Source organism: Salvia hispanica, chromosome 4 (assembly GCF_023119035.1).
Source record: "Salvia hispanica cultivar TCC Black 2014 chromosome 4, UniMelb_Shisp_WGS_1.0, whole genome shotgun sequence".
NCBI classification, from domain to species: domain Eukaryota; kingdom Viridiplantae; phylum Streptophyta; class Magnoliopsida; order Lamiales; family Lamiaceae; genus Salvia; species Salvia hispanica.
The window spans coordinates 25,128,194-25,191,549 of NC_062968.1; the positions used below are offsets into that span (position 1 = coordinate 25,128,194).

Here is a 63,356-nt window from a genome sequence, read left to right on the forward strand (position 1 = left end):
AAGTGACATGAACACTGAGAAAGGATGATGTGTACCTTAATTATATCAATAGCCTTCTGAGCCGAAGTTGGATTCAAAGCCTGTCCTTTCTGCTTTTGTGCATTCACCTTCAATTGAAACAATATTTTATGTTATCTTGAAAGGTAAGGATATCTATTCAACTAATAGAAACAAATAAAAGTAAATGACTTCTTGAATAAATAGATTAGAGTATTACTTGCAGTTCACGCATCTTGAAAGTTTTCATCCAGTTCTGAGAATCCTTCGTACGAGAATCGTCCTCACCAAGTTGTTTGAGAAGAATATCATATGTTTTCTTTTCGTGCTGCATATCAAAGATCAAGAATATTAAGGGTTGTTCCATACATCATAAGTTCCTACAGATATAAATCTCTGGCAGTTGGCGTTTACCTGGTGAGAAAGCTTAAAGGCTCCCATACAGTTGAATGCAATTGCCAAAGCGTGATAACACACTGCAGTTTGAATATGTTCCTCTCCTAGCAGTCTTTCATTCTTTTTCAGTGCCTCTTGCAAGTACCTAAGGGCCGTATCCATCTTCCCGATATCTTGGTACATCATGGCGACATTTATGAAAGTAGCAGCAACATCAGGGTGATCTGGGCCAGAAGATAAACCTAAAAGAAGTAATGCCCGTGACATATGACGCAATGCAAGTTCTGTCTGGTTAAGACCATGGTAGAAGAGAGCCATGTTCCCATAACTGCAGAAAACACAATGCTTTAGCATACATAAGATCAAACTAATACTAGAGAGACTTTCAAAGATGCCATTGCAGAAAAATAGTCAATAGACCCACATGAAAAAAACAGCCCCCAATGTGGAACTTTTTTTTTGTCACTCGTCAGTGTAAATCAATATATGACATTACTATGAATGAAATCAAGCCAAGATATTAGGCACCGACAATAAAACTAGAGCACAAAAAAATATGAAAGGAACAGGGAGAATGATTTGTGCCTGTGAGCAGTATCAGGGTGGTCCAATCCGAGGCAGCGTTCATTTATTATAAGTTCCTTGTGCTGTTGCATTATCGCTCCAGCCATGTCTCCAGCGTGATACAAGACCATAGCCAAGTACCTGAAGACAGAGGTGTGCAGTAGATTAATAAACTTATAAGCCTTGAAGTCAGCTATTATAAACCCTTCCAGTACCATGCAGAATACTCGTGACAGGTACAACATTAATCATGAAATCAAGAAATAAGTTTTAAGTTAACTACCTGCAACAGTTTGCAACCTCTCGATGCATTGGACCAGTAACCTGCAATTTGTTTGTCATTTTAAATTGTTCATACATTCTAAGAAAGAACATGGAAAGAATAATATAGAATATATCACACCTGCTGAAGAATTGTGAAAGCTTCTGAAAATAGAACATATGCCTCACTAAGCATTCCCTGAGAAAGCAATGAAGCATCATTATATTATTTTATCAAAATATAATGAACAAAAGTTCTTAATCAAAAATAAACATCCATAATAGCATTTCAATCAGATAAAAAAGGAGAAACATTGTACTAGCATACTTCACAATCCATAAAAGATAAGCCCATAAATATGAATTATAGATTATTCTGAGTAACCACATTTCATAGGGACCTCAACAGCAAAGATGAATGCATCTTATAAGCACATCCATATGAATTTGAGATAATTGCATTGAGCATAAAATTCAGTTGTCCAAATAAGAAAGCTTAGTAGAAATGTAGCATACCTCTGCTAGTTGAACTTTGCCAGTTTCAACGAGATCTTTAGCTTCTGAACAGATTGGAATAGAATGTTTTACCACTGGTTGCACATTCAGTATATCTGAAACTTGGAAAGGTGTGGCAGCACTAAAATCATACTTGCGAGCAGCAATGGTCATTCCAACCTGATCACAGAGGTAAAATATGTATCGATGCAAACACCAAAACACATAAGGAAGCCAGCAACAGTTCTTTTGTCAATTGAATGCCAAATTCTGGCATTAAGAGATGACATAGAAATAGCAACTCAACAGAGAGGTATACAATATGAAAATAAAATTCCTCCCACTACATAGAATAGCCTGTTAATCCTGGTTGTTTCCTTATCTTAGACAGGCTAACAAGGAAAAAACCACCCAAATACTCAGCCATCTATATGCCCACAATAACAATAGCAATTTTTGAAACCAATAAACCAGAGTGCTTGATCATTTTTTCAACCACATATTACAATAGTAAGCTAAAATTACATCTAAGGATACTAATTTAAATTTTACAATGGATGTCCAAGATAGTAGTAATAGATTTCAGAGTTTATTCAACAAAAGATTACCTTTTGGCAAAGATTTCGTATTACTGAAATTTTCTTCACCTGGTTCCTTGCATCCTCCGGCAACTCAAACTGCAGAAGATATAGTACAATAAAATACACACATATACATAGGGGTGCAATGTTAATACGAAATTGTGTTGACATTGTCTTGTCATGTCTTCGTGTTGATATATTTAATACACTATGTTGACATTGAGTTCCAAAGTCCTAAATTTGATCATTGTTATTATCGTTTTAATATTAAAAAATGAAAAACGAAATTATACATGACAATTTATAGACCATTAGATCTCTAGAATCCTATGGTCTTAAATTAGTTGTAATTAGCAATTGATCACACCTCTATAAATATTTACCAATATAGAAAATAAGTGGAGTCAAATTAAATAACAAGAAACCTGGTATTTGAGTTTTGCAAATTCCTGAATATCAGCCCACAAACTTTCTGTGGTAAAGCTCAAATACAAGGACTGCTTCTTTTTCACATAGCTTCCACTTTTTGACTTAGCTTGTGCTTTTGAAGATTTTCCTGAAGCATGATGGCCTGATTGACCCTGTAAAATATATAGTACAGATGTTGGAAACTAAAAGCAACCTGGCACCAAATTTAATAAGTATAGTAAAGATTCATTTTGTTCAACATCAGAATGAAACTTCGGTATGATGAGAAAGGCCTTCTCCTGCCTCAGTTCATCTTGTTTACAAAATCTCAATCCGATGCAACATCATTTTTTGCGTTTGCAATTCAATTGAAACTAACATGAAACTGTAAAATAAAGCAAAAGGCCAAAGAAGAAGAAAGATTGTAATCTTCAGCAAGATATACAATATGAATCAATAAACCACATTCATACCTTTTTGTGGCTTTTAGTGTGCACACTGTTTGCAACACCTTTGGCAGAAACAACCTGAACCATTCCAGCAAAACAGTTGAGAAAATGTGAGATTGCATGCGCAATATCGTGATCTTCTGTGTCTCTTAAGGCATCCTGAATACAAAAGTGGAAAGCAACTTAGTTTAATACTTAAAAAATTGTAAATAATATGGAAGATAGTTTTATCTGACAATCATATAAGTTATAACTTGAAACACACAAAAAAGAGTGGCACACTGCAATGTATTCAAGTAGAAAGACCAAGAACTAGCAAAACTAACTGGGAGTAGCATCTTCAACTAGAAAAAAGAATCGCATACTACCATGTATGCATGTTATCGGCACAGCATGCAGGATCTCCACAAAACACCAGAAGTATTAGTCTAGCAAGTTCCGTTGCATTTATATTTCATTAATAACTCATATGATCATCTCTCTCAAGAATATCAATATTACAGCATCAGAAGATATAAAGGCACAAATCAACCAATGTATGTGTCATTTTCATAGTTGAGCCAACAATTCTACGGACCAACATCTAGCATTCAAATATTTTTTAGTATTTATCCAAAACTGATTTTCGTATTATCAATAACAGTTCCTCACAAAAAGCTAGTGTTCAAACATTTTAAAGTTTACTTTCAGCAATTGGATAATCGACAAGTAACAGCCAAATTATATGCCATCTAAAAAACATGAATTATCTCACAAATTGTTAGTCACCTTGATAACATGCTTAGCAGATCTGATGACAATCTCATTGGAACAAAGATCCCACAAATGAGGCATGTGTCTAGTCCCTTCAGCTACCTGTAAATTAAAGCATAGGCTCGTTACAAGTTTGATTATAAAAGCCTATTAAGTTTGGTAAACGCATGAGGTCCAGTTTCAGCTACAGACATTAAGGATACATGTGGATTACAAATAATTACAAGTTTGGCCATACCTTTCCGATATACCGAACATTAATGCCATGTGCATGAAGTGCTTCAGTCAAAGTTTGTCCATCCATAGGTGAAACTTCAAGGGTGCAAAGATCATGTATGAATTTAGGCAAGGCAACCTCTTTAAGATATAAACTTGCTTTCCGCACATTTTCCTCATCTGCAGCTATCTCCTGGAATGGTACACATATTAACAAAGTTGAAAATGTGCAGAGTGGAAGGTTTAAAGGATCAATAAGTTACCTCAGGATTCCCAGCTAGCTTAAATTCAGTAAAGACATTAGGGTTGAACAGTATGTCCTTGGTTGCATCTTTTTTATTGGAGTGGCAACCACAATCTTGAATATTATGCTTTACACCATCTTCGGTATCCTGTGAAAAAATGATCATAAGTTTTAAGGTTTAGACACAAATAAGTATGCAAACCAGGAAGATTGTTAAGCTCGAAGTAACTCATTAAGCAGACATGTGAAAGCAACAAGTGGTAGTATGATCCACTAGTTCATGAAGAAAAGATTATCCCAATCATTGTTGTGGTGGATAATATCAGGACCATCTTAGTCAACATAATCTAAAGGAAAAAGAAATACTTTAAGAAAAGCTAAATTAGTGGAGTAACAACACAACCAAAATACAGGCTGCTTATCTGTGGTATAGATGCTAATCTATACACATCCAAAATAGAGGCAAGCAATGCCAATTTAGTGATGATTAACATATCCTCAACAACGAATACTGGTGGTGTAATAGCATGTAAAATGCTTGAGTTCATAAGGAATTATTGTATGAAGAGCCAAGAGGGTACAAGTCCCATTTGTAAAAGCTATATTTCAGTCAAAGCATCTAGAAGATAATTTTTCACAGTGATCACCTGTAACTGTACATCACTTGGCACTGATAATGCATTTTCCTCAGATTTCAAAGAGTCTTCTTCATTGTTGGCACCCAAAGAATCTGAAGTGACAGTATTCTCTTCATGTGATTCACATCCAGAGCTTAATTTATCACCTGCCTCAGCCTTTTCATGCAAAAAGGAACAAGAAATACTATGAGAATGCAAAATATTCAAAACAATTTTGACACTGATACTAGAGTGGAAATACAAGTCTTACATGGCAAAAGGCAGTTATAAGTTCTTGCCTCAAAATACAAAATCTGGAATCAGGGCTGCTGTAGTTTGCATCACGAGGAGTGACCCTCATCAAATCTAGAAGATAGTGCCTGCCATAGTACGGCGTAACAGCATGAAAATACAAACAGCTCAAAACAAAGAATTAAAATGCAAATAAAATTTGTTTCACAAATTCTACAGACACGTGATACTTAATGAGGGCCAGAAACTGAGGGCTGATGGAACACTTTTTGCCTCTAACCAACATATCTACTAATTCAAACACGAAAGCAGGATGGAGTATTTAAAGACTGTCTGCTTGAGGAAACTTTCATTACTAGTGAGGGCTGATAACAGAATTCACTAACCAATTTGAATTTAGTGTTACCTGTCATCGCTGCCAACAATGCCCTTACACTCAACCGGAGCAGCTAGCTTGACAGCATTACCAGATCCGTCAAGCACAGTGTGCTCCTTTAGATGAAGGCGTTTAGAAGCTTCCAGTACCTGAAAGACAATTTCAAATAAAGTACTACCCCAGGACCTTGTGAATTTTCCCAACATCTGTTGGTAGTATTAGGAATTTGAGACCCTTAACAGTGAAAAGGCCCCTTGATAACAAGGTAGAGACATCAAACTATCAACTAGAAATATGCCATAAGTAAAAGCCATTTGAAATTCATTGGCTACTGATACGGAACTTATCAAGTCCCTGAATAAGGGGAAAACAGTGAAGTTAGACCACCTCACATTAGAAAGAAGGTAAAACAGATAAAGCACACATGTGTAACCCTGAGAAGTTTCAAATATGGATAATAATAATAATAATAATAATAATTATTATTATTATTATTATTATTATCCTGTAAATAATTAACAAAGCTGAGAAAGCTACACATGCATTTAATAACATCTATGGAATATATATAAATATTCACAGGGTTGAGTGCTTTTTGGAGTGTTCGAAAGTCATATTTTCTAATGATTTCTTTTGCAGGGGTATTTTTGGAGAAGGATATGATATTAACTTATAGGTTTAGCACATTCAGATTAATAAACCAATCTCAATAGACAAAGTAAAAGTGCAGCTCATGTCTACCTTGGTATGAAAATCTTCGCTCCAGCAAATTTTCTTGCCATTGTCAACAGAACCATATAGAAGGGAGTCTGATTTATCACCTTGGAGGATTCCAGGCAACACACTCTGGCAAGGTGAGTGAAATCATAAGCAAAAAGTAAAATCACAGTTCACGGACAATACTGACACAGAAGTATGAAGCGGCTGATTCCTCATAAGGTTCAACTGGTGTGTTTAACAAATAGCACATAAGATGAAGAAACATGAACGTCTTAGCACCGCACCTGAGCTACCACCCTGTGACCTCTGTAATCAATTATGGCCATAGCAAGATTGTATAATCCAGAAACATCAGCTTCCTGGAAGGCCTTTGTGCCTTTTAAATCATTATTAGCACTTGCATATGTGGCTTGCTCACTTTCAGGCAACTGTGCCTCTGCAGGCACATCGGGGGATGTCTGAGTGCCATTTACAGTTCCTGCAAGTGGAACAGAAGATCCACTCAAGCCTGCCTGTGACAAAATTTCCTCATTTTGATCAGAAGAGTTCTGCGAGGGGGATGTGCTTTCAACTTTAGGGAGCTCTTCTGATGCCCGCCTTTGGGCCAACTGCTCAAGATCCGCATCAACAGCAAAACTGAAGAATATGTTGTTATGGACATACCTGAAAACAAATAACAAACAAACATTAGATTAGCACACCATACGCTAAGTTATTACAAACATGTAGGTAGCTGAGAGGGCAGAAAAAATGAAATGTGGAAAGGTGAAAGTTACAAAAGATAATTTCAAAAACATGTTCTGAAGAAGGCAAACATAAAGGGGATCCACCAAGTATAGGTAAAGGAAACAAAACAGCATGCAAACATAAAGGTCAGCTGAGCCATAACAAAAGATCCCTGTTGATACTCAAACTTTTGATTCATTTGGTTACACTATCAATCAAAATTTCAAAATAGTAGCAAATGTCAATGATTAGCCACAAAGCCTAGAGAACTAGAATCATGTATCAAAAGGTAAAGCGGGAAGAACAGGCTGCATGACTTCATAATAGCGAATAAATTGGAAGTACACTCAAATTATAAAATTGAAAATTGTACTCCATATATTGGCTAACTGACATGTGAAAGCATTCTGGATCTGTTGGATTAATGGGTGGGATGCATCTGCTAATCACTCCAATAGCACCGCTAGTTGCAGCATCGACAAAATCAGTAGTAACTTTGTAAAGAGCTCTATCTCTTAGTATCCTGCAATATAAGGATAACAAGTAAGATGATACTTTATGATGGGTTAGTAGGTTTACACAGACTGACAGACGACACTCATGACTGGCAAATGATGTATAACGATATAAAAAGGTAGACCTTTCCTGATGGGTAGCATGTGGGAATTCCCGGCAAGCCTGTAACTCTTCATTCCAATCTCTTTGCATGCCAATCAATTCACTTCCAAAAGAAAGCGTCAGAGAGTTTTCCGCTCTAGCTGCATCACGTTTGTGTTCTGAAATTAAAAGCATCCATGACACAGTTATCAATACAAGATAAATAAGGATGCAAGGAAATAAGGAGAAGAATGATCATTTGCAGAAAATGCAGCACCTCACAAACTCAAGCATATGACGGCATCTAATCTGCTACTCATGAGCCATAACTTTCATAGATTGTGGTAAGGTATCATTTGTACTAACCTGGGAGAGGATACAGACCAAGCCACGTATTTGGTGGCAACAGAGATTGAACATTTTCAAAGGGATGTGCTGAGGCCTTTCTCTCCAAAATTTCCCGGAAAGCTTCGTAACAAACAGCAGCATGAGTGATTTATAATAACCAAGAAAATTATGACATTTGCAAGCAAATATAATAATCTAGTTAGATACCATATAATCTTTTTACCTTTTTTGAACTTAGGACTAATCTTTTGCAGAAGACCAACAAGCGTTGTTGCTTCTGTTGCAGCTTTGTTTGGCCTTGGGTCGAGAATATTCCCAGCGCTGGAGTTAACATAGAAAGTTTTTGTTGTTCCTGTGACGCAATATTTATTTCCTTCCAGTGTTGCCACATCCAAATAAATCAAGTCGCCTGAAAGCCTGGCATAATCAGTGTAGAAAGTTAGAAGTAATCAACCAACATATAAAGCAATATAATCAAGGTACAGAACGTGAAGGTTAGGCTATGTAATACAGAAAATTGAGTCATAAATATATGAAAATTATTTGGAGTGAGTACAACCTTCTGTAGCTTGGAGGTGGATTAAACGAAGAGAATACAATGCTTTCAACACATTTGATCTCCTTGGAAGGAGATGACAGCAAACTATTGAGTGAACTGGTAACGTTCTCCATAAAACCCAAGTTATCAAGTTCTGGCACTTCAGCTTTCACAGCATCTATATGTAAAAATAGGTGAAACAAGTTACATACCTGCTCCAAAGCAGAATTCGCATTTACATATCATATACTTTAGATACTTTGAAATATTAAGCATATGAAAGAAAAAAGGTACTGCAAGAGCAGATATCTTGAAACAAATAACAAACCTGCTTTATTATTAGCTGCATTTTGACCAGTTTCGTGTTGTAATGCAAGTGATGTCGATAATGAAGAATGCAAGGTCAAAAGAGAAAGTAGCTCCCTTGTTCGATGAACATGAGCTCTGATGGATCGATCATCATATAATGCTACAAAGGGAAAGGCACAAAAACACATGTATTTCAAGAGTTAGTCCCTCTTAATAACATTTTCATGACATGACTTCATAATGCAGTACCAAGCAAGAAACTCTATAATCATGACATGTTTCCAAAACAAATCACTATTTGAGTATTTACTCGCAACAGCTGACTAAAGTGTGTTAAACATACCAGCAACCATTTCCAAGAAGCAGCTCCCAGAAGTAATGTCTGCAACCTCAGAGATCTCATTGTAATCTTCAAGATGGTGAGCGGAACCTTCTTTTGTGTGCAGTAACAAGTCATAGCAAGTCATAAAACATGTCTCTGGGGCATCAAGAAGAAACTGCCTAACATCCATTACAGAATCTCCTGGACTTAACTATAAAAGCCAAATGATTGAATCAATGAAACACAGAAACAGGAATTCAAATAAAGAACAAAGTAGTAAAAGATTTCCATATCATATGATTGATGAGTAGTAATATTCCAGTGGTGCAGTATAGAAGGAAAATCATTTGGACTTAGTACAACCTTTTGAATCAGCTATGAATTCAACTTACTTGCAACTCGAGCTTCTCTCCTCCTTGTGTTCTCACAGGAACAGGATATAAATGAACCTCAGCTGCCATGGATGGATAAATAGTCATTTAGTATAAGCTGACATGTAGTAGATGCATAAAATGTTAATCTATGTATATTCTTTATGTGTGTACTTGTAAATTTGCATAATCAAAATTAACTGCAAGGAGCATTCTCATCTAGACAAGAAAACGAAAAGGAAACAACAAATATCAAACAGACCATTCTACCAAAGCCAACTAGAGGTATAAGTATTATGTCCAACAGTTGGCAGAAAATACATTAAAAAATGCAACGAACACGAATAAAGAAAGGTCAGATAGTACAAGATAAGACCTCAGAATCTCAAATAACAGCCGATTATATACCACAAGAAAACAGACAAAGGAAAAAGAAGCTTCTTGAAGATGTTATGTTCATCATGACAAAAACTGAAAGTCTTTCCTCAGCAATGTTTATTTTTTGAGTTAGGCAGAAGAACTTGCACCTTTTAAACATGGTGCTACTTTTCAGAATACTATGTTTATCTCCTAATCAAAATGAGACTTCCAAGCTTTACAAAACTCACTAACAGTCCACCAAGAAATAATCTAGTATGAGATTATTGTTGAAAGGAATAAATGAAACAACAGTCTGCAACTGCTGATTTAAAAACCAGAATAAAGGTCCTACCCTGCTTCCCTTGAGGCTGCTCTGATGCACCATCTACTTCCTTCACCTCCGGATTTGCTTCAATTGTTTCACTCAAGCTTTTACCTCCATTAGCCTCTAAAGCAGTGGAGCTATTATCTAAGGGAGCATCAGAAGAGACAGGCAGTTCTGTTGGATTCACAGCACTTTGCTGCGACCCTTTACGGTTCTTTCCCTTATTCGACTTTCCCGCCATCTTTGACCCTTACAAAAGGAAATAAACACTAGTAATTAGTAAAGGAAAACCGACAACGATTTATCATATTCCCAAAACACAGAAACATGTAGCAAGCTCATAGAAGACAAAAAAAATGGGGTATTTCTTCTACAGCAGGGTATAATTATACATGGCCATTCTCGTAGGGTTTTCTCATCCATGCATACAACAGTAACCAAACCTTGAAACATTCTCACTTTGCATAGGGGTCGCAGTCAAAGCACAAAGAAAATGATTTAAGTTCTCAATGGTGGTCATGGGCAACGGCACCATTTTGAGATGAGTACTGAGTCAAATAGACGAAATCAAGATAATAACACTGACAAAAAAAAAAGCAAAAAGGCTGTGTAAAAGCTAGCAAAACACGGAGCACAGACTTCAGTCTAAACCCAAACACCCAAAATGTAACGCATTAATAATTGTATATGCATAAAAGGGGAATCGGAGAAATCTGAAAATTACCGAACGGAGGCGAGAATCGAATTGGCTGAGATTGCAAAGTAGTGAAGTGGGGTTTTGGTTGGTGGCTGAGGTTTTGTAAAATTAGGGGAGAGTGAGGTAGCTGGAGTTTGTGAGAGATACTAGGACGGCGGATTGTTAATTTCTTCAGACAAATTTATACTACTGTATTTTTTTATTTTCTGTTTATTAATTAATACTCCTACTTCCAGAGCTTTTTCCTCTATGCATACTTTAATACTACCTGTATCTGTACGTAGCAAGTGATGCTGCTATAAATATAATAATACTCCTTGTATTCTTTGAAGGACTGAGAAAAAATACCGAAATATCGAAATATCGGCCTTATCGTATCGAAAAAATATCGAAAATATCGAATTTTCGGTATACCGTGACTTTCGGTACGGTATGATATCTTATCGAAAGATTCCGGTAAGGTAACGGTATGAATTTTCAAATACCGCGGTATACCGCTACATACCGAAATTCGGTATATACCATAAATTAAGGTATATACCGTAAACTAAGGTATATACCACAAAAATATAAACACAATTATATATAAAAAAATATTTTTTATATATTTTTAAATTATAAAATCTATTGTGAAATATAAATATAATTATGAATAAATTAAATTTAATTTATTTTTAAAATTATAAAATATAAATAATATTTTGAATATTCTAATTTTCTATTTTAATTGATGTTGAAAGTCAGGTATACCGCAAAAGTAAGGTATACCGAAAATGAGGTACGGTATTGGTATGGAAAATCGTCATACCGAAAATAAGGTATATCGAAGTTCGGTATACCGAAAACTTTGGTAAGGTAAAAGTATGACTTTTTGGCATACCGTATTTACGGTAAGGTATACGGTATAGTGATTTCGGTAAGGTATACCGTACCTACCCACCCCTAAATTTGATTAACCGGGCTCTTTGGCCCATCCCTTTAAATTGTTTTTTCTTTTACATATAATAAGATAATTGTTGGTCATTCGTTAATTAATTTTCATTATTCGTATTAATGTTTAATTTTGAGCATACTATAATGAATACAATAATTTGTGTTTTATACTAATATTATAATATACTACATAGTTATTAGATATAAAGCCTCGTTTAATTGTACTGCCGGGATACGCTAGATAAATAAGTTAAAGATAGTATTTTCGGGCCGAAAGTAAGATAATAAAGAGAGAATAGAGAACAAAATAGATCTTTGGCACATTAGTCTTTGTGTATCTGATGATTAAAAATAAAGTAAAATAGCAAAGAGAGAATAGAGAACAAAAGAAAAGTGTTGTTTTTGGCACATGATTTATTATATTCATTTTGGCACATGATTTATATTTATTAAATTTAAGAAAAAAAATGTTCAAAAGCTTAAAAGAACCAAACTTCAATGTAGTTTTGGCTATTCCGTACATTGCTATATGTTAATAAATGTAGTCGTTTTTATAACTTAGAATTTTAAATATTATTTAATAATAAAATAATTGAATATGAATTACTATGACTATTGTGTTAATGATAACACTAAGAAAATAAGTACATACGTTTGTATAACTTAGAATTTTAATATTACTTAATATTAAATAATTAGATGTGAATGACTATGATTATTTCGTTGGATGATAACACTAAGTATATATACATGTAGGCGTTTTTATAACATAGAATTTTAAAGATTATTTAATAAAAATAATTGAATTAGAATGACTATGATTATTTCATTTGCTAATAACAATAAGAAATTAAGTATATAGACATGTCATTTTTATAACTTGGGATTTTAAAGATTATTTAATAATAAAATAATTGGATGTGAATGACTATTATTATTTTGTCTTTATAATTTTATAATTTTAAGAATTATTTACAATAAATAATTAAATGGCCATGATTAAAAATATTTCGTCTTTATTTTTAATCATCCTAGATTAGGGCGAAGTAGATCTGTGCGGCGTCGAGGCGGTCGGCAGTGAAGAGCGGCGGGATGAGGTCGTCGAAGTAGAGGCCGTCGGAGCTGCAGAGGAAGAAGAATTTTTTTTTTTGGGGGGGGGGGGGGGGGTTTAGGGGATTGGAGCACTTCGGAAGCGGTTGCGGGGAGGGGAGGCGGATGAGCTCTCCGGTGGCGGCGATTACGATTGCGGGGGGGTAGGCCAAGATGGAATCGGAGGAGATGCAGATGCCCATGAATTGATTGATTTTGAATTTCTCATTTTTTTCTTTTAATATTATTTGTTATGTATTTTAAATGATAACTATTAAAATAATTAAGGATATAATTAGATAGTTAGTAATCATATTTAACTGCTTAATTTAGTCAAAATTGAGATTAAAAACGTTAACCGTTAAAATTTGACGGAAAAGTTAACTTTAGACTTTAGACCAATTGTGATCCGAGTTGAAATGTTTGGAATCTAAAAATTCAAAAGATGACGTCTAAGACCAAAATCGTAAAATGGGCATATGTTCATGACCAGTTTTGACTTTACTCTAATATTAATATATGCGATCTTCTAAGTGAACTTAGCTACAAACACGCTTTTAATAGTCTAATTTTATTGTATATGGATGGTTAATGTAAAGATAATTACCATAAAATAAATATACACATATACTCATTAAATTGAGAGATTCGAAAAAAGGGGTTCATTTCGCTGACCTTTCGAAATTTAGAATTCAATTCGCTGGCCTTCCGGAATATGGCATCGAGGCATGCAAATTTTTCAGAATAAGGGATTTTCTCTATTTTCTCTTTTTATCCTATTATTTTTCTCATAATATTATAATTTGACTAAAACAACTTCGTCGCCCACCATCGTCACCTGAAATTAAGCTATTTCCCCCCAATCCCCAAATATTGTAACTCAGTATTAATATTCTCTCCATAGCTAAGCATTAGAACACAATAACATAATATAAACAAACAAAAACTTTAATTTTGCTGATTAACATCAGAAAATTGAAAAAGAGCAAAAAATCAAAACTAAAATCAACGAGGAGCACTTGTCATCATCAAACAGTACATAAGCCCGACCTAATCCAGTGCCAAATATAGCTACATCAAAATCATAATCAAACTTTATTTATGACTCAACTTTATTTTACCCAAATAATGCCTGTAAGTGTGGTTATTGTAGCAAATAGCAATCAATAGTATATCGTATCCCACAGAGACAATTAGGTGTAAACCTCTAAGTACCACGAACCAATTTCGACTACTATCTAGACGATCAATTTTGGTTTTGAAACTAACAGCTACTGAAAGCATATAAATTCAGATATTAAAAGAAAACACTTAAACAAGAGAACAAAGAAGCAAGTTGCAGACAGAGATGAAGAAATATGCAGAATTCAAGGATCCGATGCACAACTCATAGCCTAACCCAATTGAAATTAAATTACTATTTAAAGTCTCTAAAATTGTTGAATAAATCACAGATATGAATTTAACCCTTTCCGAAGGTGAGAAATCCGCAGATTAAGTGTAACAATTAAAGTCCCCTTCTAATTATTAGACTTAACTCCCAAAAGATAGATTAGATTAAAGATCCCACTCAAAATCTCAACTCTTCTGAGTTTTATTGAATAAAGGTGTGAATCATTCCTATTTCAAGATTAATTATTTCACCTCCTGATTACTCTAAGAAACCCTAACACTACCAATTGGTGATCAAGCAATTGACCGGAAAAAGCACAGGAATAAACCAAACAATTACAAGAGCTAGATAAAAACGAAGTCAATTGGTTTAAAACTATGAATCAATGCATCTTCACCAAGAATTCTACATAAAAGAAGTTTAGCTACTCATATTCATGGAAGAAAACAAGTCTAAATTAAGGAAAACAATGGAAAACATGATACGGAGTACAATTGGCGTTGGAATTGAAGCTTGAATCTTCAATCTTCTTCCCAGAGTGCTTAAGAAAGAGAGAATGTGTGTTTTACGACACTGGAGAATGAGTAGAGTTGCCCTAGATCTTCTTTCTTATTCTTCTCCTCTAAAAATCGCGCTTTTGAAAAGGAAAAATCGCCAGCAACGTCGTACCCGGCCGGGTGCAATTATTGCACAGGAAAATCACCCCGCCGGGTCTTCACTTTCCACAACTCCCTGGACTCTCGCAGGTATAAATTCACCACCCGGCCGGGTGGGACTTCTCTCAAACTCTCTGGTCTCTCCACGGCTTCTAAATGCCACCCGGTCGGGTGACATTTTTGCACAATAACTCACCCGGTCAGGTGGTGGCCTTTTTCGCCTAATTTAGCCTAAAACACTCAACAAACACGTGAACTCCAAAACATATAGTAATTGACTGGAAATAACCATTTTGAGCACAAAAACTCAACAATTAAGCCTATCAACATACCAATCACGACACTAAAATACGAGTTTGTCAATTTACAGTACCAATCGGTCTTCTTCTTCACCCAATCATCGAGGGCTTTCTCAACAGATTTTGTCTTGGCCTTGGCGGCATCGTACCCGAATTTCTTCGTCTCGACAGGAAACAGTTTGTCTTAGTTCATCTTCTTCATCGGGTCAATCGTGCCCAGATCCACGACATTTATGCTTGGGTCCTCGGACGGAGCGGCGTCGTCTTGGAGCTTGCTGCCCTTGAATGCCAGCCTTCCGCCCCACCGGCTCACCGTCTGCAGAATTGGGTTCAAATTTTACATGGTACTTTTGTCAATTCAAAAATATTATAAGGAAATAATAAGGAAAAAAAGAGAAAAATGAGAAAATCCCTTATTCTGGAAAATTCGCATGCCTCGATGCCATAATCCGAAAGGTTAGCAAATTGAATCCTTAATTTCGAAAGTTCAGCGGAATTAACCCCTTTTTTCGAAATCTCTCCATTAAATATAAGAGCCCAATAACAAGTAGATAATTTTCCATACATAAATACCTATCAAGCAATTTCCATAAATAGTAAGTAGTGGTCTAATTGAATGTGAAATTTTCCATATGTTAAAGAATTATTAGTTGGACACACTAAATCATAGTGTCATTTTGATATGTTAGAACTAGAAAGAGCTTTACCAAGCAAAACAAGAGAGTTTGTTCTTTCTATGATGGAAATATAAGTGTTATTGTTGACTTGAGACAGCCTTTTGATGACATAAAAGCTATCATTCAATAATGTGTTGGATCACATTTCAGTGATTCCAAAGAACATGGAGATAGAGTTGCATCGGTTGTTTATGTCACATGCATTTTCTCTCTTCCAAATGAATCTAATTTGGTACAATTTGGTTGTCTTGTATCCGTGGAAACAAGGTTTCTCTCATGGTGGTTTGATAACTCACATAGAGTGTTTGGTATAGGCTTATTTTGCACAATTACAAAGGGCCTTTTAAGCCTTTTGCATTCACAAGTACACTTGACAAAGAAATCAATATTTTTTTGGATAGAAAAAAGAATATTGATACATGTTTGGTGAATATGATCATAAGATTAAAGCTACGATTACATTATCAATCTTGTTTCAAATAGTTGTGCAGTATGTTTTGGGCAACAACGTGAAAAGGGGCAGTGGACAATGAGCAAAGACGATTAAAGTAGCCAAATAGAAGGGGGTGGTGTCGGGGGTGGTGTCGTGGTGGGCACAATAGTTAAATGAGTTTGAATAATTTTTACTCATTAAGTTTTCTATATTAAGTTTTTTTTTTCTTTTGGGACTCCTTAATTTTTTTGAGAACTCGCTATTTTTTTTTCTATATTAAGTTAAGTGTCTATTTTTGTCATTTTTGTCCGTCCTTTATCAAGAGTCCACTTTTATTTTTTTACCACAAATGTTAAGTAGAAACTATATATTCACAATTTATTATAAAAGTATAATATATATAAAAGTGAAATGCATATCTTATAACTTTATCAATTTATCAATTTTTTATTAGGACAAAAATAATTTTACAATTTAATTTAGTACAGTATAATCTTAATTTTTATCTCACGCAAAACAATAATAATATAAAATAATTGTCTTCAATTTTATATTTACAATTTAATTAAATTTATTTTGGCAACACTACAAAAACAAACCCAAAAAGATTTTTCTATAGCCAAACAAACCAGTATAGCGGAAGGAAATCAAAAGGCGAGAAAGACGCAATACAGCGAAATTAGGGGATGGTTCTTCGTTTCCCCCGATCGAACTCCCACTTAAAATCGTAAGCTCTCATTTATCTGTCCTCACTTTATCAGGCCAAGCAATATGTTACATTTTATGTTTTTATTCCGATAATTTGACGTCAATTTATTTGCAGAACCGAACCGCAACTCGCTCAGTTACTTCTGCAGTCGATTGAAGCTCAAAATGGTATGTGTTATGCATTTTTTGTACGTAAGCTCAACTAAATCCCTGCCAATCGGCTGCAACAAGTTTGATCGGTGTGGGACTCCGAAAATATGTTTTGCATTATTCAAAGTATGGCAGAAAGGAAACCGTTCTGGACCTAGCTAAGTTTGTCAACAAGGGTGTCCAAGTAAAGCTAACTGGTGGGAGACTAGGTATGTGGTTCCTGATTTCTGGATTAGAATTTTGTAATCACATTTTGTGTGTATCTCGAGAATCGCAGGACCATGGGAAACAATGAGGGGATAAATGTTGGCTTACTCTGTTCAAATTCGTTATTGGTTTGACTAATTGGTTGTGATTTTTTATAATGTTTGCTCTGATTTAGGTGCTTGATAAATATTTGAGAGTATAAAATCTATATAGGTGTGCTGGTTATTGAGTTTTTAATACTTTTGCATCCTATGATTTTCACTGACAGTTCGGTGTCTTTTCTCTTACTCTCTCTCATTATACCCATAACTGTCATTGGTTTGGGATTTCAGAGGCTTATAACCATCATTCTCCACCTATGGTTATGACTTTATTACTTACAATTAGTTAAACTTACAATGTTTTATGGACTTGATATGTGGGGTCCTGATTTTCTGCTTCACATATTATGAATCGGAAACTTTCCCTTGATTCCTCGTCAGGATTAAATATATCCTGAAGTTTCCTGGTCTAAATGGATGTATATCTCTATGCATTTTCATTCCTTCATTGTTTTATTTTTCTTTTATTATCTTTGGCAACTGTTTCTGCTATTTTACCGATCTTGAAATAAAGCTAAAATTCTCAAGTCCTTGGGAAAAACCTTACATGAAACTTACATTTTAATTTCGTTATACTTTGTCTCAGTGGAATATATGTCAGTGAATCATAAGCATAAGCTTGTGCAGCCTTTGTTTCAGAGTTATGCTCAATAGTGGAATTATAATGTTTTTCTCATTTTCAGTGGTTTATTTTGGCTAAACTCAATGCTAAAATCCGTATAAGCTCAACTCCAGTTTTTCCTTTCAGTGACCGGAACTCTTAAAGGCTATGACCAATAGCTCAATCTTATTTTGGATGAAGCAGTAGAATTTATTAGGGGTAAGTCTTCAATAGTGGTTGTTTCTTCAGACATACATGCTATACTTATGCAAATATAACTTGTGTGTATCAATGATGTTACCAATTTGATAACATAAGACGAGGCCAAAGGTCATCAAGACCTCAATGCATTTGACCTGTGAGATTTATATCAATTGCTCGTTTGGATTAGCATCCAATTCTTCACGGATATAAACTTAGCTTGATGCTAGTGTAATTAACTCCACAACCATGGTATTTTATAGTACCACTTTTTTACATCCCTAGTCCCTACATATATTCCGGCACTTGGTACCAATGCCTGATGATTTCAAGTATTACTTAATTATGAGCTTATAATTTGATGATATGCGAGGACTGAAAGCGGATTGAGGTCTTGTATTAGTCTAACTCCCATTCCTTCAACATGACTCTCAAACGGCTTGACCGCTAATGCCTTCGTGAAAGGATCTGATAGGTTGTTTTTTGACTCAATCTTGACCACTTGTACGTCCCCTCTTTGCACTATATCTCGAATGATATGATACTTCCTCTCTATGTGCTTGCTCGCTTTATGAGCCCGTGGTTCCCTTGAATTTGCCACAGCACCAGAATTGTCACAATAAATGGTGATGCTCTTGGGTATATTCGTAACCACACCTAAGTCCGAAGGAAGTTCTTAAGCCATACAACCTCTTTTGCAGCCTCCGAAGTGGCCACATATTCGGCTTCCATGGTAGAGTCTGCAATGCATTTCTGCTTTACACTCTTCCAAATTACGGCTCCACCTCCTAAGGTAAACACATATCCGGAAGTTGATTTTCTTGAATCTACATCAGCTTGAAAATTTGAATCTGTATATCCTAAAGGACAGAGCTCGGCTGCATTGTAAACTAGAACATAGTCCTTAGTCCGATTAAGGTACTTGAGTATGTTCTTTACGGCAGTCCAATGTCCTTGGCCGGGATTTGATTGATATCTTGCTACCATGCCAACAGCAAAGCAGATATCGGGTCTAGTACAAAGCATAGCATACATGAGACTACCAACTGCCGAGGCATATGGTATCCTTCTCATCTCTACTATCTCAGATGTTGTCTTTGGACACATCTCTTGAGATAAATGGATGCCATGTCTAAAAGGTAAGAAACCCTTCTTGGCATCTTGCATGCTAAAGCGTCTAAGTACCGTATCGATGTAAGATTCTTGGGATAAGCACAACGTTCTCTTTGCACGGTTCCGAAGAACCTTGATACCGAGAATGTGTCCCGCATCACCCATATCTTTCATCTCGAACTGGCTGGACAACCAAGTTCGTACTGATGACAACATCTTTTTATTGTTTCCAATTAGAAGAATGTCATCTACATATAAAACTAAGAACACAACATTTCCCTTCTCAGCCTTCTTATACACGCAGCTTTCATTGGGGCACTTTTCAAATCCAAACTTTTGAACAATTTGATCGAAACACTGGTTCCATAATCTAGATGCTTGCTTGAGGCCATAAATGGCCTTCTTAAGCTTCCAAACCATGTGTTCCTTGCCCTTTACCACATAGCCTTCGGGTTGTTCCATGCAGATGGTCTCCTCAAGACTCCCGTTGATGCACTTTTTATTAGCACTAAATAAACCTGCAAGTATATAGAGTATATATAGTATAGCTAAAGGTTAGTACCGGATATCGAACACGGGGAAGGCAAACACAAAGTGTCTATCCTTTACTAAGACTCAATTACTATGTGGAAAAGCAAGTAGGTTTTGAAAAACTTTTGAAAACTAGAAACAATAAAAAGCATATAACAACTAGAAGCAAATAAAACACGGAGATAAGCGATAGAGATAAGGGAATCTCAGGGATGTGCGTTCACAGTTATGTTGGGCATGATAACGACGTTGTTTCTATCCAAACGTGGCATTAGTTGATTAGAGATTAGTTCCCCATTCTACTTTTCATTTTTTTTATAACACTTAAATATCGCATCGCTCTCCTATTTGACATGTTACGTATTTTGCCTTTTATATTCCTGTACCATACTGTTTTCAATTATATATCTCCTATTGACTTTTCAAGAATCACAAGGTCCATTTTTATGTACTATACCATTTTCTTTTTTCCTCGTAGCTGTCTTGCCACTTCTTGGTGAATTTTTCTGGTCACTCAATGTCACTACCCTATTAGCTTATTTACAAAATTTTCTAAATCAGCACACATAAGTTGATAAGCATATACTCATTAAATATCATAAACAGTTTCATATTCATATGCATATGTCTTTCTATTCAATTTATTTTTCTGTGACAAATTAAGCCTGGTATTTGCCCGGGATTCCATTGTGTATGACCTGAAGGTCCCATTGCCTTTGTACATATATATATGACCCGAAGGTCCATTGTCATTGTATATGATCTGTAGGTCAATTGTCATTGTATATGACCCGTAGGTCCATTGTGATTGATATCAGACCCAAGACTGTCATAAATCCTCTTTAATCCAATGATTCAAATGCATGTGTAACCATATCAATTGCATCACTTACATATTTCCATCACATTTCGCCAAATACTTCATTTATTACATATATTCATTGCACCATCATATATTAACTGCACCAATCACATATCTATAACATATAATTGTATCAGATGCATATCATATAATCCAAATATTCACTCCTAATCAACATATAACAATTAATCTTATAACACATTGTAAAATACGATTTATACACACCTGATTGGTGCAGTTATTTAAATCCCTGATTTCCAATTGTTTTCCCTCCTTCCCTTTTACTAATTTTCTTTCCTTAGTTTCCTATGTCTCTAGTTTCCTATGTCTCAAGCTCTCTATCCAAGGAAGTTTGATAATTAGCCACACATATTACATAATCTTTCCTTTCTTTCCAAAATAGGAGTAATACATATGGCACTCATATACGTATATCTTTGTGCATGTAAACCTAAAAATTGGCCACGTATACGCATGATCTTTTAACTTATAACTATATCATATTCTTTATTCTATTATTAAAATAAATCACACCCTTGTTACTAATATAGGGATGCCATATATACTTTGCTATTTCATTTAGGATACACACATATATACTAGTCCCGTACACACACACTTCTCAAATTACTACTATACATTTTCATTTAATTATAAAATCTAATGGTGTAAATGCCTATATTTATGTACTCAACTATATAAGAAGATCACTCATAATTTATTAAATAATTCTTCTATAATTCTCACTTGCTATAATTAAATAAAAATAATAATATCTAATAACAATAAAAATTATATAACTATACAAATTGACGTATGATTTGGGTTAGGGATGTTACACTCAATGCATACACGTAAGTTACAATTATATTCCAACATTTGTTACACTTGGGTTCAAACGATCTACTACTTTATACAATCATTCGAATTTTTTATATTCCTTTTTATTTCTAATAAAATGAATGACATATTCTTTTGAAAAACCTAGCTATTCTTAGCATGATAGTTAGATAATATCATTGTTATTACCTAAACAAGCATGAAATGTATGCTTACATATTGGTCATAGGTCAAATTGAATAAGTAATTATTGGAGACTCATGATAACTTATAGGAGTATAATGTTCTATAGCTCCATGAATCTAGAAGCTTTTGAGATTATTTGGTCTACTTACCAAAGTACTAAGTAACTAGTAACATTCGAGATTATGTATGTAAGATTACACACGAAAGATTCTTTTTCGGATCTCTTTGGCCTTATATCTCTTATCCTTAGGAGGTGTTCCTCCACTAGCAGTTTTTTATGAAAATACTGTATGTCTATATTAATAATAGTATAATCCTCGATAGCAATTATACTTCGCCCTTCTTTAGAGCATCCACAATGGCGGCGAGCGGGCCGGCTAGCCGATTCCCGGCGCTGGCCGGTCCGCTTACTTGTGGCCGGCTAGCGCCAATTCAGCGAGAAAATAGGCGAGCGCTGGCCGATGATAGGTCGATGCGCTTGCCGATTGGCTCGCCGCCATTGTAGGCTGGCGATCGGCGAGCGATCAGCCATCTACGTTTTTTTTTTTAATTTTCGAAACACTATATATACGCGATTCGAACATCATTTTCATTTGCACCGCTTGTTTTAACGAGTTTTCTCTCTCTCTGAATTTCTGTACAAGAGCAGTAACGCGAAATGAGTAACGCGGGTGGTAGTGGTGAGGATGCTGAGGAGGAGTTCGAATGGCAAGTGTTGGAAGAGTTAGAGGCCTATACGACCCGCGAGGCAGAGCGGCTGTTAGAAAGGGCCTTGCAGCCGCGGGTACCTCGACCTCGACCCGTTGTCCACCGCCGAGCAGTGACTGATCGGGATCATGTAGCTGCACATCAACGTCTATATGACGACTATTTCGCAGAGCAGCCGCGGTTTGGGGACAACCTGTTCAGGCGGCGTTTTAGGATGAGCAGGGAGTTGTTTATGCGTATCGTTGACGCGTTGGAGCGTTGATATCTGTGTTTCCGCTTCAGGCACGATGTGGCTGGCAGACCCGACCACTCAGCTATTCAAAAGTGCACTGCTGCAATCAGACAGTTGGCCTACGGAGGCGCGGCAGACATGTGGAAAGATTACATCCACATCGGTGAGACGACTGCCCTGCAGTGTATGAAGTTTTTCTGTCATGGCGTCATTAAAATATTCCGTGATCGGTATCTTCGAAGCCTTACCCCCGAAGACTGTCAGGATCTGATGAGATGCACGGGGAGAAGCATGGGTTCCCGCGGATGTTAGACAACATAGATTGTATGCATTGGGAGTGGAAGAAGCTGTCCCGCTGCCTGGAAGGGGTTCTACACCACCGGCTACAAGGGAAAGAATCCCACGATGATCCTCGAGGTCGTGGCTGATTACCGGCTGTGGATTTGGCATGCGTATTTTGGAGTAGCCGGGTCGAACAACGACTTCAACGTCCTCAACTCGTCGCCCCTTTTCAACGAGCAGTGCCACGGCGTCGGTCCGGCCATCGGTTTTGTCGCCAACGACAACCGGCATGGTATGGGCTACTACTTAGCGGATGAGATATACCCCTAGGTGGCCCGTCTTTGTGAAGACGATCAGATGCGCAAATGAGGACAGGAAGGCCTGCTTTGCGGAACGGCAGGAGTCGGCGCGCAAGGACGTGGAGCGCGCATTTGGTGTACTCCAGGCTCGATGGGTGGCAATTAAGGGTCCAACGCGTTTGTGGCATGTCGACTGCATTGCTAATATAATGTACGCCTGTATTATCCTGCACAACATGATTGTCGAAGATGAAGGTGTACAAATGACTAGTTGGGCCAACGACGATAATGAAGCTGGTCCAAGCCACGGCGTGGCCACTGCCAACGTACGACGGGGGTACCTCACGATGAAACCGTCCGCCTCCAGGCACATGCCGACATGCGCCAAGTGGGTGCTCATATTCAACTCCAAAAGGATTTAATTGAAGAGTTGTGGGCGCGGAGGACTGCACGGCGATAGTTTTTTTTTTGTTTTTTGTACTTTTTTTAATAATCTAATTTTTTTTAGGACGCACTTTTTTTAATTTAAATGAAATTATTGCATTTTCCCGTATATGTGTCGTAAATTTAATTTCTGTATTTTGTGTTTAATTCCGTAAATGCAATTTTATCTGTTAAAACTCCGGCACACAACTCCCCGACACATCACCAATCGCGAGGCAGTTTTTCTAGTTCAATTCCTTTTTTCAGAAACATTAGAAATTTTGTTTGCCCACTCCATTTCTCTTAATTTCTCTTATTCATTCTGGCTAAAACCCGGACTTGCATTTTACAAAAAAAAATCGGTTATGCTAAACTCTCATTGTAATCATAAATCTTTAGACTAACTAAATAAAATAAATCGTGGTCTCAGCGAGAAGTGAAATGCAGAAATAACACAGTATTTCCACACTCGATTTCTTCATTGCGATTCCATGCTTTTCAGCTTCAAATTTTGACTATCTTGGCGGCTCTGACCAACGGATTCTCCCTCGCGATCGCCTCACGTCCGGCGGTTTTGTAGTCGTAGCTGCAGTCGTAGCGATGATCGGCGCAGAAAAGGTCGCCGCACCGGCACCTGAACCTGGTCAAACCGACTCTCCGGCTGCACCGGTTCACTTCTCTCTTCGTCTTCAGTATCCTATGCGGAGATGACCTCGCGGTCGTGGTCGAGCTGGATCTCTCTCCGAAAACACAGATTTTCGGCGCAGGGACCGCGGCTGCAGGCGTGCTGAAGCATTTCTGGCATAAATTATTCCCCGCCACGACCTTGAACTCCGTCTCCTCCTGCCCTGTCTTCTGCGCCATTGACGTCAAATTTTTCGTAATTCCGTCCTTTTTTTTGGAGAGGGAGAGGGTAAGGGTATATTTGGATTTTTAGAGAGAGAGAGAGATCGATGTTAGAATAACTAGTATTAACCCCCGTGCTATGCACGGGACATAAGAATTTCAAATAATAATTATAAAATATAATGAATATATAAAAACAAAAATTCATCTCAACTTGGACATTTAAAAAAACAGAAATATACCTATCTTTCTCATTCTAAAGGAAGATTTTACTATTCTCTAATGAATAAAATATTTCAAATTCGGCAAATGATTTTATACAATTTTAATTTATGATATAAGTGGAGTAAAAATAATAAAATTAGTGACAAAGAGAAGATGTGTCACAAATGATCAAAAAGTATATCTTAAGTAGAATAAGATATACAAATAAAGAAAATATGTGTGAGTAAAAATCAGATAATTGGAATAAACAAAGAGCTCAACAAAGCATAAATATTCATACATAGGAACCAAAACTTATAAAAAAAAAATCATTAGTTCATAAGATTTTAAAAACTTCTTTCTAAAGTTTAAAAATAAGAAATGTACAATAACATTTTATTAGATAAATAAAAAAATTCAATTGATTAAATGTAAATTTTTAAATAAAATGTTGATTGAAATACTTTAAAATATCTAATACATACAGAACAATTATACTTCAAAACACAATTAGTATAAATTTATTAGTACACAACTTATAATAATTCTTACACAGCTACATCGTATGTTTTACTATAAAAATTATAACCCTCTATGCATAGCACGGGCATAATATGCGTAGCCTTTTTATTATACAGTACCAAGTAATAACACAACTCTTGAAACCGTACCACAAAACCTTAAGCAAATCAGCCACATCCTTCTCACACTTGAAGGGCTGCCAGAAGGGTTTGATCTTAAAGACACATCCCTATAAAATTCATGTCTAATATGCTAACCCAACTTATACCTACATCAGAAGCATCATGAAAGTATTCATTAAGTATGCTGAAAAAGTGGCTCATCAACTTGCTCGCCCTCATCAAAATAGCTCCTACACATCAAAATAGCTCCTTTATAAACATATGTCAAGATAACACGAAAAAAAATCTTAGTGCCAATAACTAAAAGTAAAACAATAAATAAGTTTTACTATGTAATCGGGAAATCCAAAACTTGCACAAAAGTCGTATGAGCTTGTTATCTGCTTGAGCAATGAGATACACCACTTAAGGTGTTCAAAGTTCAAACTGCAAGATATGCAGTCAATCCATTTATCAAGTTGACATATTTCTACTTTTACTTTATCAACTCTATTTTCCTGTCAAAACTCTTCAAATGGCATTTCTACTAAAATCTCCAAAAGTTTATTCTTATATTAGTATAGAAGTATTAAACAAAACATGTTCAAAGAACTTCAGGAGGAGATGGTATATTAGGAATTTAAATATTCTCGTTTATTTATACAATAAAGTGACTATTTGAGATTTGTGGCTTTACATGAATTCCCAAGTATTCCGCAAATAAAAAAAAGAATAAACCACAATTTGAATACGTAAACGAAACATCACCAATATGCCAAAATTCTGTAAATAAAATAAAATAAACATATTGATAAATAAACACTACTTTAGTATAAAAATTTAATCAATAGTTATATTAATCAAGAAAACATTAAAACAATAAAAAAAAACATAAATTAAATAATGCTTCCAAAATTCTGCCAAACTTAACGTCATCCTTTCTCTTCCATTTTAGCTCCAACACACTAATTGGACTCCCCCTCCCCAACCCCTAAATTCCGATTAAATTAAACAATGCTTCCAAAATTCTGCCAAAACCAAAACCAAAACCCAAAATGTCTACACAATTCTCACAAATTTCAATTATAATCTACACGATCTGCTTCATAACCACAGAGCCGCCAACGATATTGGTCAAAACCCTACCATAACTTAGTCGAAATTCTCTCCCTCGCCACATTTTTAAATAAATACCGCCTCAAAATTTCGACAATAGTGGAGAAAGATAACAGATTTATGCAGTTAAAGAGAAAGCTACATGAAAAAGGTTACAATTTCTTCACCATAGAACTGTATTCAGTTGTTTTTTCTTTGCATGTTTAAATATTGAACTTAATCGCTTCAAAAATTGGACAAAACGGAATCTTTGACTATCTATAGAATTTCAACAATATTTGTTTGGTATTGAATAGATCTACAAAAATATAAAGTTAGTCATATGATATAGCATAATAATCTATTTCATGCTTGTTCTCAGCAGGAACAAACGATAAACAGTAAAAAAACAAAGTACGTTACTAATGCTGGAGAGAAAGAACTTCAAGAGATAATTAAATATGTAAAATGGTGTTGAATTTTGATTTTATGTCTTTGTGATGTCAGTGAGATTGATGGGTTATTGTTGGATTACTCTAGGCAATGTGCCACTGTTGACACGTTCAGTAAGCTCAACAAATTAGCTGAGGTTCATGAGTCATAAACAACTTAGTTATTATCGAAGGGAAGACTCATACCATGTTTCTTTGTTCATACATGCATTTTGAACTCTGATTAGGGTAGCATGTCTTGTGTTACAAGCAGCTCATCTGAAAGAAAAAATTAACCGAATGTTCAGTGGAGAGCTTGCTAACTTATTAACATATAGTCTTAGTCAAATGGTCTCTGCAAAACTTCCTTAGGTAACTTGCACTTGCATATTTGCCATAGATATGTTTCAAAAGTTATGTATCTGTCAAAATTTTCATATAGATACAAAGAATACAACTTGACATTCCTATACTCTGCTGAGCTTGCATCAACTTATTAGATCTGCATTTTGGTTTTATTTAATTTCTATCTTTTACTAATTTGTTATGCCAGAGAAGATCATAATGGTATCAAGGTTATAAAAAGACTTTGATGACAGAGTTTGTTATTCACGGATAAGATTATCTATCAAGGTAACGAAAGAGTCATACTTCAGTCGCTGTTTTCTGTGATAAGAACCAAATATTGCAAGATTAGACATTTATTTAAAGGAAAGAATGTATTCAATCAACATATATAAGGAAATAATCTCATTTTTTTTTCAGGGACTGATCTCTAAAATAAGAAATAGGTGGCAGAAAAGGAATAAAGACGGGATACAAATATTCATGAGGTAATCTCTTTAAAATGAACTGAATATTGCAAAGGAATGATATCAACTTGAATTATTGCTTTCTATTGTAAGGAAGCAATATTCCAAAATCAGAACCATCTTGAAAGATGAGAGCAGCTTGTGATTTTATCTTTTTCTGCAGTCATAATCTTTCAAAACAGGAAGAAAGATGGGAGCAAAGGACTTTGAGACTGTTCTTCATAAACATGATAGAAAGATTGCAGTAATGACATTAAGAAGGTTAGAATTTGTATGCATCATTAAAAGAGTATTTACAGGAAAAGTGGTAATTTAACTTAAGAACTTTACGTCATTGCTTTTTGCAGGAACTGGGATCAAAAAATAAGAAATATAGGAGGCAGAAAAGGATCAGAGATTGCATAAAAATATTCATTGGGTAAAAACTATTTTCATGAATCTGACTTTATAATTGCAAAAAAAAAATTGTAACCAAACAGCCTAAAACCAATGATTTTATACCTTTTTGCAGAGAGAAACTTTCCAGATAGGAAGAAAGATAAGAGCAACGGAAGAGGAGGCTGATCTTAATATACATAACACCATGGTTGCAGTATTGACATAAAGAAGGTTAGAAACCTGCATGTATTCATGAGAATAGTACTTACAGAAGATAAAATGGTAGTTTAACTTTGATAAAAAAAAATATGCATATTTAATATGGTAATGAACAATAATAAAAAAGAATGGAGAGGATAGAGTTGAACATAAAAGAACAAATGATACAGAAAAACTCTTTGCAGGGTGAATGGAGGGAAGAAATTTAGGAAGAATAGAACTGCCTAAAATTTCAATTGCTAATTCTTGTTGAGTGATTTTGGAAGAGTATCAAGGTGGTGTATTTATAGAAGAAAGAATGGTGAGTCTGCAACTAACAAAAACAATGCATGTTCCCAAAAAATACACTATAATAAAAAAAGACCTTTCATATAAAAAATAAAACAATGGAAAATAAATAATACTACAACCGGCCCACTTGATTTCTTAACTTAATAACTTTAAATTATTTAAAATAGTAAAAAATTATCAAATATAAATCTAAATAAAAAATCTATCTAATTTATATATCATATTAAATTATTATTTACAAAGTTAGGAAAGTAAATTATTGTAAACCTAACATTAAGAACATACTTCGGCCCAGTTGATTTATTCCATTAATAACTTATTATTACTACTATATAAAGAAGCCTCTACTTTACCCAAATAAAACATATTTATAAACCCTAGAAGAAGAGAGTAGCCGCCTAGCTCGGTAAAACAAAAAGGAGAGAGAACCAAATATGGAAAATAAAGAGCCCTAAATCAAAGGCCAACATCTTTATAATGATTAGAAAGGGAGCAATAGGATAGCGCAGACGTGGGAGACTCTGTAACTCTCAAATGTTAAAGTATGGAGTAGGAAGAAAGAAGAAGAAGATACAAAAGGTATGAAATGTGACTATGACCTACATAAATATTTAGATCTTCAATCTGACTCTATTGACACATTTAAATTACAGTTTCTAATCTTTTACATATCAGATTTCATTACTCTTCATAATACTCTTCATAATACTAATTCCATAATACTTCACCGAGAATCAAGTTTAAAGTTAGAAACCCATTATTTTAATTAGTTATACTTTACTGAGATTTATGTACATTGGATATTGAATTATTATAAATGAAGTCAATTGAAATTAAAGCCAGTAATGTTTGATTTCAGTTTTAGTACTCTATGATTCAGATATGTTTAGTGTAATGCTTGGAATATTATTTGCTTGGTTTTGAAAATGTGGGCAAAACTTTATTTCTAACGTATGATGAATTTTTTTTCAGGGACAAATTGCTTTGGAAAGAGGCAAAATGACAACTATGAAAGAATGAAATCATTCCTTATTGTAATACTGTAGAAAAGTACTTCATTTCACCCCTATCCTATGTTAATATACATAGGCCTGCTGGAAAGTGTTGTTTTCGATACATAGATTAATGAATAAATAATTTTCAACTAATAAACAGCTTTCCATTAAACAGTCAGCTTCAATACACAAACATTCTTCCATTTTCCCTGCAAAAAGAGTACAAAAGTACTTTCACCAAACTGTCACTTTAAATTAGGATAGATTGGTTCATACTTACTTCGTAGGAACGCGTATCGGCCAAGTTGCTGACGGATATACCCCTCGTTGCGTTCTACATCAGTCTGACGTGGCATTATATATTCATAATCATCATCCTTTTTTTGGGTTCAATTTTATTTATTTCTCTTACCTACTCCACCCAAATAAATTATTGCCATTTGCCAACTTGTTGATCGTTGTTGGAGATATGTATTCATTCATTATGAATACTATTATTCCAACAAATGATAGCCCTTTATATTTAATAATTCACCTATCGCAATGGGCTCTGAATTTATAGTTTCAGAAATTTTATTTCACTCTTTCAAAAGTGTTGAATTTTCCAAATGTTAATATAATATAGACATATAGTACTGGACTTTTTTTTATATGATTATTAACTGGCTAGTTAGTCCAATGTTACTTACCAATAATTCGATAGTTTATGGGGTTAACGTGAAAATAATCTATACCCCTTGTTTGATAGCCAATTTCACTCCATGTGTTGAAGTTGAAGCCCACTTCGATGTATTATTTTATACACAGTTCACTATATAAACTATCAATATCTAAAGTGGCAGTTGTGGGGATATTCACCAAATTGCTACTATGGTACATTTAGGCGGGAAAGTGGTACTGATTTTACTTTTATTTATTTATTATGTAATCATCTATTAGGACAAAAAAAAGACAGATTTTACTGCGCAAAAATTGGTCCAATGTAGAAAATTGGCTTCTCAAAGAAGATTAAGCACTCATATATACACACGCACCATCAGTTGAATCTGTATTTTTATAGGAGTAATTTTTCTGATTTTTTTATTGCAACATAGCAGGATCTTGCAATGCGGTAATAGATCCAACCACAGGCAAAAAGGCTGAGGGAAGCGGAGCGGTGGTAGCAAAGCGGCGGTTGACAGAGAGAAAGTGAGGGATCCGGAGCGACAGAGAGATGAGGAGGAAGCGGCTCGCTAGACGGATACGTAACAGTGCAGGCAGGTACGCAACAAGGCGGCGGCGGCGTGGCAGTGAGGAAGGCGTGGCGCTAAGACGGGCAGAGAAAAATTGAGGGATGGAGAGAGATGTCGGAGATGAGGAAGAAACAAGGCATCAGCAGAACGAGTGGCGGTTGTGGCGGCACCGGTTTGGGAGAGAAACAGTGAGAGCTATAGGCGGCGGAGGGTGTGAAGCTCGCGGGCGATCTGGCGGAACGAGGTGGAGGCGGGGTACGGCGGAATGAGGGGTGGAGCGGTGGTCGTGGCGGCGCCGATTTGGGAGAGAAATAGAGAGAGATGGTGGCTAAGCTCGCCGAGAATGAGAAGTAAGGTTAAGATTCAAGAGGAAGTGACGATTGAGGGGTTTCACTACAGAAGATGAGCGGTGCATGTGGAGACAGAAAATCACAAGCAATTATAACAATCGAACGAAGACTAAATAGAATAACTCTTATTTTTCCATCATGATTAATATTATTTTTCTGTACTTCTTCAATTCAATTGAATATTATATTAAATAACAAAAATTAATAGTTTTAATCAATATTTATAGTGTCCACGAATTAATAGTTTTAATTAAAAAAACGTATTGATATTAAAAAAATTAAATTTAAAATTTAATTTTGTAGAATTAAATCTAATATTGAAATAAAGAAACAAAGTGAAGGATGACAAGAATGATAATTTTGAAATAATATCAGATTTAATACATAACTTAAATAATATCAGATTTAAAATGTTAAAAGTGTAAAAAGATCAAATTGCCCACCCCTCCCCCCCAAAAAAATACCCTTAGAAGGGTATTTTTTTGGACCGAAAACAGTGAAAACGAACCATTTTCGAGATAGACCCTTAGTCCAAGGATATCTAACGATATTTTTAAAGTCCAGGAATTATGAACGAGATAAACCCATTGTCCAGGGACCAATTTTATGGTTCACTCTTCTATAAAAGATGAAAGAATGCTAAATACATCAATTATATTAGATTAATTTAAATACTATAAAAATAGTTATTAATTATACCGTAATTGGAAAAAATATTTTACTTAATCACCGATTATAGTGATAAGATTTTAATATCCATCATGGGTGTATATAAATAGGCACACAAACGCCGGAATAGGCGAAATATAACAATTATGGCCTAAACCAGAATCATAGCATAGCATCGGGCCGGGGCAGCAAACAATATAGATTCAAGGCATATTAACAATAATCTTACGAATACTATTTTTAGTTAATTCATATTCTTAACAGAATATATATTTATATTATTTTCTTTATATTCTTTATTTTAATCTATTTATTTGTAAATATATTTTCATTATTTGAAAATCTTTTGTTTAGCACGAGTGGTAACACTAGTTATAACAAACTCACACTTAATATATATTGTCCTTTTATCTGGATTCTTTCAACCTTGATTCTATAGAAATATGTTTTTCAACCTTTTTTTTTTCCGTCTAGCCCTATTGATTCTATGATAGTGGTAGTGTCCAACGATAGTGATTTGTGGTTTTAGTTTCAATTTCAATTTCACTAGAATACTTTTTTCCCTCTTGCTTTCCAATTTCATTTGAGGACTTTCACTCTATTGTAGATGTCACTCCATGCCCGTCGTGACCCAATTGCACATACGATGCAATTACTAAATCTTGATATGAGGATGAGTTTCATGGTTTTTGTTCGATTGGTTGTGATTACGGTCACACGTTTCATATATGGTGGAATGGGAAACGACAACCGGTGGGCATGAGTGGGTTGTTTGGATTGGACGTGGATTGTGACACGACGACAGATTAAGAATATTCTTTTAATTAATTGATCGATTAATTAATAACTAGCCTACAAACTAATTTTTATTTGATTTTATCAATATATAAATTTTGATAAAATAAAGATAAATATATTTTAAAAGAAAATGTATTTTTATTATTTAATTCATCATATAATCTATGACCCACCATTAGAAGTGAACAAAATATTCCAAATCTAATACAAATTAAATTGAAATTTAAATATAAGTTCATATTTTTAGGATTTTTTATTCATATTGGGTTGAATTTGTTTAAATTTGGTTGTTTAGATCGAATATTTTAAGATCTGAAATATATTTTTATATATATAATAAATCTACTATTATTAGTAGTATTATAAACTTAATTAATACTCTTGTCCCTTAAAAATAAGAACATTTACATTTTGGAGCGTCCCATAAAATATCTCTTTCTATTTTTGATAACTTTTTTTTCTATAATAAGGTGTTATTCTCCACTAACAATACTAAAATTTCTTTTTCTTTCAATCTCTTTTCTACTTTACCAATTGTGCATTAATTCTCGTGTCATTCCAAATATCCATATTTTTGTGGGACGGGAGAGTTATAAAACATTTGTGTAGAAACATTCCAATGGTATTTGGTAGTATTAGATTTTCGGGTTTTGATATTAGATTTTCAATTTTTTGGTTTTTTGCTATTGAAAATTTTGAAATTGTATATTTTATGCAATTTAAGATTTTTCACATCAGATTTCATAGTTCAGATTTCAGACAGTTCGGCCTGAATCTGATTAAAATTTTGGATATTCAGACAGTTTGGACTATTGTGCATTCCGAATATTCACGTACCCACCATTAAGTCTGTTTTTTTTTAATAGTAGGGAATATATATGATCTATAAAACTAATGTTTGACAACCATTCAGACAAATTATTTGCACACAATAAAATTGTCAATACCTTCGGTAGGACACTTTCATTCTATTCAACAAATTAAAAATTTAAGTCATGATCAAAATAAATGAGAAATTATTATTGATTTTATTTTTTGTTTTAAAAATGTTCTTATTAAAGAGAGACGAAGTTATATGCTAAACCCAACCCAGTTTTTCGATTTGTTGGGGTGGGCTATCCAATCAGCCCAAGCCCATTTTATCAAATATTGTTTGCATCATATTTTGGGAATATATTTATAACTTTTGTTGACATAATATTTGAATACTAAAATAAAGTTGGTAATTTTCCTATTTCGCCCTGTGGCAATGCGCAATTGCGTAGGGTTCGAAGTCCTTTTCCTCACTACCCACAGCTGCTCTTCCTTCGCCGGAAAGCATCCGACGGGGTATCTCCGCCGCCCTGCCGCAACCACTCCTATCAAGTTCTCTCTATAATTCAACATTCAATCGATTAGTTTTTCTCTACTTCCTGAAAATATCCCCATATCAATTCATTGAATACATTTATATACTCTCTTCTAAATAAGCACTCATATATAACAGTCATTCTATTTTTATTTGGTTCACATTCCAAATAACTTCTTGATCTAGCGAAAATAGGCCAATTACTGTTTTCCTTTCAATTCTCTACTCATTGAAAGGCCCGATTAAGCATTGTAGCTCTTGTTCGAGATTATCAGCGAATTTGTGATAGGGTTTAGGGGCGAAGTTTTAGGAAATTGCGGAGTGCAGTGATGGGGGAAGATGATCGAACATTTGGGGCTGATTTCTCAAGTGAAGGAGTTTCAAGGCTTCGTGGTGTTGTCGAGGAGAAGCTCAAGGAGTTCATGGGTGACTACACCGATGACACTTTGGTGGTAGGAATTGAGTTTCATCGAGAATTTAATTGACAGCTGTTATCAGAACTGTGTGTTTGGGGATTATATATTCAACTATGTAGGCTTGTTTCATTACTGTATCAGGATTGCTTGTGGTTGTTTATATAAAGTGAATCATGGGCCATTATTTTGATCATGTAAACAATGGCTATTTGAATGAGCTGCATATCGGTAAGCCGAAATGTGGTGCATCATGCATGGAAAGATATAGAATTACCTAATCTCGTGGTCAATCTGGTGCTGAGCTGGAATTGTGTTATAGTTTTAGTTATGTGTTTAGTCATTTATGGTGGTTATGCTTTCTTTCACCTTTGGCTTGATTATCATTGCCATCTAGCTGCCCTTATTTTGTTTGAATAAAGCCGCATGCCTAGTATCCATTTAGGACTACTTTCCCATATACTATATGCATTTATTGCGTGCAAGCCTAAACATTGCTTGGGGATAATATGTGGTTGTGAATGTCATTTAGCTGGTGTCTCCCCTGTCAGTTTGTCACCTGGCAACCCTCATGTTTTATGGTACAATGTTGTTTAATACATTGACCATAGACTTGTCTCCTTTTTTCAAACTTTGACTTCCTTTTCAACTGAATATATTCATTTTTCCAGTGTATGTATGTGTGTTTTCTATGTTTTGAACTGTACCTTGGATATGACAACTTGTATATTATTATGAATTTGTACTGTTGTGAGTCTTTTTATTCGATTTGATTCTGTTTGTGTCGAAGTAGACCTCTCTCCCCGTTTTTTTATTGTGTCCTACATATTGCTGATCTTCTGTAATTTATAATCCAGGAATATGTGATAGTCTTGCTAAAAAATGGTAGGAGTAAGGATGAAGCGAAGAATGAACTAGATGTCTTTTTAGGAGATGACAGCGACTCTTTCATATCATGGTGAGGTTACTACAATCTGCAGCTTAATATGAGATGCATCTGTTCTCATGTTTGATCATGCTTTCTGACTGTTGTGAACTTTTTGAACAGGCTATGGGATCATCTGGGGTCTAATTTAGGTTTATACACCCAAGCACAAGAACTTCAACCAGTAGGAGCCCTCAAAGAAGACCCTGCTGCAGGGGATCAGAGGAAAACTGGATCTGATCAGATTGAATCTGAAGCTGATAAAGGAAACTCTGTTGGAACATATGGGCACCATAAAAATCGGGAAAATAAAGGGTCTGTAAGGGGTGGTCATGATGGAGTCCCACTTCCTCGGAAGTCTGTGGCCAACAATGTAAATATCAGAGATGAAAATCAGATTAATGATTCTCAATCCAAGTCACATCGTTTTCCTCAGTCAGGAATTCATAAAAAAAGAAGGCGAGATAATGATGATGGGAAACAGCAAAGAAAGGTGATATTTTCATGCCTTTTGAACAATATTAGCTAGATTCTGTACAATGCTATGTTCTATATGAGATATTTCAAAGGGGCTTAGATCATTGATTTTTTTATTGTCTTCCTCTTCATTGCGCTTGAGGTCAGTTTCCAAGTTTGTTTTGTGCCCCTTAGACATATTATAGTACTATTTCTCAAATTTTCATTTACGGAGCTCTGCTATATTTCGAACCTATCTTATCTAGTACTCCCTCCGTTCCATAGTAGTGGAGGCGTTTCTTTTTGGCATGCGGTTTAAAAAAAATTGTGTTAAGTGAGTTAAGTAAATGAAGAATAAAGTAGGAAATGGAAAATGTAGAGAGATGAAGAGAGAATAAAGTAAGAGAGAGTAAAGTAAGTGAGAAGAAATGTGTTAACTTTTACTAAAAAGGGAAATGATTCCACTATTATGGAACGTACCAAAATGGCAAAATGACTCCATTACTATGGAACAAAGGGATTATTTATGTCTTTTACCACCTGGATATTCACCAGTAGAGCAAAACCCCTTGAAGGAAAATAAAGTACAGTACTTAGGTATAACCTTCGCCATAGATGTCTCTGTTACTCTGTGTTATATTGTTTGGGACTGTTTGTACAACCCAGGAGACATTGTATCTCTTTTACAATGATACACTACAATCATATGAAGAGTGAAATACAATCAGCATTATGTATTTTCAGATACTACTAATCTACTATACAAATAATAATAGGGATGGATCAAATCCAATCAAGGAGTGTTTTTGTATATTTTATGAAGTAAAGGATCATTACAGCTGTTTGCAAGCATTTGAGAATGTATATTTAAATACTAATATTCAAATATAATTAATTCAAGGAACCCTTTCGTTGAGGCCGTCACTGTGATGGTTGTTGTGGTGGCTATATGTTTTGGTTTATGATTTTGTAGTTCAGTATTGTGTTAAACGTAAAGCTTAAGATATCAATTTCAGCAGTTTTAGGCTTTTAGCGTCTCATTTGATATTTTTAAAATATTTATAATTAATTCTGCCATTCATCAACCATAACCTGCCATTGATAATATTTGTAGTGAACATGCTTCTCTGGAGTCCTTTACTTTGTCATTTGTTTACTGACCTGCTTGGTTGAATAACTTGAATTTGACTATAATCGTAGACATAATAGGTAAGAATTTCATTGACTCTGACAGAAGTACTCTTCACATCTTTAGAAAATCTATTTTATAGCCAACAACTCTCTTGAAATCATAATCATGTAGCATTCTCTTTTAGAAAAAGATCGAAAATATATTTGGAGAACATTTTGCTCTTGCTATAATGTGGAAACTGGTCTTCTTAATGCTCCTTGATCTTTATCTTGGAAACATGTCACGCCCATGTGCTTTTTTGCTACTCTTATTTGTTGCTTCATATTGGCAGAGAGAAGTGTCCCAGTCAACTGTTAGTGCCCCAAAAAGGCTACTGCAATTTGCTGTACGTGATGCTGTTTCTACTTCTAGGCCATCAAAGGCCACAGCAGAGCCTTCACTCAAACGTCTGCGCTCCGTGGTTTCAACACCAGAGTCATATGCAGAAGCACACCCTCAGAGGATTCGCCGTGCTTCAATGTCTGTGGCTATTAAAGCTATGGCAGAAGCGGTGAAGGATGTAACAAAAGTTAGGCCTTCCCGTAATGTGTTTGATAGGCTTGGTAATGCTATGAATGGCCCAAAAACTAGCAGTCATCGAGAACATGGATGTATTTCTGAAGATGCTGTTGATGAAGACCTTAATGTTGAGATGAAGAGTCTTCACTCTTCTTATTACCCTAGAGATGATATTGGCATGCTGCAAGAAGGGAACATGTCATCTTTTCATGAAGAAGTCATGGTTACTGGTCGGGGATATGACAGAGAAAATTGTGATCAAAGGGGCCGGGAAGGCACAGATATTTATCCATCAAACTCATCTGGTGAAAACTGGGTTGAGAGGTCCTTGAAGTTTCAATATGGTGCTGCTGATCATGTTGATGGAACACCCAACAGACCACCCAGAGATATTATTCAACCTGCGACAGTGCATAGTGCAATCCTCATGAATTCTTCCTCTGTAACAATGAAAATGAGGAAACCTTCGTTACAGGAAGAAATAGAGGCATCTGAGATGGATAGTCGTGAAGGAATGCGAGGTGCTGATACCGTGTCAACAAAATCTGAAGCGTGGTTGATGAAAGAGAACAGCAATCATATTGTGCCTTTTAATGGAAATGTGAGAAATTTAACTAAGTCCATGCATTTTGTTTCTAATTTTCATCTTTTCTCCATGTTATATTAGTAGCTACTTTCTTTTATGTGTCACAATAACGTTGTTGTCATTAACCTGTTTCTTCTGACCTGATTTCTAATAGGCAAAGCCTGATGCTACTCTGCTCGAGTCTGAAAGGAGTCAGGCAGAAAGTGGTGAGCCTTATATAATCCCTTTTGTTATAATATTTTTCTCTCAAATACTTTTATTTTATCCTATAGTTTAGTGGTTTTCTTGGCCATTGAAGGATATACTATCTCTCATCAGATGATTCATTACCATCTTGCAAAGAAATGTATCTCTGGTATGCTGATTCTTATCGCTTAATGGATGCAGGTTTATGCAATACTGTTCCACTACCAACTGATGATGCTGATTCTCGTACCATCTTTGTTAGCAATGTAACCACTTATTAGTCCTCAGGTTTTCTTTTTTGGTGGATTCTGAGATTGCATTTTTTCTAATTTCCTCCATTTTGTGACGATAGGTACATTTTGCTGCCACGAAGGATAGCCTTTTGCGACATTTCAACAAGTTTGGAGAAGTCCTGAAAGTTATTATCTTAACTGATCCAGCTACTGGGCAACCCAAAGGGTAAGGTGTTTCAGATGCTTGGTTTCCTTTATGGCTTTATCTATTTTATTGTATTTTCTAAAGAATTCTCTTTAATTCAGATCAACATATATAGAATTTATGAGAAAAGAAGCAGCTGAGCTTGCTTTGTCTTTGGATGGCACGTCTTTTTTGTCACGCATTTTGAAGGTATGTAATTAAAGGAATAATGTTGGTTATAGATGCATGAGTTGCATAATGGTTTGCTGAAGCTGGTATCCACTTCTTGCATTGATTTTTGATTGTGTGGTATTCCACTAAATGCTTAGATAATTTGTTTCTTGTAACTAGTTAAAGTGTTGAAATGATAAACTCAAGCAGATGACCTATTTTACTTGGAGCTTAAACTTACAAAAATCCCTACTAGGTTACTTGGAGTTGGAGAAATTTATTTATCAAAGATTCATGCCACTTAAGTTGTTTGCTTGGGACCAAAAATAGTGTGATGCAGTGGCGGATGCAGGGTTTTGGAATTGGGGATGCAAAAAGTAGTTATAGTGACTTAAAATAAAAATACTCTCTTCCGTCCACGAAAAATAGACTAAGTTGTAAATGTCCCGGTTTTATTGCACAATTGGTAAAGTAAGATAGAAAGAGGGAAAATGTGGTGGAAGTAGTGTTAGTGGATTGTTGGGTTCCACATTATCATCTTAGCCGGCATGGGATTTTAGGAGTTGTTGGTTAATGTGGTTAATTGGAGGGAGAAATAGTATGTTACTAAATATGTATGCTAATGTCAGCAACATTATAGTACATATGAAGAAGCATGGTTACTGGGTTCTGAGTGAAGTTGAAATATTTTAAGTTTTGCTATTATAAATAATTGTGCTGAGTTCTTTAACTAAAATTCCTTTCTGATATTTATTTTGTTGGATTGTCAACTGAAACTAAAATTCCAATTTAACATTATTGTGTTGTTTCTCTGTGCATAACCCAAGTGAATCTAAATTAATTATGTCTTTTGAACATGTTTATTGCATTAAATACTCATTGTTGTGGAAAAGGTGTTTATTAAGCACCCATTAATACTTCAGCTTATGTTTAGATTATGATCTGGTGTGTGGAGCATCTTTAACACCAGCTTATGTTTAGATTGTAAAGAAAAGCTCTGCTCAACCGGACACTGCATCTGTTATGACATGGCCTCGTGTTGCCCGGGCATCTCCTTTTGTTGTTCCAAGATATGGCAGAGCTCCTTTTGCTAGAGGTATGCCCAGTTTATACAGGGGTGGTGGCCGTGTACCTATGAAGCCTGGTGCACGGAGTTTCCAGTGGAAGCGAGGGGCTGACTCAACTTTGACCACCGAGACTTCAGGTCAGGCCTCCAACAACATAATTTCATCACCAAGTACGCGTAATCTCACATATGTGAGAGCAGAAGCCAAGACAAATGGGAGTTCAGGGAAATTTTGAATATCGGCATTGTTTTTGCTTGGCTGACATGATTCAGGAAGTGAATGAGTTGAGGAATAATATCCTCATTTTGCTTTACCTTAGTATAGTGGAGATGGGGCAATTCAGGGTGTTACAGGGGAACAGGAGTCTATTGTGAATATTATGGACTGAGTGCGGCCTAGACATTATGCTCTGAGAATGTTTTTTGTTTTGCATTGATCATGATCGTTTGAATAGAAAATGGAAAATAAAAAATGGAAAAAATCAAAGTTTGCCGAATGTCTCTTTTCACTCTTGTGCGAGTACTTCACAATATTTAATCTTATATTGTTAATAATACTAGATTCTTATCTTTCTTTATGTCAATATTTTCAGCCCAAAAGCTGAGAGAAGTGACTAGTTTCAGGTTTTTTAGTTGAAATCAATTGGCTTCTGAATACAGCATAAACAAGAAAGGGTTAATTTGAATAAGCAAAATCAACCGTTAGCAAATGCTTGTTATAGTTTCCTAATTTACGTTGAAGAGATGAATAATGTTTAGTAAACAGATTAAATAAATATACAGATATACGAGACATAAGACCAGAGAAAAGGAGTAGCTAATTTGCTCAAACAACCATATCCTTCCCATTACAAGTAGCCCTATGAATAGAATGCTATGGCAAGTGAAATTCTATTCGGTGTAACTCATGTTTTGCTAATTTTGGTTTCGAAGGATACAGGTGATAATCATCACTCTCCTTCCACATTTGTTAAGAAGAATACAGAGATGAAGCTAAGCTAAATATCTATGGAAGGAGTGGAAGTTGAAACATACTCTATACATACCAAGTGGAATTAATTCAAACACAAATTCAGTGAAACAAATCAAACAGCTTTAGAATTGAAAAATATGGTAAAGAGCAAAAGAATCCATACAAGAAATTTCATCTAGATAGCACAGCGTATATGAAACTAACGGATGCACCAGCAATGCAGAGATAAGTAACGCCACGAAGACGCACGAAAAAGGTATTCAAACCCTTGGCAACCTGAAGAGTGAGGGTCAGAATCTGCAGCCTGCCTTGCTCCTCCATCTTCTTGAAGAAGTACATTGGCTTCAACGACCGCCTCAGCATGAATGCTACCGAAAATGGCAGCCCAAACGCCAGCAAGCTCTGAATCGACACCTCCAGAAGAGGAGGACGCATACTGTACGACATCCAGGCTCCCAAACCCAGATGCACCAATCCTAATCCGGCTAAAACTTTGCTCAAGCTGTAAACACTCCTCATCATCGTCTCCAGAACTTGCCGCGTCTCATTAGCCAGTGCTGATAGATCTCGATCCACAGTCGGCCCCGTGATTTCCTGGTGCTTCAATTCATTCGATTTCTTTTCAATTGGATTTTCATCCGATTTCTTTTCTCCATTGGATAGGAATCTGATACTGCTGCAAGTGATTGGATTAGGGTTTTGAAAAGGATGATTGAGTGATTGAAGAAGGCTTGATCGTCGGTTTAGAAAAACTAGGGCGTAATTTGATGAAATACGATTTTGAAGATGACCATGTTTAGCAGTTTGGGAAGGAGGGAGAGAAGATGGTTTTGATGAAAGAGAACGGCGAAGAAGATTACATGTAAACCTGCGAGAAGCCGCCATGGCTTGTGCTTGTGCTTGATGAGAAGTAGGTTTGGTGAATAAAACACCCAGCCCTCTTCCTATGCTTGATAAATACTACTCCCTCCGTCACCATTAAAAGTCACATTTGACCGGGTACGGATTGTAAGGAAGTGTTTGAGTGTGTAAAATAAATAGAGTTAGGTAGTGGAATATGGGATCTCTTTGACTTTTTGTGTGTAACAAATATAGCAAGTAAGAATTGTGACTCTTGATTGGGGACGGACGAAATGGAAAACTGTGACTCTTAATCGGGGACGGAGGGAGTAATATACTACTTATTCATTTGCCCTCTCGAGGGATCGTTTGTTTTTACATTTTTACCTAGTTACGAATGCACAAAGTACTAAATCAACGTATCTAAAATAACAATACATAAATTGACTAAGTATTTGTTCAAACAAAATCAAGTTCAATTATACTCTAACCTTGAATCTTAAAAGACAATGAAAGAAGCATATACTCGATGAAACCAAATATCTACTCAACAAAATTCCATTTCATGTACTATAGTACCTATACAATAACTGCAAACATACATGAATCTAGGCGCCTTGTCTCATTCGTTTTATTCTCTCCAAGCCACCTACATGACCGTCCTTCTCTTTGTTTTCGCAATCACTTGCTTTGTCTCTCTTCCGCACCAACCCTCCAAATACTGCATCTCTGTGCTATCTCCTCATCTTCTGGAAGCTCAATATCCTCTCTATTTGCCGTCGTCTCTCCATTTTGCTGCAAACCAGCACTCACGAATCCTAATCGTCTACCACTCGTGTCATTTGTGGTGGGCAGTAATTGCTTCTCAAGTGCAGCCATTTCATCATCACCCACGCCTGCCTTTTTGAGGACATCCTTAGCTTTGTCGAGTGTCTGCATCTGGTCCTTTTGCATCAAATACTCTGGTAGGATAAAGTGCGTCTGCAAATACAAGACAACAGTTTAGGAGGGACGCTTCTATATAAGAAAAAAAGAGCAGCATGCAACCCATAACATTGATATTTACCTGGCTATAGCTAGCAGAAACACTTCTACTGATTCGGAGCATCTCCAGGAATGTATCCTCATTTCCGTAATGCACTTCAAATTGTTCCCTCTTGTTCCAGAAGTCAAGATCAGATCTTGGATGAGCAAACTGTGATGCATGCTTGTATAATGCACGAGCACAATCAATTTCACCAAGGTTCTTCTCAAGTTCAGCATATCTCAAACACATGACCTTTACATCCTTGTCAGGCAGTCGTGACTCAATAGCTTGCTCATAAATTTCCCTTGTTTTTGGTAAACCGAATATATCAGCTGCCCTGGCAATATATAATTCACACATGCCCAATTTCTCATTAGGTGGGACGGCTTTTGTAGCCTGATCGTACACTCGCATTGCTCTTTTAGCCAGACCATAGTCTTCCTCCAACGTAGCATATTGAAGATACAAGGGTCTCACTGATTCTGCAGGAGCCTAATCAAGGGAGAAATGATTTAATCAATCAGCATCTCTGAAGGTATAAAAATTCAACTATGCAAGAGAATACAAGCTTGCACAACGAATAGTGATTATAGTACCAAAACCCAAGGTTTGCCATAATACAGAAATCTATATCAGGACTTCAGGAAAACAACAGTATGACAAGGTTTTCCAAAATAAGATCATTCTTTTGTTTTCCTTTTACTTGTTGGCCCAAAAAGTGGGGACAATCTTAAATTTGTGAAAGAGCTCATAAGCTTCCACCATTGTAATCTGGAAGCATATAAGAAATGGTCACCGAAGACTGAAGAAACTTAAAAGCCAAACAAGATATAAGCACACCATGTAAGTATTGACTTAAGAATGAAATGCAGCAGTTATTCTAAATGATTTTGGTTCCCCAAAAACAAAAGTCAGAAGAAAAATCATTTAAAACCCACGTACAAAATGGAACCGACTCAAAAACAGTTTTGCAAGTTATAGGACTAGTAATCAAAAAAATTGCAAAAGAGCAGAGGGAATCATCTACAGGTCTACAATCTATAGTGCATGAGGAATCAACATACCTCTTCAACTGCCTTCTCAAATATCTCTCGAGGTCGTTCCAGCTTTGATTTTCCACATCTCTTAACAAATTTGGAAAGATATGTGACCCATATATCTTTCACGTGTGGGTACTTAAATATTTTTACGCCTCTCTCATAAACTTTAAATGAGTCTTCAAAGCACTTGTGTTCCTGGACAATGAAACAAGAGAAATATTCTCAGTCTAGGCAAATCGAGAAAGGAGTAAGAGCACTGCTGCTACCAGAGATTAGTACTTACTTCTAGAAGCATTGCATAGTTTATGATAATCTGGGGGGTAGCTATTCTTAGCTCCAGTATTTTCTCATAAACTGCACAAGTCGATTCCAAGGTACCCAAGCTTTCTTCCAAATCCACATAAAATGTCCAAAGCTTAAGGGATTTATGAACCTTCATTTGCACCGGTTCGTTTCCATCGGCTGCCACTATAGAATAGAAACGTAAGATCAATAAGCATTCAAATCGAACCATATCAATTATGAAAAAAGTGTAAAAATGCATCTTAGTTTGCCTAAAAAAACATGTAGTGATGCAAAGAAAAGCAATTAAAATAATTTTTTTTGAACTCTTAATAGTCATAATCCACAAAACCACTTTTCCAATGCATATATGCTTCTATTAACAGAGGCCATGACAAGTTAATTGTGATTGAGAGGCAAAATAGGAAGATATTTGAATAAATGATGAATATGTAACATTCAAGAAAGCAATGAAGAAAGGAAAAAAAAAGTAGCAGACTTTAAGTTGAATGCATTGACATACAAAACCTCTGGTTAGCGCCAGCTGGGAACTACGGCAATCAACTGACATACTTGCAGCACTTCTTTTAATAAAGTATATAGTTTGCTAGCGAAGTAACTAGAGAAATTTATCCACCAAATAATACAATGATCTTTAAAATTTGAGGGAAGGAAGTAATGTATTTCAAGGTTTTTCTTGCTGGGTATCAAAAGATATCAAGACTATCCAAAAACACATGCTCATAATTTTGTAAAGAGTAATATAGAGAAACAAATGGTCACTAAAAAATTTACATGTAGCCTGTAGGGGGAGGGGAGACGTTAAATTATTGTGTTATTCCTTGCTAAATGAATTACTTCACATCTAGATGTGACAGATCAGCCTGGGAATGAAGATAGCAAAAGATGCACATTAGTATTACAAATGTCCCACTTTCATCCCGGCATGTATAACGAATAAAATAGCTGCATCATTATCATGAACCATGATTTTTGGCTACAGAAATGTTACTTCCATGTCACTTCAGCACTAGACTGACCAAATCAGCACAGCAGAGTAATAAAACATACTAGTAGTATAACTTAGTTGCATGAGAACAAGAAATGATATAGTACCTCTCCTCTTGACCTCAACAGACGGCTCTGCGGTAGCACGGCGCATCAGTTCCAGAGCACCATTTAAATTTCTGTGTCTGAGCCCCATCTCAGCCCATTCACACCAAATGCTTGCTAGATGATCGACAGCCTTGTAATTAACCTGCACAGCCTTATCAAAAATCACTCGGGCATTTGAAACATCTCCATGACTCTCATACAACATTGCAAAGGCAACCCACAGAGTATGGGGTTTCCCCACAGCCTTCATGGGATCCACGGTCCTCACAGCTTCTGTGCAAGTCAAAATTTGTTTTGTAGGATTCCCTTCAAAAAGCTTAACTCTCCGATGCCACTGCTCCACGTTGTGAGGGTTCTGCCTCAAAAGCACACTATTAGCTAATTCTGGCCTCCTTTCCATCAGATGCCCATACCTCGCCAACCGCATATCCACATCCTTGTCATCCATCAACCAAAAACAGCCAATCCTCTTCTCTTCTCTTCATCCTCATTCCCATCTTCATCACTGTCATCCATATTTATCAATTTGATTGACAAAACACCGTCCTCAAACTGCGAATATGAATCAAATATAACACTGAAATCTCTGACTGTAACTACTGTCGTCATCCCTTCCTCAAAGACATCTGCGTCTCCTGATATAATGATCTGCCAAAGATGTCCAAAGTCTCCCCACCTCATCCGTGAACTTCCTAATCCCTCCTCTAATTATGGAATCCACATTCAATCCCGATATCTCACTGGCGTGCTGAGTCAACAAATCACACAATTCCAACCACAGTCGATGCTTTGTGTTCCCCTTTATGGAGTAAAACTGGTCGTCATTCAGAACCCCAGCTCCGAATTAATCAAGAAGTCAATAAAATCCTCAATATGAGTCGGTTCATACTTCAAGTAGTGAAGTCTCTATCGGCACGCCCTTGTGCGAGATAAGAGTCCCAAAGTCGGTGGTGCTGAGTAACCGGCAAATGCACGGTCGAATGTGCGCCGCGTGCAAGTGATCAGCTTCTGGTGCGTCAAAGACTGCAAAAACATGGTCCAAATTCGCGGCATCTTGTGCATGGTCGAAAGTGTTGTTGAGCGTCTGATACAGCGAGTGAGTAATCGGTAGATTCCTCACAATCTCAAGGCGCTCGCGGAGATAGGCGTGCAGGGAAAGGCTTTGAGAGCCCGCTCGTAGATAATGGATTAGATACCGCCACCACAATTTGAGGTTGTTGGGGTTTCGGAGTACAGAGTTCCCCAGAAACCGACATGCTTCACTGAAATTGTGAATGTAGGGATCACGATCACCTCTGCCTCTGAATTGGGGGATTTTGTTTGCAATTCCTCTCAAACGGAGAGGGAAAACAAAACGATACTGGAGTACCAATTACTGGTTATTTATATAAGTTTTCTACATTCATTCGCTCAGCGGATCATATCTGCACCACTTTCCCTGCTCCGATCCTAATCCACACTCACAGTTTAATAAACTAATCATACCATCACTTACATGGTATAATATTATTTTATTAAATTCTTAGAAGTAAATTAAGAATGAAGTAGAGAAAGTGGTGCAGGAGAGTCATTCAACTCTAAAAGATCAAATTATCTCAATGAAAGACTTATCTTTTTGACAAGTTGAAAATATTAAAAATTTTATAAAAAAATTTACAAATTTGAAGATTCAATTTTATAGAAGAGAGATTTTTTAATATTTATGTCATTTAATTTGATGTAAGATAGATTATTTATGCCATTAAATACACATCAATAATCAAAATTTACAACATTAAGGCAATTTGCAAGATTATGTCTCGAAATTAAATAGGTGGTATATTTAATTCATGAGATTGAATCCCACAACTGTAGATAAATAATAATGTGATAATCGGTTATAGTCAGTCCCTTCGCCTAAAATAATCTCCTAGATTATATATCTGAGCAGTACTTATATTTTAGAGTAAAGGCCAAAATTAATCCTGAACATATGCTCATATTATCATTTTGATCATAAACTTTATCTTTTGAATGTTTTGGTCTTGTACATTTCAGATCGGATCACAATTAGTCCTCCGTTAACAATTTCGTTAATATTTAACGGTCAAACGAACAATTAGTGAAATTTTTCCTAAATTAGAATATTAATCTATAATTAATTAAAATAAAATAAATTAGAAAATAAAAAAATCGTCTCTCTCCCATCCTATCTCTCTTCTTCTCTCTTGCGCAATCAGTTTCCATGGGCGCCACCTCCTCTTCACCGTTTCAATTCATCAATTGACTAATCCAATCCTCGATTAAGCTAAGGCAATCTCAGAATACTTCAACTAGAATTTTTCATATGCTCCTTTTCCTCTTCTCCCTTTTTCTCTCCACATACACCATTCACATTGACTGCCACGCTGACTCCACCGACGCCTTCCACACTCCCTGGCTCTCCGACTGCTTCTACTCCAGCGGCTCCACCTCCTCCGTGGAGATGTTTTATTATGGGCAGTCATATAACACAATTTATCCGTCTCAATAAAGATGTTTTATTTACTAGTTAATGGGATTTACAATACAATATTGCCAAGATGAGAGTTCCCTCGAAGGAGAGGAGTGGGAGTTGTTGTCGAAGCTTGCATAGACAGTGAAGGTGCGGAGGTGGCAGCGGTCGGGGGAGGGGGTGGGGATGGAGTAGCAGTTCTTCTTGCAATTGAGGGGTTTGCTGTTAAGGTTATGATTAGGAGTTGGTAATTGGTCAAAATTGTACCGTTAAATATTAATGGAATTGTTATCGGAGGATCAATTATGATCAGATTTAAAATCTACAGGACAAAAAATTCAAAAGATAAAGTTTAGGGCCAAAATAATAAAATGAACATATATTCAAGACCAATTTTGGATTTTACTCTATATTTTATCTAAATTATATCTTGATAGTACTATTTTATCCAGGAAGCTACCACGTGAATGGCAACTAACTACCAATCACAACAAAAGGCCCACAATGGTGCCCACCGATGGGACACAACCATGAGCCATGACGGTGGGTCACGATGGCGCCCACCGTGGGACAAGACAGACGACAGTGGACTAAGATGGTGTCCAATAGACACCTAACAAATCACATTTTGCCAACTCTTATCACCACAATATTTGAAACTCAAACACACTTAATTTACAATGTCTGGATAAATCTTGGACGTAAGTTATTTAATAAAACCTCATGGCCCCATTTAAAAATGTCTTACAATCCTTCATGTACATCATGGTACATTTTAACCTGTAACATCCACAATCATGTGCCACAAAAAATATTGCAAATTCAGCACAATCTCAATTAGTTCTTATTTTAAACCTGCCATATTGCATGGCATTAGTCATCTCAGTGACCTTAGAATAGGAAAATTACCTATAATCCACACAATTACTACTACCCCACACATCGATGTAGATTCCACATAGTATTTCAGTCTTTGATACATTCAAAATTCGGTATATGCCAAGACTGCAACGAATCTTGGAAGTTGGAACCTGGAACCGCATGCTGCATTCGAGGGGAAGACTATTTTTTATCTGAAATTGCAAACAAGGATAAGTAGTTTGTCATTAGCATCACAAAAGGGAAGAACTTCCAACCGAATGTTGGTTACTTCTAATTTACAATGTTGATTACTCAGGCCCCTCATCCCTCCCCCGTTATCATTTCACTATGAATTTATGATAAGTAGAATTCTTAACCGAAAAGAAGGCAGATCAAACATCCACACCAAATAAGAGTTTCGATCTACCAACCTTAGCAAAAGCACTCTTGATCCATCAACTTTGTAGTTTTTAGCTGGACACATGCCAGAATGATACAAAAAGCCTGAGATGTACAATGTCAAATACTATGATTAATTAAAACTGAAGCTGCAGTTTATATATAAGTCATTTTACTTGATGATTTCAAGCCGTAGCACAGGAAAATATTACAAGTTGTGTGTGCAATGACTGAGCAATCATTGGTATTGGAGACCTGACAAGGACGGACCAATGATTTTAAAAATGGAAGGGCAAAATTACAAGTTTCTGTTTAACATAAAACTGGACAGGTTAAGTTATATTTTTTAATATTAAAACCGAAGAAAATACAGAACATGGCCTAAAACCATCAAGAAACACAAATAACACACAAGTCCAAGTACAAACAACATATAGGGGTCGAGGAAATAAAGATACCAACCTGAGAGCAGTCTCTAGATCTCTTAATGCGTTGGTCATCTTATCCACATATTACTAAGAAAATCGGAGAGCCTAAAAGTATATGCAGCACCATTGTTAATGAGTAGATAAATAGAGAATAAGATTAAGAAATTTGGTATGAAAGGAAGGCATAGTATTGGAAAAAAGTTAGGAATTTAAAAGAATCATTAGAACATGATCTATAATGTTTGAGTTCCAGAATGCAAGAATCGAGTAATGATTTTTGTCTCAATTTTGATAGTTAAAAATACACTCCTGTTCATAAACTCAAAATTAAACTATTTTTAGTGCAGAGTTTGATAAAAATTGGTATTTGATCATATTATTTTTTTATTGGTTTGTAATTGTAAGTATTCAATAATTTGACACATTACAAGGATATATCTAAGGATAATATAATACTGCTGTATGATTACATATCATCTTTGTAATAATCGTGTTCCCATTTTCCCACAAAAAAAACAATAAGTATAATTAAAAATAGGTATAGATCATCTCCTCGAAAAATATTGATGTTAATATTTATAGCCATGCAGATAACAAAATTTTATACTCATTCGTTTTACATACATAATATTATGGAAGGAAGAAATATCTAATCCCACACTTTTGGGAATGAATATTCTTTCATAAGGTCGCAATTCCGAATGTCCAATTAAACCATGCATGAGATCAGAAATGACGTAGGAAAAGTCATCCCATTCCTACGCCATCTATCTTTCCATAAGATGATAAGCACACATCAGGAAATAGGCAAAAAGGAGCAAATAAATCAGGGTATGAAAAGGTTTACCTAATATCTTTGGCAATTACAGTATTTCCATCTTCTGCTCCAAGATGGCGGAGGACAACTTCCTCAAGACGACCATCACGATATGCATGCTGTAAAGCAGAATACGTCTGACTTATTAGATATGAACAAATCCGTTCATTGTGTGAACTCAAAAGTGCCAGTGAAGGGTAAATTGCATTTTAATGTCAAATTCATCCTGCCGAATCTCACACTCATGATTTTTTTCAAAAGCAGTGCCTCCTCACACCCAGTCGAATTTTCTAAATTACTGAGAGGAAAAACATTCTCATCTAATATCATGTAAACAATGAAGCCCTCTTTTCCAATACTCGGTTAAAACAAACTCATTTTCTTTCCTATTCAACTTGAATAGCGGTTACATAAAGCTTTGCAACTACTGGAGCAGATTAAAGGCTCTTTGTTGTGTTCAATGGCTGCACAAAGAGGCCTAGCATGTAAAATAAAGAAAACAACTGTGAGGATGATACAGAGAACTGCAGGCTGGGCCTACAAATGGTTAATTCAAGATATGGGTTGAGCATACCGAGAAACTGAAGATGGGGAACTGGGGATAGAGGAAAGAGGGACATCTACCAGTTAAATGACATCGACAAGATTAAAAGACTGCAAATAAGGTTGCACCTTATATCAACGATGAAAGTGAGAGAAACAGATAAACTATAGTTTATCCCCCAATCTGAAACAAGTATGCAATGATTCTGAAGATGAAAAAACAATTCGGCTACAATGAGATAATAAGATGTTGCCATTTCTGTAAGCAATAAGCAAAAAAGAAAATTGACTTGACATCTACAGTAGGAAAGCTAAAATTAATTCTTGGTACGTTTAAAAGAAAATCAAAGAACTTCATTTTTTCCTCTTAAAAATTTTTGGCACCATCAAACAAATTTTCTGTAGCAAACTTGTCTTAACCTCTAAAATAACTATAGTAGTAGTGTAGACTGTAGTACTAACAAAATTCAATCCCTCTCTCTCTCTCTCTCGTGAAACTTTAAGTTCGAAAGTTAAGCTAGAAGGCTAATGACACACCATTTATGAGTAGAAGTCAAGGCAGGTGAACAAATCCAATTATGTGGCAGGCAGTCCTTGAATAAAATAGTACACAATTCTAATTTGTAAGAAACTAATGCAGCAAAGTTTCAGTGTACCTTTTCTATTAATGGAATAGAAGAAAATGCACTTACCCTATAAAAACAACTCGTGCCAAATGGGCAGGTCCCATTCCCGAAGTCAAAGTGCCTGCAATCAATAGATCTGAAAGATGCTTTCCTATCAGTGTGAGGAATAGGAGGAATAGAAGCAGTAAAGCGATGAGGGAGCTCAACTGTACCTCAGCTTGGACTTGTAACTGTCAACAATTTCTTGCTTATCATCTTTAGAGGAATACCAAATTACACTTGGAATCACAAAATATGAAAGCTTCCTACATATAGGGCATGATCTTAATGCAGGATTAGCATCCATGCCAGATGATCGTGAAGTACTGCGCCAATTCCTGATGCATGATACACAAAATGGATGATCGCACTCTGACAATATCCCAAATTTACGTTCAGCTGCCGTAGGTTTTGAGAGGATCTTCTCAAGACAAACACTGCATTCTATTTCTTGACTATGTGTCAATGCTTCTAAGTGTTTTTGTCTCTTTTCACATGTTTTCATGTGTTCTTCTCTCTCTTGAGGCCTAAAAGGATGCAAGCAATGCTTCCTGCAGGTAGGACAAAGATCCCCATGAACTCGATGGCAACTCACACCATGTGGACATTCCCCAGCAGCAGCAAAAGAGCATATTGGTTGGTCAGCAGGATCTAAATCCCTAAAGTCTGCCAAATCATCATCACCTTGTAGAGTATCAGAATTCCCAGAATTCTCTCCCCATGCTGGTGTAAAAGGAGGATGAACTGGTAAGTTAGAAGCTGAATGTTCAAAACTAACACCAGTGGTAGCACCGGAGACTAATGTCGCAGCTGTGGTGGAAGAAAGATCTGCAGATGATGATGAAGCTGGCGACTGTAACTGAGAAACTTTGACGTGATCATATCTACAACGAGTGCCATAAGCGCAAGCTCCTTTCTGGTAGAACGTACATATCTGCAGTAATATGCATATGCCAAAAAGAATGAGGTTATATTAAAACATTAAAAGTGGCTACTAGTTCTAGCAGGTTAGCAGAAACTCACATTATTAGGTGGGGCCTTCCAATCATGTGAATACTCACAGTGTTCCCCTTTTAGACATGCACCATGAGCAAAGAATTTGCAGAGAACCCTGAAGCAATAATAAACATCAGAAATCACAGTAATGGATCTATCTTGTTTTTCAATAAAAAAGATGGCTGAAGTCTATGATCTCCACAACAAAACTAGAACCCTTTATAAACACACAGAGCCCTGAAGGAACAAGAAATCATTAAAAATCAGTTTAAAGAAATGTCCTCTCAAGTGATGCAACAACTCCAAGACCAGTGATTGCAACTGGGTTGAAGGCTTCCAAATTGTCATTTTCCATCCTCTTAAAACCGTCTTGTATATGTTATTTTTAACAAGGGAGAACAGTGCAATGCAGACAGTCAGCGACTTCAGCAAGGTGTTCTTCTAGTTGATTCAAATAGAACTATAGTGTTGGAGATCAATACCCCCAAGAGTTAGTATATCGCTAGTTTAGCACTCAAACAGTCAGGCTCACAGAGATTACTTTTGTGGGTCTATCTTCAACAAAGACTTGGGCCGTACAATATGCACTAAAATGGAAAGAATCAATGTGGGAAGTTCAAAACATGTTATACAACTACAGTCATAGACTAATCAAACCTTCAAGAAACTGCCCATGACTATGATTGCCAAAACTCACAAGCAAATCAACGTGTTCTTTAAAACATATTTTAGGATAAATAAGCTCGTGATAGATGTACATTGGAATTACATACGAAGAGAGATATCTTCGGTTGACGACGTAAAATGATTGCTATTCTGCTGATTAAATAAACGTTTTCCTTATCTTCAAATTTCGATACCTCCTTTTCTAAAAAAAATCGCTACCTTCGAGCTAACCAAATTGGTATAAACGGATTCCAAGTTCGAGAAATCAACATAAAATATCCAAATATTTTCTCTGCAATCGGCGTATAAATAATTCATAAAAATTATCAAATAAAAACTTATCGAATAAAAAATCATTAGAAAATCGGAAAAGCTAACAAACAATTCCAGATTATGTATTATGGTTTCAATATCTGCTCACCGTTTAGACATGTTGTAGCTGCAAATCCGTGAGAAATCCGTGAAATTTTTCGATGATAACGATGAGAGCTTTTACTCGGTGCAGAAAAATACGGGCATGCCGGAGTGAATTTAGGGATTTTGGCGGTTGGGATGTTGGTGAACTGGTTTCCATTATGATCCTCCAGCTTCATGTTTATCGCACGAAGGTCCCAAATCTAAGACGTATTTTCTTTCTCGGACATAAATATTTGAATTAAATTACTGTTTGATTTTGTGCGACAAATAAAAATTATGCCATCAAAGTTCCAAGTACATTTACAACTAATATATTGATTCTTAAAACATTGCTAACTAGTTAAAATTATCACCCACGTGTAATACACGATCCATTTTTTTTATTTAAACTTATTTATACTGTAAAATAATTTTATAAATTCATAAAAATATTATTGTATAAAATTTTAAATCATAAATATATAAAATAAAAAATAATTATTAAAAATTATAAAATCAAACAAATGAAAAAAATAACACATATACAAAATGAGAAACAATATTATTATTTCAAGTTCTAAAATCACAAATTTATACAATAGCAATTTATTGTACCAATAAAAGCTCATATAACCAAATAAGTTTATAAACTAAAAATTGCACACAAGTCACATATCATTTAAATAACTTTTAGATGTATATTACAAAAGATCAATCACAAACACAGTGTCAATAAAAATAATGCATAAATATACTATATTAGAAGATAGCCAAATCGATCAAAATCATCAACAAAAATATACAGCAAAATAGCATGGAATATACAACCGATATCAATATGCATGCATTTAGCCGAGGAAAAAAAAACTACCGGTTGCATACCCTAATGTATACCCCGCATCGCCGACTTTCTGTGTAGCTGCTACCACCCTTTCCACGTCCAGGAAAAACAAATGAATAAGAGCTGCCACCAACCTAATATTAATATAGAGCACTGCACGAAAAAAATTATAGGTTCCACCGTTAAAACCTGCATGGAAAACAACATAAACAACAAATGCGGAAGATGCACCAGCACCAAATATTAATTAATCAGTTAATTGATAATTGTCTATGCTGGTTACACGTTAGGTTCCGGTCATCATATTACGATAGATACAATTCTCGGTTAGAATCAAGAGCCACTCAATTTAATCAACCGAACTATACTATGTCTTCATATTTCGATTTAAGTAAATGGTGTTTTACATAATCCATTACAAATTTCACCATAAGTTTCACAAAAAAAATTGTATTCAATAGATGTTCGTCACCGCAAAGAGTAGCAAGATGAGAGACCTCTTGTTCATAATCATAATTGATACTTCTTCTCGTCCCACAAGAATATACAATTTTTAATTTTGGAATTTCTTTTCTTTCGAATGAGGTGAGACTCATTCCCCACTAACAATACTTTGATTATATTTTCTCTCTACACCTCTCTTATTTTATCAATTTTTGCATTAAAATCCATGCCAAATCCAAATTACATATTCTTTTGGGATAGAGGGAATATTCATTACGGCAACTACAGTACATGTTTTCATGTTTTGCAAGATTAGCATTTGTATATAGAAAAGAAATTCAACCGTAGTCATTGAGATGATATCTTTTAAATCGGTTGCAGTTGAGTTATTCAAAAGTTTTGCACACACAAGATTTTTTTTTAGGAGGAGTCCTAGTTCACTTTTACTAATAAATGGTAATAGAGTCTTGCTTTCCACTAATTCATTTCACTCACATTTCATTTAAAATTAATATATATAAGTGAGACTCATATTTTATTAACTTTTATCCATATATTTTTGTTAACATTTTTTAAAATGTGTGCCGCCTATAAATGAGACTCCTCATAGCGGACGTAGAGAGTATAAAGGTATGGATTTATTTATTTTCTCTAAAAGAATGTTGAATAGTACTAGTACTAATATTAATTTGGTATGGATTCATTCTTGGGTCGGCAACTCAATAGTCAAAGGGGCCGACAGCTAGTTGGGCTTTGGGGACACCTTTTCACCTCACTAAACGTCCATTTTCGTTTATAGTTCATTATAAATAAATAAAGAGACTAATTTAGAATTTGCAAACATGCTTTAGGACTTTTTAACTACTCCCAATATTAAATAAATTATCGCTCTATAAATGTATCCCTCGATTTGCTCACACAGCCGTGTTCAGTGTGTTCCAATTCAAGGCGGATAGCTCTTCATCTCTCATATTCTAAGCAGAGGTAACCGTACTCTTCATTTCTCCGAAATTCATCGATTTAATCACTAAGCTCGATTTATTTTGTAATTTACCTCTATCGTCTATCGTTGCTCTAGTTTTCTTCAGTTTGTGTAAAATTGTTATGTTTCAGCTGTTCACTTCTGTAATTCTCGGCTTGATTTATGGTTTCCTCTCATATATTGTACCCAATTCTAGATCTGAAGGATGTGGACGCACTAATGCAGTTATTTTAAGATTCAGTAGCTCTCTAGTCTTCGTGACAGCATCTTTCATCTACTTTTTGTTTATTTCCTTTTTGATGTAGAGTTTCTAAAATTTCACATCTCGAGTGTTGCAGGATTTAATGTGTGATCTTACTACTGATTGTTGTTCGTGTTTTATTGATTAGTGGCAGCATGTTCACCTACTTTTTGTTCATTTTCATCATTTTTTTTGGGTGACTAGTATTTTGCAGACCTTGCCACACTTGTTGACTTTTGGATCAAGAATTTTACATTACTAATAACAAATTTATTTTTGTTGCTTGAATCACAACTGTGACTTGTAATTTTTATTATCATGACATTTTCAACATAATTTTAAAATCAGCATTGCTAATCCATCACATTTTTTGTAATTATAGTTGCTATCATAAAAATTTTTGGATGATTATTTAGCTGGATTATATGTGTTACTGCATAACTATGTAATTTTTGAAATTCACCTCCAAGCCCAACCTGTCCATCCTCCTTTTGTGCATGTCTGCACACACATGCTGATTTATTTTTTGTGTTGTTGGTAATACCATTACTCTCATCCTTTTTTGTATTTTGTTTTACTTAACTAAAGCCCGAGTGTAATCTTAGGGCTTGAGATATTGTTTTGGCACAACTCCATCTTACAACAACCTGAAGTGAATCCTACTCCAAATGTCGAATACCATTAATCTTGTATCGGTTGATGTTTTCTTTCTGCAGTATTTTGTGCCATGAATGCATAGGTGGATGCTTATCTAATAGGCTGATATTGCTTTTGTTTTGCTCAAAAATCAGTTTCTGTTATTGTTAAAACCTAAAGGACAAAGGTGATAGCTATGTTGCTTGCATTTTGATTTTGACCTTTTCTACATATATTTAATGCACAGTGCTTTGTTTTCTAATGTGTAAATTCTTAATTTGAAAAGGTAGCAATGACTATGGATCAGCCACACTACCCGTCCACTGCTCAGAAGGTGGCTGGGCAGCTTTTAAAATCCACCCCTACTCAGCGTTTCGGGGCATTTGAAGGTTGTCAGCCTCGGCCATCTTTATATCAATCACAATATAAATATGGTAACTACACAAATGCTGCATTGACATATCCTTATCAAATGAATTACGACCTTTCTGTGGTCAAGTCTGCTGCCTCCCCAGTTTTTGCACAAGCCCCTGCAGAGAAAGGATTTGCGGGCTTTGCTATTGATTTTCTCATGGGTGGAGTCTCTGCTGCCGTATCTAAAACAGCTGCTGCTCCTATTGAGCGTGTGAAACTTTTGATACAAAACCAGGATGAGATGCTTAAGACTGGTAGATTGTCTAAACCATATGGAGGCATCGGTGAATGTTTCTCGAGAACAATCAAAGAAGAAGGATTTGGTTCTTTGTGGAGAGGGAACACTGCTAATGTGATCCGTTACTTCCCTACCCAGGCAAGATATATGAATTTTATTTTCTGGACATGCTTTTTCACTATGTTTCCTTTCCCCTTAAAGTATAAATGCTCAATAAAATCTTTTGAATTGTTTGCAGGCCTTGAATTTTGCATTCAAGGATTACTTCAAGAGGCTTTTCAACTTTAAGAAAGATAGGGATGGTTACTGGAAATGGTTTGCTGGGAACCTGGCTTCAGGTGGTGCAGCTGGTGCTTCTTCTCTCCTCTTTGTTTACTCTCTGGACTATGCTCGTACTAGATTAGCAAATGACGCCAAGGCAGCAAAGAAGGGTGGAGAGAGGCAGTTCAATGGCTTGATTGATGTCTACAGGAAGACTTTGGCGTCTGATGGCGTTGCTGGACTGTATCGTGGATTCAACATATCATGTGTCGGAATCATTGTTTACCGTGGTCTCTACTTTGGAATGTACGATTCTTTGAAGCCAGTTCTTCTCACTGGCACGCTGCAGGTCTCTTTAACTCTAAATATATGAATCTTCATCTTCATTTGAATATATTCGATTGTACTGACGTAACTGTCTATGAAATAATTTTCTGGTTTCAGGATAGTTTCTTTGCTAGCTTTGCCCTGGGTTGGCTGATCACAAACGGTGCTGGTCTTGCATCGTACCCAATTGATACCGTTCGCAGACGTATGATGATGACATCTGGTGAAGCTGTAAAATACAAAAGCTCATTGGATGCTTTCTCTCAGATCTTGAAGAACGAGGGTGCCAAATCTCTATTCAAAGGTGCTGGAGCTAACATTCTGAGGGCCATTGCTGGTGCTGGTGTGCTCGCTGGCTACGATAAGCTGCAGTTACTCGTCCTCGGAAAGAAATACGGATCCGGTGGCGCTTAAAAATGCTCTGATGATGATGAGGGCTTGGGTTTTTCACCGATAACAAATGGTTTATACAATTTTGAATAATATGTTGATGGGGCGTATGTTTATCCCCAAAACTGTGTTGCTTTTCATTTAATATTGGATTGTAGGCTGACAAAGCAGCTGAGGGCCTGATTTTCGGATTTAATACTTGGTCTAGTGAAGTTTAATGTAGACCTGTTGGCAGGTACATTACTCAGTTACTCCCTATTTACTGAGTTTCTTATGAATTTGTTTCCAAATAATACTACCTCACATTTAGTTATTCTGTTTTAAGAGAGCTGCATCATTTTTTTGAGAATATTTATACGTTTATCTTATGGGAGAATATTCTGTTTACATATTGAGAAGAATAATGAAAGTGAGTTTGATTTTCTTTTTGGGATTAGTTTGTATCCAAAATGGCTAGTTTTAACTTGCAGCATTCAAATATTTACCTTTAAACGTCTGATTGTAATTAAAAAGGTCAAAATTGGAGTGCGTAAAGAAAATTCAAAGTATGCAAGATTCTTAATCAATTGATCTAAGTTGAGAAACGTAGTTTTCTTGATCCTTTTATGTTATTTATATGTTGTTGAAAAGTTTTAGAGTGAAAATTCAGTGGCGGCTACGGCCAGGAAGTAGTAGGAAGCAACATTAATACTAACGAACACCAAAAACAGTAGTCAATGTCGTGTTTGATTTCAAAACTGCAATCCAACACATTAAATATCTATTCTCATTATCAATCAAAACAGCTTAATTATTCTACAAATTGCAACAAGTATACATGGAGCAGCCAAAGCCAAACTGCTCGGGCACTGCCACGGCGCAAGCACCGGCGGAGAAGGGATTTTCCGGTTTCGTGGTGGATTTCGCGATGGGCGGAGTGTCGGCAGCGGTGTCGAAGTCCGCTGCAGCGCCAATCGAGCGCGTGAAGCTCATGATACAAAACCAAGATGAACTTATCAAGAGTGGTAGGCTGTCTCGGCCGTACAAAGGAATCGGTGAGTGTTTCAAGAGAACAATGAACGAGGAAGGATTTGCTTCCTTTTGGAGAGGAAACGGCACTAACGTGCTTCGTTACTTCCCCACTCAGGTAGAATGTATGATATATAGTGATTTTAGTTGTGTTTTGTAGCTTTACTGAAAACAATTAATGCTTTTATGCAGGCTTTCAATTTCGCATTCAAGGATTACTTCAAGAGCCTTTTCAATTTCAAGAAAGAGAGAGACGGGTACTGGAAATGGTTTGGCGGGAACCTGGCCTCCGGTGGGGCAGCCGGCGCTTCATCTCAGGTGATTGTTTACTCTCTTGACTATGCTCGCACTCGCCTCTCCAACGATGCCAAATCCGTCACCAAAGGAGGCCAAAGACAATTCAACGGATTGTTCGACGTCTACCGCAAGACCTTAGCATCTGATGGTGTCCCTGGGCTGTATCGAGGATTCAACATATCGCTCCTCGGCATCATCGTCTACCGCGGCCTCTATTTCGGAATGTACGATTCTTTGAAGCCCCTCGTGCTAACTGCAGATCTGCAGGTAAAAAATTCAACATCTTGCATTGCATGGTAATGACTAATGACAACAAAATGACATTGTTTATGACAAAACATATACGTAGGATTCATTCTTGGCTAGCTTCGGGCTGGGTTGGGTTGTGACCAACGGCGCTGGGCTTGCGGCGTATCCAATCGACACTATAAGGAGAAGGATGATGATGACTTCGGGTGAAGCGGTAAAATATAAAAGCTCGTTGGATGCGTTTACTCAAATAGTGAAGAATGAGGGTGCCAAATCTTTGTTTAAGGGGGGCGGCGCCAACATTCTACGCGCCGTCGCCGGGGCTGGTGTGCTCGCCGGCTATGATAAGTTGCAGTTACTCGTTTTTGGGTCCGCTGCTTCTTGATTTAATATCATGTTTCTTTATTTTTCACTTTCACTATCACTATCACTATCATATCGTCTCTTTTTTTTTTTTCCTACCAAAAGCTATGTTGTTTAGTTTCGCCAAATTATTGTTGTTTTTGAGTAAAATTGTCAATCTTAGGCGCATTAATAAAGAGACATAATTACTTGTTTCGTTGTGGATGGTTGAAGTAGCAATGATGTCTTGTTACATCGATAGTTTAAATTGTGTAGACATCTCAATTGCCTATTTTAAACAACTACTCCCTCCGTCCCACATTTATAGTCACATTTAGTTAGGACACGAGTTTTAAGGAATTGGTGGAGTGTATAATTAATGAAGTGAGATGGTGGAGTGTGTAATAAATGAAGTGAGATGGAAGAGTGAGATGGTGGAGTGTGTAATAAATGAAGTGAGATGAAAGAGTGTGTAATAAATGAAGTGAGTTGGTTGAAGGTGAGTCCCTTGATGACTTTTTGATTTTTTATTTTTATTTTGGTTTATTTTTGTGTTGATAATGACATTTGGATGTAATTTTAGTGAATAATGGGGTAAAATTTTATGTCCAAATATGGAAAATTCTAAATATGACTATAAATGTGGGACGGACTTTTATGGCAAAATGTGACTATAAAACTGGGATGGATGGAGTAGAAGTCTAGAATTAGTATAACTAGTTTTAACACCTGTGCTATGCACAGGACAAAAAATAGGACGAAAGATTTTTAAATTATGAAGATATATTAACTTAAATAAAGAATATGGAGTAAATAAGTATAAAAATATATTTAGAACTAATCAAAATATGTATTTGTAATATTATAAACAACAACAAAAAAATATTTGTACAATTGTACTTCTCTCAAGCCACTCTCAATGAAACATTTCATATTATCACACCATTAATTGTATTTTATTTTAATATTTGATATGGGTGTAGTATAAAATAAAAGAAATAACAAAAGAGGAGATGTGTGGATGAAATAGAATAAGTCATACAAATAAAGAAAAATGGAATACCACTATTTACAAAAGAATTAAAAAAAGCAAACTATTTGAACGAATAAATAGTTCACCAGTTTCGATTAACAAAATCAACTCAATTATAACTATGTGTACTTCTAGTAATTCAAATATAAATATATTTATAAATTATATATCTTGAATATAAATATACATTTATAAGTAATTTCAACATATTTAATTAAACTAATATATTATATATAAAATTGTATATTACTATACACAACAACAATTAATGTTATGTAATATTGTTCTTTGTTTGATAATGATATTAATTTAGTTTCATTTGATATCATTATTTATTGGTGTTTCATAATTACTTAGTTTAGCCACATTTGAATTCAATATAAACATATTTCAAAATTATGAGAAGTAAAAAGAATAGAAATATGAGTAAATAAGAAACAATTCAATCTATACAACACTTAATATAATTACACTATGATTTAGATTCCTATACAATCTAAGTATAGAACAATTAAATGGAGTGAGGCACATTATAATTTTTTTATCTAACCTTTTGCAATATATTTTTCTTAGTTATTTATGTTTAATTAAATAAAATATGGGTTATAAATTAGTTAGTATTTGTACTTGGACATGCAGAACGAATTCGTATGAGTATGCTTCCTATACGTCTAAACAAAAGAAAAACAATTAAATAATTTATAGCCCAAACAATGTGCCCAACAACTAAATAGGCGTGAAACCCTATTATTTCAAAATCACGTTTAAGATTAGATAGGCAGCGGCGCCTCTGTCACTATTGGTCTCATTCTCCGCTGGCAGTGGCGTTGTCGGCCGCCTATCGTATCTCTTTCTCTTCTTCTCGCGGTTCCACCTCTCGGCCACCGGCTTGAGGACTCCTCCACACTACCCAACCGACGTCGCTGGTCATCAGCCCCTCTCTCTCGTAACTCTACTAAATTATAATTTATGATATATAAAATATAGCACTTAAATTAAACTCTATTCGATTGAAAAGATTATCAAATTTCCAAAATTATATACTACTAAAATCTAAATCATAGAATCTAACCTAAGCCCAATAGCCCAAATAGCAACAAAAACCAATACTCATCAAACTCTAATAAATGACTATGGTTTTAACCGGGTTCCATATTTCATTTCCTTCTCTCTCGCCGCCTCCCCTCACCCGCCTGCACAGCCGCGTCGCCTGCTAGCGATCTCGGCGCTTCCCTCCTTCCCTCATTTCCTTTTTTCTTCCCTCTAATCGGTGGAACAGCTGAACGCCGCCGCCGGACACCACCTCAGTTCCGCATACCCACTAAACACCAGTCTCTCGCTCGCTGCCTTCCTCCCTAGCCTGCACAGTCGCGTCGCCGGCGCTTCCTCTATCTCTTTCCTCTCTTCTCACCTTTCTCTCTCATCTCTCTCTTTTTTTACGCCACAACCACTGCTGCCGTCTGCTTCGACGCCGACGATGATAGTTGTGACTTGGAGCTGTCGCCGACTGCAATAAAAAAACCAGACAATTAGTCTTCTAAAATGGATATTCAATTAATGGCGTGGGTATATATTATTGTTTATTCTTATTTGAGAAGCCATTATTGTTCAATAGAAGCTGCCTTTTTTTCTATCCAATGATTGTCATTTTTCAAAATGATCAAAAGGATATGCAAAATAGCTTCACATTTTTCCTCCAAAAAGGATAAAATTGTCTTTTTACCAAACTGTCAATTTAGATTAGTAAGATAAGATTGGAGACCGTTTTTACTTCAAATGCAAATTTTGAACTGAGCGTACGTAATTGCAATCATCCAAAAATACTTAATGCTCACAACCTTTTCATGAATGATATGCCAATGAACTTACACATATATGTATGATTCTGTAATTTTTTGGGAAATATTGAGTCATTCATTGACTGCAATTTTATTGTCCCAACATACTTGACACGATGAGATGAAAAATAACCAATATCAGTCGCATCCATGAAGCCACTTTTAGTTCTTCAAAACTCGGTTCAACACTAGAGAATGCAAGTGCTTCTCATTCTTATGTGTAACTTGATTTCCAAATAAAAGTAG

General features: G+C 35.8%; 8 protein-coding genes, 2 long non-coding RNA genes and 1 pseudogene across 14 annotated transcripts in view; 5 read left to right on the top strand and 6 right to left on the bottom strand.

Annotated features, from left to right (window-relative positions):
* Positions 1-11,092, bottom strand: part of LOC125220287 (clustered mitochondria protein-like) — a 12,285-nt gene extending 1,193 nt beyond the window's left edge. The window contains exons 1-28 of the mRNA XM_048122444.1: positions 10,950-11,092; positions 10,253-10,474; positions 9,562-9,623; positions 9,191-9,380; positions 8,867-9,007; positions 8,560-8,716; positions 8,224-8,417; positions 8,019-8,120; positions 7,696-7,831; positions 7,450-7,578; positions 6,614-6,992; positions 6,351-6,455; positions 5,640-5,758; positions 5,253-5,361; positions 5,012-5,158; positions 4,384-4,512; positions 4,143-4,313; positions 3,920-4,006; positions 3,176-3,310; positions 2,720-2,875; positions 2,322-2,390; positions 1,735-1,893; positions 1,361-1,417; positions 1,241-1,281; positions 979-1,098; positions 412-721; positions 218-325; positions 36-107 (exon numbers count right to left, since the gene is read on the bottom strand). Of these exons, the coding sequence (XP_047978401.1) occupies positions 36-107; positions 218-325; positions 412-721; positions 979-1,098; positions 1,241-1,281; positions 1,361-1,417; positions 1,735-1,893; positions 2,322-2,390; positions 2,720-2,875; positions 3,176-3,310; positions 3,920-4,006; positions 4,143-4,313; positions 4,384-4,512; positions 5,012-5,158; positions 5,253-5,361; positions 5,640-5,758; positions 6,351-6,455; positions 6,614-6,992; positions 7,450-7,578; positions 7,696-7,831; positions 8,019-8,120; positions 8,224-8,417; positions 8,560-8,716; positions 8,867-9,007; positions 9,191-9,380; positions 9,562-9,623; positions 10,253-10,466 (3,798 nt within the window). The 5' untranslated portion in view covers positions 10,467-10,474; positions 10,950-11,092. The remainder of the gene's footprint in view (positions 1-35; positions 108-217; positions 326-411; positions 722-978; positions 1,099-1,240; positions 1,282-1,360; positions 1,418-1,734; positions 1,894-2,321; positions 2,391-2,719; positions 2,876-3,175; positions 3,311-3,919; positions 4,007-4,142; positions 4,314-4,383; positions 4,513-5,011; positions 5,159-5,252; positions 5,362-5,639; positions 5,759-6,350; positions 6,456-6,613; positions 6,993-7,449; positions 7,579-7,695; positions 7,832-8,018; positions 8,121-8,223; positions 8,418-8,559; positions 8,717-8,866; positions 9,008-9,190; positions 9,381-9,561; positions 9,624-10,252; positions 10,475-10,949) is intronic.
* Positions 11,093-22,560: 11,468 nt separating this feature from the next.
* Positions 22,561-23,154, top strand: LOC125220759. The gene is made up of 2 exons (XM_048122903.1): positions 22,561-22,790; positions 22,893-23,154. The coding sequence occupies exons 1-2, from the start codon at positions 22,561-22,563 to the stop codon at positions 23,152-23,154; spliced, it is 492 nt and encodes a 163-aa protein (XP_047978860.1).
* A 1,196-nt stretch (positions 23,155-24,350) lies between these two features.
* Positions 24,351-24,710, bottom strand: LOC125220760 (zinc finger A20 and AN1 domain-containing stress-associated protein 5-like). The gene has a single exon (XM_048122904.1). The coding sequence runs from the start codon at positions 24,708-24,710 to the stop codon at positions 24,351-24,353; it is 360 nt and encodes a 119-aa protein (XP_047978861.1).
* Positions 24,711-24,747: 37 nt separating this feature from the next.
* Positions 24,748-28,492, bottom strand: LOC125217646. The gene is made up of 3 exons (XR_007175779.1): positions 28,359-28,492; positions 27,253-27,324; positions 24,748-25,770 (listed from the first exon to the last, which is right to left on the bottom strand). It is a non-coding gene; the product is annotated as an uncharacterized LOC125217646 (long non-coding RNA).
* Positions 25,811-29,897, top strand: LOC125217645. 3 transcript variants are annotated; one of them, XR_007175776.1, is made up of 7 exons: positions 25,811-26,786; positions 27,599-27,678; positions 27,811-27,878; positions 28,021-28,118; positions 28,205-28,275; positions 28,369-29,324; positions 29,718-29,897. It is a non-coding gene; the product is annotated as an uncharacterized LOC125217645 (long non-coding RNA). The 3 variants fall into 3 exon arrangements; XR_007175777.1 differs by having other exon boundaries at positions 27,604-27,678; XR_007175778.1 differs by lacking the exon at positions 27,599-27,678 and having other exon boundaries at positions 25,812-26,786.
* A 4,119-nt stretch (positions 29,898-34,016) lies between these two features.
* On the top strand, positions 34,017-40,544 carry LOC125220145. Its single transcript, XM_048122285.1, has 9 exons — positions 34,017-34,589; positions 35,408-35,508; positions 35,599-35,968; positions 37,395-38,222; positions 38,362-38,413; positions 38,595-38,659; positions 38,746-38,852; positions 38,933-39,020; positions 39,963-40,544. Exons 1-9 carry the CDS (start codon positions 34,467-34,469, stop codon positions 40,281-40,283), a joined length of 2,055 nt encoding a protein of 684 aa, XP_047978242.1. The 5' UTR covers positions 34,017-34,466; the 3' UTR covers positions 40,284-40,544.
* A 517-nt stretch (positions 40,545-41,061) lies between these two features.
* LOC125220146 lies at positions 41,062-41,964 on the bottom strand. Its single transcript, XM_048122286.1, has one exon. The coding sequence runs from the start codon at positions 41,903-41,905 to the stop codon at positions 41,192-41,194; it is 714 nt and encodes a 237-aa protein (XP_047978243.1). The 5' UTR covers positions 41,906-41,964; the 3' UTR covers positions 41,062-41,191.
* Positions 41,965-42,359: 395 nt separating this feature from the next.
* On the bottom strand, positions 42,360-46,697 carry LOC125220761 (annotated as a pseudogene).
* Positions 46,698-49,090: 2,393 nt separating this feature from the next.
* On the bottom strand, positions 49,091-53,751 carry LOC125185460 (E3 ubiquitin-protein ligase makorin-like). Of its 3 annotated transcripts, none has more exons than XR_007170141.1 (8): positions 53,595-53,751; positions 52,535-52,622; positions 51,685-52,445; positions 51,539-51,608; positions 50,334-50,422; positions 49,521-49,591; positions 49,271-49,313; positions 49,091-49,163 (listed from the first exon to the last, which is right to left on the bottom strand). XR_007170141.1 is itself a non-coding variant. In XM_048081991.1 (7 exons), exons 1-6 carry the CDS (start codon positions 53,603-53,605, stop codon positions 49,555-49,557), a joined length of 1,056 nt encoding a protein of 351 aa, XP_047937948.1. In that variant the 5' UTR covers positions 53,606-53,751; the 3' UTR covers positions 49,091-49,163; positions 49,521-49,554. The 3 variants fall into 3 exon arrangements, 1 of the variants encoding a protein (XP_047937948.1); XR_007170140.1 differs by having other exon boundaries at positions 49,235-49,313; XM_048081991.1 differs by lacking the exon at positions 49,271-49,313.
* A 1,956-nt stretch (positions 53,752-55,707) lies between these two features.
* Positions 55,708-58,656, top strand: LOC125221608 (ADP,ATP carrier protein 1, mitochondrial-like). Its single transcript, XM_048123763.1, has 4 exons — positions 55,708-55,838; positions 57,000-57,503; positions 57,604-57,975; positions 58,071-58,656. The coding sequence occupies exons 2-4, from the start codon at positions 57,006-57,008 to the stop codon at positions 58,365-58,367; spliced, it is 1,167 nt and encodes a 388-aa protein (XP_047979720.1). The 5' UTR covers positions 55,708-55,838; positions 57,000-57,005; the 3' UTR covers positions 58,368-58,656.
* A 177-nt stretch (positions 58,657-58,833) lies between these two features.
* On the top strand, positions 58,834-60,315 carry LOC125221609 (ADP,ATP carrier protein 1, mitochondrial-like). Its single transcript, XM_048123764.1, has 3 exons — positions 58,834-59,469; positions 59,544-59,915; positions 59,998-60,315. Exons 1-3 carry the CDS (start codon positions 59,161-59,163, stop codon positions 60,280-60,282), a joined length of 966 nt encoding a protein of 321 aa, XP_047979721.1. The 5' UTR covers positions 58,834-59,160; the 3' UTR covers positions 60,283-60,315.
* The last annotated feature ends 3,041 nt before the right edge of the window (positions 60,316-63,356 follow it).

Bases quoted from the DNA above. Each gene is read 5' to 3' on its own strand.
- LOC125220759 (XM_048122903.1), top strand. From the start codon at position 22,561: ATGAGTAACGCGGGTGGTAGTGGTGAGGATGCTGAGGAGGAGTTCGAA. The intron at 22,791-22,892 runs GTTTGGGGACAA...TTTCCGCTTCAG, and splicing joins TATTTCGCAGAGCAGCCGCG to GCACGATGTGGCTGGCAGAC.
- LOC125220760 (XM_048122904.1), bottom strand. From the start codon at position 24,710: ATGGCGCAGAAGACAGGGCAGGAGGAGACGGAGTTCAAGGTCGTGGCG.
- LOC125220145 (XM_048122285.1), top strand. From the start codon at position 34,467: ATGGGGGAAGATGATCGAACATTTGGGGCTGATTTCTCAAGTGAAGGA. The intron at 35,509-35,598 runs GTGAGGTTACTA...CTTTTTGAACAG, and splicing joins AGCGACTCTTTCATATCATG to GCTATGGGATCATCTGGGGT. The intron at 38,853-38,932 runs GTAAGGTGTTTC...TCTTTAATTCAG, and splicing joins GCTACTGGGCAACCCAAAGG to ATCAACATATATAGAATTTA.
- LOC125220146 (XM_048122286.1), bottom strand. From the start codon at position 41,905: ATGGCGGCTTCTCGCAGGTTTACATGTAATCTTCTTCGCCGTTCTCTT.
- LOC125185460 (XM_048081991.1), bottom strand. The intron at 50,423-51,538 runs GTAAGTGCATTT...TCTGCTTTACAG, and splicing joins GCACGAGTTGTTTTTATAGG to CATGCATATCGTGATGGTCG. The intron at 49,592-50,333 runs GTAAACCTTTTC...ATATACTTTTAG, and splicing joins GTAATTGCCAAAGATATTAG to GCTCTCCGATTTTCTTAGTA.
- LOC125221608 (XM_048123763.1), top strand. From the start codon at position 57,006: ATGACTATGGATCAGCCACACTACCCGTCCACTGCTCAGAAGGTGGCT. The intron at 57,504-57,603 runs GCAAGATATATG...AATTGTTTGCAG, and splicing joins TCCGTTACTTCCCTACCCAG to GCCTTGAATTTTGCATTCAA. The intron at 57,976-58,070 runs GTCTCTTTAACT...TTCTGGTTTCAG, and splicing joins TTCTCACTGGCACGCTGCAG to GATAGTTTCTTTGCTAGCTT.
- LOC125221609 (XM_048123764.1), top strand. From the start codon at position 59,161: ATGGAGCAGCCAAAGCCAAACTGCTCGGGCACTGCCACGGCGCAAGCA. The intron at 59,470-59,543 runs GTAGAATGTATG...GCTTTTATGCAG, and splicing joins TTCGTTACTTCCCCACTCAG to GCTTTCAATTTCGCATTCAA. The intron at 59,916-59,997 runs GTAAAAAATTCA...ACATATACGTAG, and splicing joins TGCTAACTGCAGATCTGCAG to GATTCATTCTTGGCTAGCTT.